Raw genomic sequence first — 72,089 nt, 5'->3', positions numbered from 1 at the left:
AATGCAACTCAGTGAGTGACAGGTGACAACAAGTGGTAACTACAGATAAAACTATGACTAACACTGTCCAGCCAATGATATGATGCGGTTGCAAGTTAGCATATAGCTAATGGTGTGGCAGAGCTAAGAGAGGTAAATGCTGCCAACCCTTTATTATGGCGAAACGAACGGGCTGTGGCACAGCCACTCACCAAGCCAAAGTAAAAAAGAAATGTGGTTCTTTTAAGATGGAATGGCTGTCGGAGTATGTGCGAATAGAAGAACAAGAGGTGAAACTGGGTGAGATTTGTTCTTTTTCAAGTGAGAAAGGGCTGCTCTGCAGAACATGTTGCGAAGCCAAAGTAGCAAGCGAGTTTTCAGAGGGAAAAGTGTGGACTGAATGGAAGTTGGACTACCTCAAGCGTCACTGTTAGTGGCCAGCTGAGATGGCTATGTATCATTCATGTTCTGGGGTTTCAGCACACGCCCCAGATCCTGTATAAATAGGGTTGATTGCCACACACCTGAGTTGCCACTTCCACCTGAGTTGCCACAGGATGCAGGTTATGTTTGGCAGGGACGGCAAGAAGTACATGTAAGTTTTGATTTGTGTGTTACACTAGTTTATTTATATTAAATGGGGTGTATATTCATATGGAGTGTGTTTTCTTGTTCTAGTGCAGTTCATGTGCCTGTTGCTACTCACCACTCGTGTGAGGGGAGTTTTGCGCCCTTGGTAGGTGAAGCGAGGTGTGTGTGTTGTTACTTTCATATAATTGTATGCACTTAGTGTAGTTTAATTGTGCTATATTTGACTGTTATTGTTGATCGTGATAGTAAAGTGTGTTTTTTAAAATGTAAACTGTTGAAATGAAATTATATAAAGACCTTTTTAATATGCAAAATTATTAATATTTTGCTATGTGTTGTTTTTAGTTTCACGGTGCTCATGAAGAAATAAAATTTGTACCAGTTGAGCTCTACGCCTCCTTATTGATGCCAAGGGTTGCTACAGTCACATTCAGCAGAAAAGTCATTTGAATGCTGTTGGAATTGTATGAAGACGCAAGACGGGAATGGGGATCGGTACATTAATGCAGGAGAGTGCAAAAGATCGAGAGAAGAGGAACGAGCTGTCACACAAAAAGAAATCTGACCCCGGGCAAGTCAAAGTTCTCATCGAAAATATTCTACTCGCCATCAAAATGAATGCATCAATGCTGACAGTTCAACAAATCCACGATCACATGGCAAAGTATGTGAGTATACCAGAAAGCTGGCGAAGTAAAAACTATGCCTTTGAATTTGTGAACTCAATCAATGAGATAGTGCAGAATGAGATGATGTGCAATGTTAAAAAAAGCACCCTGGCATACCCTGATAGTAGATGAGAGCACAGACATAACAGAGCACAAAATGCTAGTCCTATATATTAAATACAGGGAGAAAAATGACGTCAGCTATGAAACTGTGTTCAGTGGCATCATCCAGCTGACAGCATGCACTGCTCACGATATTGTGCAGGCAATCACTCAGTTTTACTCCAAGCATGGACTTGAAGAGAATGGTGATGCTGACCTCCGATGTTGCCTCAGTAATGCTAGGAAAGCACAACGGAGTTGCAGCTTTATTAAAGTGGCAAATACCACACCTAACGGAACAACATTGCGTGGCCCATAGAGAGGACTTGGGCATTGATGATGCCTGGAAAGATGTGCCTTTGATGCGAGATGTGGAAACTCTTCTTAGAACCACTGTAAAGAGGGGCAAAATGGAGGATCTAGCAAAGATTCTCAATGAGGATACACTGTCATTCAGGCCTCTGAGGGAAGTGCGATGGCTATCGCGGCACCAAGCTGTGAATGCTGTTCTGAGGAAATACACGGTGCTTGAAGAATACTGCAAGAGAGAATCCAGAGATAACAAAGATCCAGTGGCAAATTACTGCTACAAAAAGCTGAGTGATTCAAAGTTCAAGGTTACTCTCACTGCTCTGGGAGATGTTTTGGGCTGGCAAACCTCTGCCTTTCTTTTCAAAGACGCAACCTGACTGTGATGGAAGGGCACTGCTTTGCAAGAGAAAAGACTGGGAAGTTGCGTTCTCAATACTTTAAGGATGAGAAGGATGTTCAGTGGAGAGACCGGGCTCTAGTTTCCCGGCGCAGCGCGGGGTGGCGCAGTGAGGCGAACCCCGCGCAGAGCTAGGTTCGACCGGCGAAATGGCAGAGGCGAACGGTTTCCAAGTTTCGCAGGCGGAGGTTCGCCGAGATGGGAGTGGCGGCGCAGCGGGGGGAGGTGCCGACAGATTCGGCTTGGCGCAGTGACAATTTCGTGCCAAAAGGCTTCGCCGAGGTGCGCCAAAAGCTCACCATCTGAAACCACGTCTACTTTCAGCGCAAGGCAGAGCGGAGCCGGCGCAGTGGAAGTTTGGCTGGCTGGCGCATATCACCAAAACCTCACAATCAGCACAAACGGTGCCAATCTCCTTTGATCTGACATCAGTTGTGACGGGACAGTTGATATGGAGATATATGTATGTGCTCATTGTGATCGTAGCATTGAATAGTGTTTTTTTCGGTATTTATTGCATCGTTCATGTGTCTGACATTCCAGAAGCCTGCCTGTGAGGTTTTGGTGACGTGTGCGCACTGCTCGCCGGTCTCCGCTCCGCGCCTGTCTCCTGAGCTCTGCTCCGCCCGCGGCAATAGACCTCCATGTCAGCTGTGTAAACTTTCATTACGCCTTCACGCAGCGCATTTTAAAGGCAAGGACAGGGGCTCATTTGATTGGTTAAATGTGAATCGGCTGTGTCAAACCCACTCCACGCCTTCTCTCCTCCTCTCCGCCGGTAGGAGGGACGGCGGAGTACTTGCGCCACCGAGAACGGCGTGCCAAACTTGGAAAATCCGCCTGGCCACACCCAGTTGGCGAAGCGCATCTGCGCTACGCCCCCGCCTCGCCTGGTCTGCGAAACTAGAGCCCACCGTGTCAAAGAGGTGACGAGGACCTCATCAGCTGATGGCAGAAATACTGGTGAGATTACTCTTTTTATTTGTAAGCTCTGTGATCACTTGGATGCTCGTTTTCCAGAGGATAATACTAATAGTAACATAAAAAGTGCACTGTGGGGACATCGTAAATGTGCCAGAATACAGTGATAATTGGGACAAGGGAAACTGTCCAGACAGGTTCACATCCATCTTAAAAGTCCCTTTATCTTTTGCCTCATTGAGGCATTGGACTTAACTGTCAGTAGACCTGAATGACAATACATTACCCTCACAATGAGCTCATTTCCTTGAATTAATTGCTAAAACCAAACCTACAGAGGATTTAAAAGTAAACATCAAGTGATGAAGGTGGTATGTACCTGTTGAGGAGTGTCCTGTGAACACCAAGCTTCTTCCATCCGTTTCTCAGACATGACAGCAGGATGGGAGCTCTTTGCAGGATGATTATCCATGCCACACAATGTCATCTGCAATTATTTGTAAGGAAAAAACAATGTAAACATGAAGACCTCTAGGTCAATGTAATGTCAACACTGCATAGTATTCAGGGAGATAAATACATGTTCTTAAGGATCTCTAAACTGAAACACATGCCAAAACACCAGACTTCAGAGGAAAAGAAATCTCAAAATTGTACTGTAATACTTTAGACCAGGCATGTCAAACTCAGTTTGGCTCTGGGGCCGGATCCAGACTTTCTGTTCTCAGGTGGGCCGGATCAGTAAAAGAATGTCAACTCCAAATATTTAGCTTTGTTTTTCAGTACTATGCTTTATCATTCAGCCTACATTTGTAGCCTACCCTACATATTATAATCACGGATGACAAGGGATCTTTTCTAAGCACAACACATTTATTCACAAACAATGGAAAAAAAATGATTTTCATGTTTGGCGGTGAATGTGTTAACAACTGGTTTATTTTAACAGTTGAGTGAATGCAGTTTTACACCTGAACCAACTCACCACACTAAACAAACTCAGGTGGGAGCTATGAAAAAATATTTTCGCCTTAATTGTCATACTGCTTTGAAATAAATAAAAAAAGAAATACAAAATAAAATAAAATAAATAAATAAAATAAAAAGTTATAGCAGTGCATGGGCAATAAGATTAGACTACATCAGATCGAACTACTAGGCTGGGCCTACTGAAGCTGAGAATATACTGCACAATATTAATTGTCTTTAATATGAAACCAGATTAATCTTATTTTTAATGATCTGTATTCATGAGTGCAAACAAATTTCGTGTCATCACACTTTTTTTCTCTCTCTCACTGCACTCCTGCAGTCTACTTGCTGCTGCTGGCTCCTGAAACTTGGCATCTTTTTGCCTTCACAAGTGCATTGATATTAGGTGTGAAATCCTGAGTAGCAGAACATTTAACAATGTCATTCAAGCGTTTATTTGTTAAACTTGAGCGCTGCTTTGTTTTATTATTGTTCATTATGGAGAACACCTGTTCACAAAGATAAGTAGTCCCAAACATGGATAGAACCTTTGCAGCCATGGCTGTTAATTTGGGGTAACCTGGCACGAGATATTGATAAAACGTATCCAATCCCACGGACCCAAATTTATCCTTCATAGCGGAATCGCACTGCAAGTCAATAAGCTCGAGTTGAACGTCAGCTGGCATATCAGAAGGCTTCACTGTAAATGGCGAGCAAAAAAAGCCAAATTTGTTCTCAAGTTCAATGAATACCTGAAACCTCTGCTCAAACTCTCGCAGCAAATCTGTTATTTTGTCTTTATATTTATCCAAATCATTATCGGGACGGTCCAGTGCCTTCGGACGCACAGCTGTGAGACAAGAGAAATGCGCGGTGTCACCGTTGGATAGCTGCGACTCCCACAGTGACAGTTTCATCTTGAACGCACTTATGCTGTCGTAATATTGAGTGACAACTCTGTTACGGCCCTGCAATGTAGTGTTAAGTGTATTCAAGTGTTGTGTAATATCAACCATAAACGCAAGATCCTGCACCCATTCCTTGCATTTAAGTTCCTTTACTGGGCGTCCCTTCTTCTCCATGAACTGTCCAATTTCCCCTCGTAGCTCAAAGAAGCGCTTGAGTACTGCACCTCTGCTTAACCACCGCACGTCAGTGTGGTATGGAAGGCCAGCATGAATGTCATTATCACTGAGAAATGTATCAAACTGACGGTGATTTAGACCGCACGCTCTGATGAAATTGACAGTTTTCACAACCACACTCATAACATGGTCCATTTGCAGTGTTTTGCAACATAACGCCTCCTGGTGCAAAATACAGTGAAATGCCCAAAACTCTTGTCCTCCATTTGCGGTCTGTACTTTGTCACGGAATTTTGTGGCAACACCCGCCTTTCTTCCGACCATTGATGGCGCACTGTCGGTAGCCAGGCTCACAGCACGGGACCAGTCCGCTCCCACCTTGTCCAGCGCTCCAACGAGAGCGCTGAAAATGTCATCTGCTGTTGTGGTGTCATTCATGGGCACCAATTCAAGCAGCTCCTCGGTGATGGTCAAAGTTTCATCAACACCTCTAATGAATATGGCCAGTTGAGCAATATCTGACATCGGTGCTCTCATCTTTTGCAATTGAAAATGCGATAAATGACTTGATTTCCTCTTTCAGTTGGCTGCTCAAGTCACTTGAGAGTTCTGTCACCCGATCTGCGACAGAGTTCCTCGTTAGACTAATATTGGCAAAGGCAGGTCGCTTTTCAGGGCACACGACTTCTGCAGCCTTCAGCATGCATGTTTTTACAAACTCCCCATCAGAAAATGGCTTGGATGCCTGCACCAGCTCGTTGGCAATAATGTAGCTAACTCTTACAGCCCCATCTGCTGTTTCTTCAGACCAGTGACTAGTTTGTTTATCTCGTCTCCTTATTTGTCCTTTCAAGTGGTCATACTTCTCTTTATGATGAGTCTCATAGTGGCACCGAATATTAAACTCTTTGAACACTGCAACTTGCTGATTACATACCAAGCACACTGGTTTTGCATTCACTTCTGTGAATAAATACTTCTCAGTCCATTTTTCCTGGAAAACTCTGCACTTCGTGTCCACTTTTCTTTTTTTTGACAGTGCCATTTTGGGAAGGGTGTGTTGACCGATAACTTGTTTAGTAGTGGTGAATGGTGAAGCAAGATTGCCGGTTTATTTTTACTTGGACACATCACGTTGCGAATGTTTATGTCCTGTGACTAACTCGTGTCAGTGCCGCATGCTGGACGTGAGCGCTTTTACACATTTACTGCCCTCTAGCGGCCGGAGGGAGCATTTGGTTTGTATTTATTTTAAAAAAATCACAACTTTTGATAGAAATGAGCTAGAGACTCGCTTCTTTTTTTGACATACTCAGATATTTATGCCGGGCCGGGTCCGGCCCGCGGGCCGTATGTTTGACATGCCTGCTTTAGAGTCAACCTGTGTTTGCTGTCACACATCATCAACACAACAAGCTTAATGGGGACTTTTAACACACCACGTTTTCATCCTTTATAGGGACAAAGCATCTCTGGATTATGTTTAACACTAATAGTAACATAAAAAGTGCACTGTGGGGACATCGTAAATGTGCCAGAATACAGTGATAATTGGGACAAGGGAAACTGTCCAGACAGGTTCACATCCATCTTAAAAGTCCCTTTATCTTTTGCCTCATTGAGGCATTGGACTTAACTGTCAGTAGACCTGATTGACAATACATTACCCTCACAATGAGTTCCATTTTGTCCAAAATTTCCAAAATATGTGAAAACACTAATGAAGACACCTTCACACACAATGTTAATCTGAGTCATTCTCAAACTCTTCACATTTAAATACTGTGCAGTCATCAGACATACTTGCATTCACCATGGGCAGTCTTCGCCTCCGTAGTCATATGTTATTTCTTCGCCGTCCTTTATGTCTTTTAGAGCAAAAAGACATAAGTGTGGGCGACTGTCCACCTCAATTTTTTTCAAACGACAATTTGGATGTCTGTATTCGTCATTTACTAGGCGGCCAAATGAACCATCTTCTCGGGATGCATCAATACTCAAAATGGACAGGAGAAGGAGGAAAATAAAAACAATTTTACTTAAAAAATAATGTCTTGCCCAGGTCCTGTGCAAAATAAAAATTTGTTTTCATTTTGCCATATTTAAACATTCAATGTATTTCCTTTACCTTGCAGTGTCACATTATTAAATGGTAGACACTGATTGTGCAAGTTTATATCAAATTCAAAAATTCATACAAAGTATATAAATCCTTTTAGGGGGCAAAATACCATTCAGTGTGTTTTCAGTTGATCATTTCTCCCTTGTGATAAGACCAATTGGATTTGTTAGTTATACTGTTGGAATGCCAGTCCCCTTTACAGTAGGGTATAACTGTAAGGATGAGGCAACACAGCTAAACAGGTTGCACAATATTTTATTCATTTTCTACTGGACCTTAGCAGCGTGTGGAACTTCCATTTGCAGCAATAACAGCTTCACACCTCCTCCTCATGCTGATCCACTGAAAACACATTGAATGGGATTTTGCTACCCTCAAAAACGGGGGAGGGGACATGTTTAGCCATGTTGGTCATATCAATCGATTGACAATCCTTACAACTTATTTCTCATTGAAAAGGGGACTAATCAGGCTTTCTAACAGTATGAAAGACAACACCAATCGGTATTGTTAAATGGGAGAAATTATCAACTGAAAAAATATTGCAAGGGATTTTGTCAAAAAAAATTGGTCGCTTCCCACACAATTACCGGTGTCACTCATTCCTTAAATGCAGGATCCTTACAAGTTGTATCTCATTGGAAAGAGTACGAATGAGGCTTTACAACCGTATAAGATACAACACTATTGGGTATAAATGAAGGGGAGAAATTATAGATTGAAAAAGCGGTGCAGAACTTTTTTTGCCTAGTGTATATATATATAAACCGTCCCTGATTGTGTGATGCATGCATGTAAACACAGATATTATCAATAATGAATTAATTAATGAGGTGTGTTCTAATATTAGATAACACAACTATTCATTGTCTTCATTGTACGAAATATAATGGAGTGAATTTAAACATGTTTATAATTGAAAACAAGTGGTATTGTAAGATGAAAGGTCCATGGGGCTAACAAATATGAAATTGAAAACACTGAATATCAATGCAAAATAAGTTAGTGATGAGGTGAAAATCATTATTGGATGATAATCGTTGTTTTTTGACTATTTTGGGCTGAGTCAAATCCCGGGTCAAATTTTACCCGCTAGTACCAAAAGTGTCTGCAGCTTTCTAACTCAATGCAAGGGTTAAGTTGGAGGAGGGGGGTTTTAAGTATCTTGGGGTTTATGTAGGTGATGATAATTTAGACAGGAAAATGGGGAGGGAGTGATAGAAAAGATGGAGGGGACATCAGCGAAATGGAAGTGGTTGTTGCCTCAAAATGTCATTCAGAGGAAGAGTTCTGGTTTTTAGGTATTTGGTTGCATCAACTCTCTGGCACAAGCTAAAATGCATGGAACCCCCTGCTGGTTTACTACAAAAAGTGCAGTCAATTATGGTAAATTTTTTGGAGATAATCTGCACTGGGTTCCACAGAGTGCGCTTTATTTGCCAAAAGAGGAAGGGGTAGGGGTTAATACACCTGGAGAGCAGGTTGGCAGCTTTCAGAATACAAACAGTCCAAAGATACTTTACAGGGAATGATGATGTTTTATGGTTAGGGTTAGACCAATAATGAGCATCATTTTAAGAAGAGATTGGATTAGATTAGATTTGGGATTGGATGCATCCTTGTTTTTGACCAGTTGTAATCTTATATGTTTTGTAGTCTTACACAAAACTGCCTTTATTTATGGTGTAAAATATTTGAAAAAATGTTCAAAAAGTGTCAGTTGTTAAATTTTGTAATATGTCAGGCTAGGATAAATCAACTACAAAATATTAATAGCAAAGGGTTAGTTTCCATGTTTTAGTCTTTAGTAAAAGTCAGAGTGAGAGGGGATTTTAGATTTTATTCACTCATGAAAAATATCAATGAATTTTTGTCTCTGGTGTTTTACGAAGGCTCTTTAGTCTGTTGTTGAGGGACAATTGATTTTTAATTCTGTGTTTCTGTAAATTTTGAATATCTGTATGGTCTGGTAATTATGTTGTAAATATAATTGTTATTTATTAGAGAATAAACGTGTTTTTTAAAAATAAATCTCTCTCTTTTTGATGTCACAGCTCTCTGTGACATGAGAGACAGAGAGACATTGTCTCCTTATTTGTCTCTGATGATCTGAGAGATGATCTGAGAGAGTTCTCTCTCTCACGCGTCAGAAAGAGAGATGACATCAACCCTCTCACTGTATTCTCTCTCTATACAGTATAACTCCACTCAGTTTTCATGCGTCTTGACATGACTGTGACGTCAGAGAGTGAAGTCATCAAGAGAGACAGGGAGACTCACACGTGTTCGTCAGAGCGTCAAAGAGAGAAACAGATGGTTTGGTTGATGTCATCTCTCTCAATCCAAACTATCTCTCTCGCTCTCTGAATTATCTTCTCTCTCTCCATCTTCTCTGTCTCCATATTCTTTCTCTGTCTTCTCTCTCTGTACAGGTCACAGGTCATTATGATGTCATCGAGAGAGAGCTCTTACGTCATTATGATGTAATCGAGAGAAAGAGTTCTGATGTTATTATGATGTCATTGAGAGACAGAGTTCTGATGTCATCGAGAGAGAGGGGACAGAGAGAGAACCAAACATCACATTTTCTGGCAACCTGAAAAGGTCATTATGATGTCATAGAGAAAGAGAAGAAAAGAATGTATGATTTAATATTCATTTTAAGTTTGCCAGTAAATGTGATGTTTGGTTGATGACATCATAGTGACCTGTGACAGTCACATCAGAGAGACGGAGAGAGACAGAGAGAGAAATACAGTTGTCCCTTGCTATAACGCAGTCCACCTTTCACGGCCTCGCAGTTTCGCAGATTTTTTTAGTGCAATTTTGCATACTTTTTTTTTTACTGGACTTATTTTTCTACGAAGGTTTGAACTTTGAGAGTGTTTAAACAAGAGAGAAAAGTGAGTAAATGTTAATGACCTGTCTGAGAAAAGTGTATAAAGTGTGTAGTGAGGGGTTTTACAGCCTTAAAACATCTAGAATAATTGTAAAAAATAAAGTGGTGGCTGCACACCTCTGTTGCCAAGATAAAAGATAAAAAAATGCTTATTTAAAATGTACTACTGAATTAGTTAAAAATAACGCTGGGTTTGTTAAATATTATCTTTCCATGAAGTGTTGAAAGTACAAGAAGACAGACATTTCAAATAAGGTTCTTTTGACTGAAAGCAGGAAATTGTTAAAGTAAAGCATGACACAATTTATACAGTGCAAAGCTCACAGATTTAATGTTACCAACGCGTCCCTCGGGACTTTTCAGTGAGCAGGGCTTATCTCTCACACGCACGCACGCACGCACGCACGCACGCACGCACGCATGCACACACACACACACACACACACAAACACACACACACACACACATTACTGCGAGCTGCCATCACAATACAGGCTGTTACCTTTCCCATTTGACAATGTTATCTGTAGTTCCTGATGGTTTTATCTGACTCACATCTTCACCATTCAGCAGCAGCTGCGCCTCTGGATCGAGCGTCTGGTCTGCCCTGCCCACATGTTTCAGACCTGCGCTCTGATTGGCTGAGGCGCTGCGGCATCATTAACCCTTTGTGACCTGGGTGACAGCAACCTCGTCACAGCTTGTCATTGTTCAAACAGTGATGTCACAGTGGTGACATCATCACCTGCTGTACAGAGGTTATTTAAGGAACTGGTAGCTAGCAGATCTTACCCTCTCTCACCCTAAACATGCAGCGATCACATCCACAACCTAACAAAGACAAACAACACCCAGAACTAACTGAGGAGGAAAAGGAGAAAGAGACCCAACCCAAAAGCCTGGAACCCAAGAACCAATTCCATAAGGTAAAGCCGTTCTGCCTCAAGAAGGAGAAAAGGGACAAATGCTGTGTGGGGGACAAGTCCTCCAGCACCACTGAGGCACCAGAGGAAATCAAGACATGGGAGGAAGAGACCCAACCCAAAGGCCCGGAACCCAAGAACCTATTCCATAAGATAAAGCAGTTCAGGCTCAAGAAGGAGAAAAAGGAGAAATGCTGTGTGGGGGACAAGTCCCCCTGCACCGCTGAGCCTCCAGAGAAGATCAAGATATGGGAGGAAGAGACCCAACCCAAAGGCCCGATACCCAAGAACCACTTCCATAAGATAAGGCAGTTCTGGCTCAAGGAGGAGAAAAAGGACGAATGCTGTGCGAAGGACAAGTTCTCCAGCACCGCTGAGCCACCAGAGAAAATCAAGATATGGGAGGAAGAGACCCAACCCAAAGACACAGAACCCAACAACCAATTCCATAAGATAAAGCGGTTCTGGCTGAAGGAGGAGGGAAAGGACAAATGCTGTGCGGGGGACAAGTCCCCCAGCACCGCTGAGCCACCAGAGAAGATCAAGATATGGGGGGAAGAGACCCAACCCAAAGGCTCGGAACCCAAGAACTACTTCCATAGGATAAGGCAGTTCTGGCTCAAGAAGGAGAAAAAGGACAAATGCTGTGCTAGGGACAAGTCCCCCAGCACCGCTGAGCCACCAGAGAAGATCAAGACATGGGAGAAAGAGACCCGACCCAAAGGCCCGGAACCCAACAAAAACGCGGCCCAAAACGTGGGCTTTCTGTGAAAAAGTTGGGGGACCTTGAAATTCTCATCAAGGAAAAGGACAAGAAATTGAATTGCTTGACTTCACTAAGCCTGATGGGTGTGAGCTTGAGCACCTCTGAAAAGAGAACACAAAGCTGAATGAAAGCCTTAATAAATTGCAGGAAATATTTGAACAGAGAAGGAACAGCGCCTGATAGAAGCCTTCAAGGATGAGGAGATTCTTAAACCAGGTTTTCTGTATACCAACAAGGTAGGAGCCTGGACTCAAAGAACATGAAAGATCCATCCACATGTCCCCAAACCCACACTAACCCCTCACCAACAGTGGCTCCAGTAACGCAGCTCACCAGAATGTATCACCCTATCACAATACAATAAAATAAAATAAAATAGCAATAAAAAAAAAGAAAATACACAAAAATATATCTATAGTATATATAGACCTTTCATCTTTGAACCTTTGCAGACTGTGAAATATGTCTGGACAACATATCAACATATACATATATATATACATATGTATATGTATGTGTATACACACACACACACACACACACACACACACACACACACATACATATGATTTTAATTTCACTATACAACCTGTTGTATAATGACAAATAAACTTCCTTGCATCCTTGTACATATACATACATATATATATATATATATGTATATATATATATATATATATATATATATATATACAATACAGGCCAAAAGTTTGGACACACCTTCTCATTCAATGCGTTTTCTTTATTTTCATGACTATTTACATTGTAGATTCTAACTGAAGGAATCAAAACTATGAATGAACACATGTGGATCATTAACCCTTTGTGACCTGGGTGACAGCAACCTCGTCACAGCTTGTCATTGTTCAAACAGTGATGTCACAGTGGTGACATCATCACCTGCTGTACAGAGGTTATTTAAGGAACTGGTAGCTAGCAGATCTTACCCTCTCTCACCCTAAACATGCAGCGATCACATCCACAACCTAACAAAGACAAACAACACCCAGAACTAACTGAGGAGGAAAAGGAGAAAGAGACCCAACCCAAAAGCCTGGAACCCAAGAACCAATTCCATAAGGTAAAGCCGTTCTGGCTCAAGAAGGAGAAAAGGGACAAATGCTGTGTGGGGGACAAGTCCTCCAGCACCACTGAGGCACCAGAGGAAATCAAGACATGGGAGGAAGAGACCCAACCCAAAGGCCCGGAACCCAAGAACCTATTCCATAAGATAAAGCAGTTCAGGCTCAAGAAGGAGAAAAAGGAGAAATGCTGTGTGGGGGACAAGTCCCCCTGCACCGCTGAGCCTCCAGAGAAGATCAAGATATGGGAGGAAGAGACCCAACCCAAAGGCCCGATACCCAAGAACCACTTCCATAAGATAAGGCAGTTCTGGCTCAAGGAGGAGAAAAAGGACGAATGCTGTGCGAAGGACAAGTTCTCCAGCACCGCTGAGCCACCAGAGAAAATCAAGATATGGGAGGAAGAGACCCAACCCAAAGACACAGAACCCAACAACCAATTCCATAAGATAAAGCGGTTCTGGCTGAAGGAGGAGGGAAAGGACAAATGCTGTGCGGGGGACAAGTCCCCCAGCACCGCTGAGCCACCAGAGAAGATCAAGATATGGGGGGAAGAGACCCAACCCAAAGGCTCGGAACCCAAGAACTACTTCCATAGGATAAGGCAGTTCTGGCTCAAGAAGGAGAAAAAGGACAAATGCTGTGCTAGGGACAAGTCCCCCAGCACCGCTGAGCCACCAGAGAAGATCAAGACATGGGAGAAAGAGACCCGACCCAAAGGCCCGGAACCCAACAAAAACGCGGCCCAAAACGTGGGCTTTCTGTGAAAAAGTTGGGGGACCTTGAAATTCTCATCAAGGAAAAGGACAAGAAATTGAATTGCTTGACTTCACTAAGCCTGATGGGTGTGAGCTTGAGCACCTCTGAAAAGAGAACACAAAGCTGAATGAAAGCCTTAATAAATTGCAGGAAATATTTGAACAGAGAAGGAACAGCGCCTGATAGAAGCCTTCAAGGATGAGGAGATTCTTAAACCAGGTTTTCTGTATACCAACAAGGTAGGAGCCTGGACTCAAAGAACATGAAAGATCCATCCACATGTCCCCAAACCCACACTAACCCCTCACCAACAGTGGCTCCAGTAACGCAGCTCACCAGAATGTATCACCCTATCACAATACAATAAAATAAAATAAATAGCAATAAAAAAAAAGAAAATACACAAAAATATATCTATAGTATATATAGACCTTTCATCTTTGAACCTTTGCAGACTGTGAAATATGTCTGGACTACATATCAACATATACATATATATATACATATGTATATGTATGTGTATACACACACACACACACACACACACACACACACACATACATATGATTTTAATTTCACTATACAACCTGTTGTATAATGACAAATAAACTTCCTTGCATCCTTGTACATATACATACATATATATATATATATATATATATATATATATATATATATATATATATATATATATATATATACAATACAGGCCAAAAGTTTGGACACACCTTCTCATTCAATGCGTTTTCTTTATTTTCATGACTATTTACATTGTAGATTCTAACTGAAGGAATCAAAACTATGAATGAACACATGTGGAGTTATGTACTTAACAAAAAAAGGTGAAATAACTGAAAACATGTTTTATATTCTAGTTTCTTCAAAATAGCCACCCTTTGCTCTGATTACTGCTTTGCACACTCTTGGCATTCTCTCCATGAGCTTCAAGAGGTAGTCACCTGAAATGGTTTTCCAACAGTCTTGAAGGAGTTCCCAGAGGTGTTTAGCACTTGTTGGCCCCTTTGCCTTCACTCTGCGGTCCAGCTCACCCCAAACCATCTGGATTGGGTTCAGGTCCGGTGACTGTGGAGGCCAGGTCATCTGCCGCAGCACTCCATCACTCTCCTTCTTGGTCAAATAGGCCTTACACAGCCTGGAGGTGTGTTTGGGGTCATTGTCCTGTTGAAAAATAAATGATCGTCCAACTAAATGCAAACCGGATGGGATGGCATGTCGCTGCAGGATGCTGTGGTAGCCATGCTGGTTCAGTGTGCCTTCAATTTTGAATAAATCCCCAACAGTGTCACCAGCAAAACACCCCCACACCATCACACCTCCTCCTCCATGCTTCACAGTGGGAACCAGGCATGTGGAATCCATCCGTTCACCTTTTCTGCATCTCACAAAGACACGGCGGTTGGAACCAAAGATCTCAAATTTGGACTCATCAGACCAAAGCACAGATTTCCACTGGTCTAACGTCCATTCCTTGTGTTTCTTGGCCCAAACAAATCTCTTCTGCTTGTTGCCTCTCCTTAGCAGTGGTTTCCTAGCAGCTATTTGACCATGAAGGCCTGATTGGCGCAGTCTCCTCTTAACAGTTGTTCTAGAGATGGGTCTGCTGCTAGAACTCTGTGTGGCATTTATCTGGTCTCTGATCTGAGCTGCTGTTAACTTGCCATTTCTGAGGCTGGTGACTCGGATGAACTTGTCCTCAGAAGCAGAGGTGACTCTTGGTCTTCCTTTCCTGGGTCGGTCCTCATGTGTGCCAGTTTTGTTGTAGCGCTTGATGGTTTTTGCGACTCCACTTGGGGACACATTTAAAGTTTTTGCAATTTTCCGGACTGACTGACCTTCATTTCTTAAAGTAATAATGGCCACTCATTTTTCTTTAGTTAGCTGATTGGTTCTTGCCATAATTTGAATTTTAACAGTTGTCCAATAGGGCTGTCGGCTGTGTAGTAACCTGACTTCTGCACAACACAACTGATGGTCCCAACCCCATTGATAAAGCAAGAAATTCCACTAATTAACCCTGATAAGGCACACCTGTGAAGTGAAAACCATTTCAGGTGACTACCTCTTGAAGCTCATGGAGAGAATGCCAAGAGTGTGCAAAGCAGTAATCAGAGCAAAGGGTGGCTATTTTGAAGAAACTAGAATATAAAACATGTTTTCAGTTATTTCACCTTTTTTTGTTAAGTACATAACTCCACATGTGTTCATTCATAGTTTTGATTCCTTCAGTGAGAGTCTACAATGTAAATAGTCATGAAAATAAAGAAAACACATTGAATGAGAAGGTGTGTCCAAACTTTTGGCCTGTACTGTATATATATATATATATATATATATATATATATATATATATATATATATATATATATATTTATATATATATATATATATATTTATATATATATATATATATATATATATGTAAAACCCGGTGGCCGTCGGGTTTAAAACAACTAAAACCTAAAACTAATAAAACCAGGCTTCGTAATAATAAAAGGACTAAAATTGACAACGCCACCTAGGAGGGAGCCTAGGACTCTAAAAACAGGTTCATAAAATCAAGCAGCAGAGTTTTTAAAATTACCACCAGACAAAGAGTACGGTACAAAGAGGTTTAATTAACAACTATTTTTGCCCCAACCCACAGTCACCACAGACCCCAGGAGTCTATAAAGTCTCTTGTTTCTTGTAGCGTCTCGGCACCGATCGGCGGGTCCTTGCGTCTCACCACCGCCACAGGGTCAGCTCTGGCACGGCACCTACGGGCACAAGGACTCGGCGAGCATCAGTCCGCAATAACAAGCGCAGGATAGCTCTATACAGCAAGACACACATAGACCGCCAAGGAAACAATAGTACTCACGGTTTTCCCGGGTCGCGAGTACGACTGGCGGGCCGGAGTAAAAAGGCATTGGCGGTCAGTCTTGTAGCTCCGTTGCGCTGTCCGGGGGAAACCCCTCATCTGGTCTCGGTCTCGGTCTCGGCTGGTTGTCTCCTCCGTCGCCGCCACGCTACCGTCGCTCCGCCGTGCAGGACAGGTGTGCTTCTTTCTGCCACGCGCCAACCTTCTCTCCCTTTGCTGTCGGGCCTCTTCTTCTTGTGCTCCCGCTGTGTTTAGCCTTCCTCTCGTCACGGATTGGCCGAGGGAGTCCTCCTCTCCTTCCCTGAGTGGCCGGTCACGCTGTCCATCATGTCTGCTACACGTGCAGGTTATTCTAAATCAAGTCTAATTAAGGCTAGAAGGATTTACAGTCCCGCATGCACATAAAACAGTAACACAATAAAAGCCAAAGCATAAAAACTAAGTTAAAATAAATAAAATCATGCATAAATAAGTTTAAAAAGCATAAAACTGCAACACCACACAATAAAAAACCCTCACTTCTGCCTTATTACATATGCCCATGTGTTTCAGACCTGCGCTCTGATTGGCTGAGAGGCGCTGCGGCATCATTAACCATTTGTGACCTGGGTGACAGCAACCTCGTCACAGCTTGTTATTGTTCAAACGGTGACGTCACAGTGGTGATATCATCACCTGCTGTACAGAGGTTATTTAAAGAACTGGCAGCTAGCAGATCTTGCCCTCTCTCACCCTAAACATGCAGCGATCACATCCACAACCTAACAAAGACAAACAACACCAAGAACTGACCGAGATGAAAATTCTCTGGAAAGGTCTTGAAAAGGAGACAGAAGAGAAAGAAAAACTTGAAAAACAACACCAAGATCTCGAAGAGATCACATCAATCCAGGAAAACCTATTCAGAGAAACCAGGAGTTTCCAGGAGCAGGACCCTGAGCAGAGGCACAAACGATACCAAGAGCCTGAAGCTAAAGACCTGGAACCCGACAACCATCTCTATGAGGAAAAACGGGTTTGGCTTGAGGAGGAAAAGGAGAAAGAGACCCAACCCAAAAGCCTGGAACCCAAGAACCAATTCCATAAGGTAAAGCGGTTCTGGCTCAAGAAGGAGAAAAAGGACAAAGGCTGTGTGGGGGACAAGTCCTCCAGCACCACTGAGCCACCAGAGGAAGTCAAGACATGGGAGGAAGAGACCCAACCCAAAAGCCCGGAACGCAAGAACCAATTCCATAAGGTAAAGCGGTTCTGGCTCAAGAAGGAGACAAAGGACAAATGCTGTGTGGGGGACAAGTCCTCCAGCAAAGCTGAGCCGCCAGGAAAGATCAAGACATGGGAGGAAGAGACCCAGCCCAAAGGCCCGGAACCCAAGAACCAATTCCATAATATAACGCGGTTCTGGCTCAAGCAGGAGGAACAGGAGAAATGCTGTGTGGGGGACAAGTCCTCCAGCACCACTGAGCCATCACAGAAGATCAAGATAGGGGAAAAAGACACCCAACCCAAAGGCCCAGAACCCAAGAACAATTTCCATAAGATAAAGCGGTTCTGGCTCAAGGAGGACGAAAAGGAGAAATGCTGTGCGGGGGTCAAGTCCCCCAGCACCACTGAGCCACCAGAGAAGATCAAGACATGGGAGAAAGAGACACAACCCAAAAGCCCGGAACCTAAGAACCAATTCCATGAGGGAAAGCAGTTTTGGCTTAAGGAGGAGGAAAAGGAGAAATGCTGTGCGGGGGACAAGTCTTCCAGCACCGCTGATCCACCAGAGAAGATCAAGACATGGGAGGAAGAGACCCAACCCAGAAGCCCGGAACCCAAGAACCAATTCCATGAGGTAAAGCGGTTCTGGCTCAAGGAGGAGGAAAAGGAAGAATGCAGTGTGGGGGACAAATCCCCCAGCACCACCGACCCATCAGAGAAAATCAAGACATGGGAGAAAGAGACCCAACCCAAAAGCCCGGAACCCAAGAACCAATTCAATAATGTAAAGCGGTTTTGGCTCAAGGAGGAGGAAAAGGAGAAATGCTGTGCGGGGGACAAGTCCTCCAGCACCGCTGAGCCACCAGAGAAGATCAAGACATGGGAGGAAGAGACCCAACCCAAAAGCCCAGCAACCAAGAACCAATTCCATAAGATAAAGGGGTTCTGGCTCAAGAAGGAGAAAAAGGGAAAATGCTGTGTGGGGGACAAGTCCACCAGCACCACTGAGCCACCAGAGAAAAACAAAACATTGGAGAAAGAGACCCAACCCAAAAGCTCAGAACACAAGAACCTATTCCATGAGGTAAAGCGGTTCTGGCTCAAGGAGGAGGAAAAGGACAAATGCTGTGTGGGGGACAAGCCCTCCAGCACCGCTGAGCCACCAGAGAAGATCAAGACATGGGAGGAAGAGACCCAACCCAAAGGCCCGGTTACCAAGAACCAATTCCATAATATAAAGCGGTTCTGGCTCAAGAAGGAGAAAAAGGGAAAATGCTGTGTGGGGGACAAGTCCTCCAGCACCGCTGAGCCACCAGAGAAGATCAAGACATGGGAGGAAGAGACCCAATCCAAAAGCCCGGTATCCAAGAACCTATTCCATAAGATAAAGCAGTTCTGGCTCAAGGAGGAGGCAAAGGACAAATGCTGTGCGGGGGACAAGTCCCCCAGCACCGCTGAGCCACCAGAGAAGATCAAAACATTGGAGAAAGAGACCCAACCCAAAGGCTCAGAACCCAAGAACCAATTCCATGAGGTAAAGCGGTTCTGGCTCAAGGAGGAGGAAAAGGAGAAATGCTGTGTGGGGGACAAGTCCTCCAGCACTGCTGAGCCACCAGAGAAGATCAAGACATGGGAGGAAGAGACCCAACCCAAAAGCCCGATAACCAAGAACCAATTCCATAAGATAAAGCGTTTCTGGCTCAAGAACGAGAAAAAGGAAAAATGCTGTGTGGGGGACAAGTCCACCAACACCACTGAGCCACCAGAGAAGATCAAAACATTGGAAAAACAGACCCAACCCAAAGGCCCAGAACCCAAGAACCAATTCCATGAGGTAAAGCAATTCTGGCTCAAGGAGGAGGAAGAGGGCAAATGTTGTGTGGGGGACAAGTCCTCCAACACCGAAGAGATCACAACAATCCATGAAAACGTAAGTAAACCAAAAGTTTCCAGAAGCAAGAATCTGAGCAGAGGGGCAAACTATACCAAGAGCCTGAAGCCAAAGCCCTGGAACCCAACAACCTCCTCTATTGGGCAAAACAGACCTGCACTGAGGAGGAATAGGAGAAAGAGACCCAACCCAAAGACCCGGACCCAACAAAAACGCAGCCCGAAACGCGGGCTTTCTGTGAAAAAGTTGGGGGACCTTGAAATTCTTATCAAGGAAAAGGACAAGAAAATTGAATTGCTTGACTTCACCCAGCCTGATGGGTGTGAGCTTGATGTAACATGTAACCCTTCTGAGGAAAGTGGGTAATGGTTATTATAACAGTAACTTAAACTAATGGCCAGATAACAGAAGATCCAGGTTTGACTAAGGAGCCCAGGATTAACAACGACACCAGGAAGACACAGAAACTGTATGGCGTTTTAAGAAACAGTATGCTTCCCTATTTATTGCAGTGGGAAAACAATATGAACACAGGAAATACACAAAACAACCTTACCTGGGTAAGTATGAAAAATAACAAACCAAGTAAAATAAAAAATGTTTTTGCAGCTGCGTGAGTCTCTTATTGTTTGGTCAGTTCACTTCACTGTGTGCGCACCGTTCAGGTGGGGATCAGTCACGCCACACTACTGCGTGTGGTGGTGTGTGCATATATGTAAAAGTGAAAAAGGATTCAATTCCGCGGTCGTAGATCTAATGATCCTCCAGGGTCAGGCTCACCATCAACATCACTCTGGCTCTGACATCCAGGCAGATCCAGTCCAAATCTCAAAAAACCTGACCTACAATAAGTAGAATCAGTACACATATTTTCATTTTCTCAGATCTCACAACATGAATTATTAAACATAAATCACTTTAAGTTTATACTAAATCCATGTCTGTAGAGAATAGTTGCTTTAACTGAATTCTTATTGTAATATAATATCACAATTGCTTAATAGCAAAATAATCAACTCAAAATATGTTATGATATAAAAATAACTATTCTTTCCTCTTAGCAACAGTATTATAATTTTTTATGTTCTTCACATAGCATTTAACATATTAATTAACACAAATAACCAAGATATAAAACCTTTTTGTAATGTTCAAAGAAGGTAAACATGACTTAATGTGCTTAAAATGGACAAATAAAGCACCAGACACACACACAGTTCACCATAACTCATTATAAAAGCTTAACAAAGGACCTTCAAAATACTGCATCAGTGCTTAATGCATCAGTGCTTGGTGTGTGTGTCAGCCTAGCAGGGCTGCTTGGTATAGACAAGTTTATGCGCCAAATCCTTTGGGACGCCATTACCCTACAAAAATGCACTTCATTTCCGCCGGAAGTGGTTTGCGCAGCGTATGCCGGTGTAAACAAACTTCCATGCTAACGCAGCTTCGTCTACATGTAGCTCGCTGCTCGTGAGGTTTCAATTTTAATAATTATGTCCTTACAATGGGAACACGGTTCAACCACTTTGACTGTTTGTGTGAAAATAAAAGTTTATGTAAATGTAAAAATGTAATTTCATTTCATTATTGCACTGAACTACGATCATGAATGCTAGGCCTTATGTTCCTTAGTGTAACAGTTTCTTTTAACACAGTTCATCATTCATGCTGTACATTAATAACACTGGATGAATGAATTGCTTTGAGGAAACTAAACAAATGGCTTCAACAAGAAAGAGAACGTGTTTAATCCTAACAGGTATTAAACTGTAAAATACAGAAGCAGCCCACATAATTACATCACTATAAAAATATTCATATATAATATTAAAAACTACAATGCACACAGTATTTGTTGTGTTTATCTGTATTTAATGAACAGCATGGCTGGGTGCTGATAGACAGGGACACAAGGCAAGATTGTAAACCTCACGAGGCTTTTTTTTTTTTTTTTTTAAAGTATCCATCTTTAATTTCTTTAATTTTAAATGTATCACCCAATCACAATAAAATAAAATGAGATAGCAATAAAAAAGAAAATACACTAAAATACATCGACTGAGTATATATAGACCTTTCATCTTTGAACCTTTGCAGACTATGAAATATGTCTGCACAACATATCAACATCTATCTATCTATCTATCTATCTATCCCTCCTGCTCTCCTGCTACTATATAGATACATATATATATACAGTACAGGCCAAAAGTTTGGACACACCTTCTCATTCAATGCGTTTTCTTTATTTTCATGACTATTTACATTGTAGATTCTAACTGAAGGAATCAAAACTATGAATGAACACGTGGAGTTATGTACTTAACAAAAAAAGGTGAAATAACTGAAAGCATGTTTTCTATTCTAGTTTCTTCAAAATAGCCACCCTTTGCTCTGATTACTGCTTTGCACACTCTTGGCATTCTCTCGATGAGCTTCAAGAGGTAGTCACCTGAAATGGTTTTCCAACAGTCTTGAAGGAGTTCCCAGAGGTGTTTAGCACTTGTTGGCCCCTTTGCCTTCACTCTGCGGTCCAGCTCACCCCAAACCATCTGGATTGGGTTCAGGTCCGGTGACTGTGGAGGCCAGGTCATCTGCCGCAGCACTCCATCACTCTCCTTCTTGGTTAAATAGCCCTTACACAGCCTGGAGCCGGATGGGATGGCATGTCGCTGCAGGATGCTGTGGTAGCCATGCTGGTTCAGTGTGTCTTCAATTTTGAATAAATCCCCAACAGTAGCTGGGTTTCCATCCAAATATATCGAAATTTTTTAGCGAATTTTGTCAAAATGCGCAAAAGAAAATGCGAATTTATGCCTGTTTCCATTAGTTTTGTTTTGCGATTATTGAGAGGAGAGTGCGCCGTGAGATGACGCTATAAGATAGCGTCTGTGTGTCGACTGAACAACAACAAACACTCAGCTGACACTCAACAGCTGATCAGGGACAGATTCCTGCTGAACTTGTCGGCTCTTGGGAGAAGTCTGGTTACTATTTTGGCAGCGCTAACTTCGTACCGAACCATCCTAAATAAGGAATAAGAGACTAATAATAATAGTAACAATAACTAATAATAAGACTGTAGCGTAGAAGTGTGACGTGGTATCCGGTCCAGTCATCGTTTATTCGCAAAACCTGTTTCCACAGCAAAAAGTCGCATTTTCTTTTATCGATACGCTGAGAAATCCACCCCCTCCAAGCGTAAAAACTTTTTTGCGAATTTTCGGCCATTTTTCGAATTTCTGGCGTTTCCATCCAAGTTTTTTTTCGCAATTTCTGAAAATGTGAATAAATATAGCTGGATGGAAACCCAGCTAGTGTCACCAGCAAAACACCCCCACACCATCACACCTCCTCCTCCATGCTTCACAGTGGGAACCAGGCATGTGGAATCCATCCGTTCACCTTTTCTGCATCTCACAAAGACACGGCGGTTGGAACCAAAGATCTCAAATTTGGACTCATCAGACCAAAGCACAGATTTCCACTGGTCTAATGTCCATTCCTTGTGTTTCTTGGCCCAAACAAATCTCTTCTGCTTGTTGCCTCTCCTTAGCAGTGGTTTCCTAGCAGCTATTTGACCATGAAGGCCTGATTGGCGCAGTCTCCTCTTAACAGTTGTTCTAGAGATGGGTCTGCTGCTAGAACTCTGTGGCATTTATCTGGTCTCTGATCTGAGCTGCTGTTAACTTGCTCTGAGGCTGGTGACTCGGATGAACTTGTCCTCAGAAGCAGAGGTGACTCTTGGTCGTCCTTTCCTGGGTCGGTCCTCATGTGTGCCAGTTTTGTTGTAGCGCTTGATGGTTTTTGCGACTCCACTTGGGGACACATTTAAAGTTTTTGCAATTTTCTGGACTGACTGACCTTCATTTCTTAAAGTAATGATGGACTGTCGTTTTTCTGTAGTTAGCTGATTGGTTCTTGCCATAATATGAATTTTAACAGTTGTCCAATAGGGCTGCCGGCTGTGTAGTAACCTGACTTCTGCACAACACAACTGATGGTCCCAACCCCATTGATAAAGCAAGAAACTCCACTAATTAACCCTGATAAGGCACACCTGTGAAGTGAAAACCATTTCAGGTGACTACCTCTTGAAGCTCATGGAGAGAATGCCAAGAGTGTGCAAAGCAGTAATCAGAGCAAAGGGTGGCTATTTTGAAGAAACTAGAATATAAAACATGTTTTCAGTTATTTCACCTTTTTTTGTTAAGTACATAACTCCACGTGTTCATTCATAGTTTTGATTCCTTCAGTTAGAATCTACAATGTAAATAGTCACTCAGACAAATTATATGAAGGACGAAAAATGACAAAACAATAAATAAATGAATAAATAAATAAATACACATATAAATATATAAATGCATAAATAATTAAATTAATAAATATTTCTACATGTATTTATTTATTTATTTATGTTTTTATCCATGCATTTATTTATTTATTTGTGTATTTCTACATTTATTTATTTATATATTTATTTATTTCTACATTTATTTATTTATATATTTATTTATTTCTACATTTATTTATTTATTTATGTATTTATATATTTATTTTTACATTTATTTATTAATACTTTTATTTATTTCTACATTTCCACATTTATTTATTTCTGTATTTCTATGTCGTATGTTAATGACGTGGGAGGTTCTTACAGTCAGGAAAATGGAGAGGGAGTGATAGAAAAGGTGGAGGGGACATCAGCGGTTGTTGCCTCAAAATGTCATTCAGAGGAAGAGTTCTGGTTTTTAGGTATTTGGTTGCATCAACTCTCTGGCACAAGCTAAAATGCATGGAACCCCCTGCTGGTTTACTACAAAAAGTGCAGTCAATTATGGTACATTTTTTGGAGATAATCTGCACTGGGTTCCACAGAGTGTGTTTTATTTGCCAAAAGAGGAAGGGGGTAGGGGTTAATACACCTGGAGAGCAGGTTGGCAGCTTTCAGAATACAAACAGTCCAAAGATACTTGATGATGATGATGTTTTATGGAGACCAATAATGAGCATCATTTTAAGAAGAGATTGGATTAGATTTGGGATTGGATGCATCCTTGTCATTCAAACGGTGATGTCAAAGTGGTGACATCATCACCTGCTGTACAGAGGTTATTTAAGGCAGCGGTTCTCAAACTTTTTTGGCCCAGGGACCCCCTGGATGGGTCAAAATTTTCCGGGGACCCCCTGACACTCGCAACACCAATAAGCATAATACTTATGCGGTGACCCTAACCCAGTGGTGCAGGAGGGTAGTGCACCCTGAGCCTGACTCCTCCCTTGTCTCAGCCCCTTCAATCAGAGTCAGGAAATAAAAGGCACCTGTGAGCCTCTGCTCTTTCTCTGCCTGCCTCATGCCCTGTCCCTGCTGTGGCTGCACATTGCTTGCACTAGGTATGTGTACTGTTATTATTGGTGGTTCCTTACCTGTATTGTCACCTCCAGCCTAGTGTACTGTGTGTGTATGTGTGTTGGCTGTCTAGGGTCAAGGATTTCCCTCCTGCTCTCCTGCCATCCCATTTAATACCTAGGCCTAAAGGTGGTGAGTAGGGTTCCTCCTCATCAGTTCAGGGAATGGTAAAGAGCCAAATTAATTGTGGTTTCCCCCCTCTTTTAGGTCCTCCTGCCCCATTGACTACTGCTGCTTTGCCTACTTGCCTTTTAGACTTATTTCCTTTTTTCCCTTTCATTTATGGTTTTCTATTACCTTATTTGTTTATCAATTTGCCCTTGTTTTGCCCAGTTGTGTTTATTTGCCCATTTATTGAACAGCTGGGATACTTATTTATATGTTGTGAGTTGTTTTCTGTGAGTTTTCTGTATTTCAGGAGTGGAGTGCCATATTGCTGAGGGGCTAGGCACTTGTGGTGAGGTCCCTGCACTTTTTGTTTGTGAGTAGTTGCACTGGGACACCACAGACTGCACCATTGTCTTGTGTGAGGTTTGCTGTGTTCACTGGTGAATAGCGGTAGCACCCCTAGGCACCCCTCTGTGTAGTCTGCCTCTCACAAGCGGCCTCTACTCCTTTTTCTACTCTTTAGTTTCACTTAAGTTGGGCTGTGTTTTAGCTTTTGTAATTGTCCCTTTTTTAGAATTTATATTCAGGCCTTAAATGTAATAAAGTAATTTATAAATTGTCTATAGTTGTGCTGTTTTTACTATTTTTTTTTTTCCTTTTTCTGCAGCTCTAGCCCCTGCTTTTTGGTTTTGATTATTTTTGCTTATCTTGAATAAAATTTATTTCAATTGTCAATACTTGCCTCTGCCTCCTAATTGGGAACGAACCTGTGTCCTTTTTGTATTTCCTGGGGTGAAACTCCCCAGGTGGCGTTGTCTGGCTTTCCATTTTCCTCATAGCAATATTAACATCTAATAACTTCAATCTACCCTCCTACACTCCGCCACAATTATAACCACATTTGTACTCTTAGCTAGATGATTAGCAGCATTAGCACATAGCCTCATCCAAGGGTGTAGGTTTGTCATTGGTGGGGACGTAAAAGCGCTCCAAGGTGGCGCCCCTGAAAGTTGACTTTTTTTTTTTTTGCATTTATGACTGCAATTGTCATGTCATGTAGAATAAACAAGCAAACGATCATAATCAGAAATAATGAAAAACTAGTAAGGGATTGACATTAATGTTTATACTGCATATATGATTATCTATACTGACTGCAAGTATTTAATAATTCTGTAATGTTGTAAGTTAAAGGCAACTAAAGACAGACGAGGCAATTTAACTCAGGCAAGTTCTTGTCTTTAGTGCAACTGTGCATCATACTGTACATCTACACCTTACTAATTCCTGCTTACCTAGAGACAACAGGCCAATGTGCCTGCTCTCATTTCAAAGAAGCATGCTGAAGTATTGTTCTAACTGCCACCTGACAAAATAAACTGAAGAAATCAGTCCGTGTGCGTAGTTGTGGGCCAACCAGTGAAACAAACTCCATTGTGCACATCCACATGGGGTGACAGTGGGGACAGCCAATCACGCAGTAGCAAGAAACAGCAGAGCCAATCGATGAGCGATATTAGGTTAGAGGCGGGACTTCTAGCGGAGACCGGCTGTTAACCCTTTGTGTATGATAAGACTAGACACTGATGGACAGAGACGCTTTGAGTGTTTGTTGTCGCTGTTATTTGTGAAGCCGTGCGAGCGCCTGTGAGGTGTCATACCAGACTGCCTGATGTGTAATCACATGAGTAAGCTCCCCGAATCTATCATGGGAGACACTTAAAAATGAACAGTGTTTATTTCACTCTTTAATGCCCCTCCCCCCAAAAAGTTTTTAAAAAATTAATAATAAAAAAAATCGATTTCCCTGATTTTTTTTTCGCGGACCCCCTGGCTATGCGTCACAGACCCCCAGGGGTCCGTGGACCCCACTTTGAGAACCGTGGATTTAAGGAACTGGTAGCTAGCAGATGCCCTCTCTCACCCTAAACCTGCAGCGATCACATGCACAACCTAACAAAGACAAACAACACCAAGAACTGACCAAGATGAAAATTCTCTGGAAAGATCTTGAAAAGGAGAAAGAACAGAAAGAAAAACTTGAAAAACAACACCAAGATCTCGAAGAGATCACAACAATCCAGGAAAACCTACTCAGAGAAACGCAAAGTTTCCAGGAGCAGGACCCTGAAGCCAAAGACCTCTATGAGGAAAAACGGGTTTGGCTCAAGGAGGAAAAGGAGAAAGAGACCCAACCCAAAAGCCCAGTAACCAAGAACCAATTCTTTAAGTTAAAGCGGTTCTGGCTCAAAGAGGAGGAAAAGGACAAATGCTGTGCGGTGGACAAGTCCCCCAGCACCACTGAGCCACCAGAGAAGATCAAGACATGGGGGGAAGAGATCCAACCCAAAGGCCCGGAACCCAAGAACCAATTCCATGAGTTAAAGCAGTTTTGGCTCAAGGAGGAGGGAAAAAGAGAAATGCTGTGTGGGGGACAAGTCCTCCAGCACCGCTGAGCCACCAGAGAAGATCAAGACATGGGAAGAAGAGACCTGGAACCCAACAACCATCTCTATTGGGCAAAACAGACCAGAGGCCTGTACCATAAAGCTGGATTAACATAGCCGGGCTTTCTCTTACTTATCTGGCTTCACTTAACGAGACATCAGCACTCAGGATTTTCGGTACCATAAAGCCGGCTATCAACTCGCTAATTCAACCCAGGCTTTCCAATCTAGATCTGTGCGCGCTCACATAAAAAGGGCGGAGTTTGCTGCATGCGACCAATCGCAGACATGGAAAAATCTATCCGAGCCGTATACGTCACAACCGAGGAGTAGACAATAATCACTAATAAATACGAGGAATATAAAACAATAATCCAGGCAAAAAGCAACACAGTTGCAGCTGCCAAAAGCCGCAAGGAATGGTGGCAAAAAATCGCCGACTGTGTCAATGCGTAAATTAGTGGGATTATAATATTACTTCCCCACCATGACGGCACGAGTAGATCTGACTACAGTAACGTGTGTGTTCAATAAATGAATGTCTCTCCCACTCAGCCGTACACTCCTGCAGAGGAACTGGCCCTCTCTCACAGTGAGGGGCGACCCTCGCTGGACCGCTGCCCTCAGTTTGAGTTTCGTCAGAATCGTCACTTTGATTCAACTGGTTTTGATATTTCATTTTATAAAGCATCTGACGCCTCGTGATTATTCTGCTGGTTAAAATATTATTTCACTGTCACTTAAAGACTGTAAAACATTTAGCATCAACTCCCATGTGGACTTTTCGGGGCAGACTCCCTAAATACTAAATATGAGCAAACTAATGGAAACCTAAAGGAGACCAGAGGCTGGCTTGTATTTTATCAGACTTTTATTTAACCCTCTGAATTAAATTCCCCTAATTTATTTTCATAAACATTAGAAAAAAAAATACAAGAAGAATTGTAAAATGTATTAATTTTAATTTTATAAAAGAAGAAGAAAGGGAAAATGGGCAGGCCATTTTCGAAGAGAGCTGATTGGTCAGTGGGTGGGGCTTTTCTACCTGCTGAGCTCTTATCCTGAACTTAACCTGCTCCGGAGCAGGTTAGGTGTTCAGCATACGTTACCACGGCAACGTAGCCCGATAAAAAGTAAGCCACCTTTATGGTACAGAAAAACCAGGGTTAAGCCTGAAGTTAGCTCGCTAAGCCGAAATCCAGCTTTATGGTGCAGGCCTCTGGATTGTGGAGGAATAGGAGAAAGAGACCCAAAGGCCCGGAACTCAACAAAAACACAGGCCGATACGCGGTCTTTCTGAGAAAAAGTTGGGGAAATTCTCATCAAAAAAAGGACAAGAAAATTGAATTGCTTGACTTCACTAAGCCTGATGAGTGTGAGCTTGAGCACCTCTGAAAAGAGAACGCAGAGCTGAATGAAATCCTTAATAAATTGCAGGAAATATTCGAACAGAGAAGGAACAGCGACTGATAGAAGCCTTCAAGGATGAGGAGATTCTTAAACAGGGTTTTCTGTATACCAACAAGGTAGGAGCCTGGACTCAAAGAACTTGAAAGATCCATCCACATGTCCCCAAACCCACACTAACCCCTCACCAACAGTGGCTCCAGTAACGCAGCTCACCAGAATGTATCACCCTATCACAATAAAATAAAATAGCAATAAAAAAAAAAAAAAACACTAAAACACATCTATTGAATAAATGTAGACCTTTCATCTTTGAACCGTTGTAGACTATGAAACATGTCTGCACAATATATATACTGTACTGGGTTCCAGAGTGCACTTTATTTGCCAAAAGAGGAAGGGGGTTAATACTCCTGGAGAGCAGGTTGGCAGCTTTCAGAATACAAACAGTCCAAAGATACTTTACAGGGAATGATGATGTTTTGTGGAGACCAATAATGAGCATCATTTTAAGAAAAGATTGGATTGGATTAGATTTGGGATTGGATGCATCCTTGTTTTTGACCAATTGTAATCTTACACATTTTGTATAAGATTACAATTGAAACTGCCTGTATTTATGGTGTAAAATATTTGAAAAAATGTGCAAAAAAATGTGTCAGTTGTTAAATTTTGTAATATGTCAGGCTAAATTATTCATTAATAAAAGTAGGATAAATCAGCTACAAAATATTAATGGCAAAGGGTTAGTTTCCATGTTTAAGTGTTTAGTAAAAGTCAGAGTGAGAGGGGATTTTAGATTTTATTCACTCATGAAAAATATCAATGAATTTTTGTCTCTTTGGTGTTTTACGAAGGCTCTTTAGTCTGTTGCTGAGAGAATTTTTAATTCTGTGTTGTAAATTTTGAATATCCGTATGGTCTGGTAATTGTCACAAATGTCACAAATTGTCACAATTGTCACAGCTCTCTGTGACATGAGAGACAGAGAGACATTGTCTCCTTATTTGTCTCTGATGATCTGAGAGATGATCTGAGAGAGTTCTCTCTCTCACGCGTCAGAAAGAGAGATGGCATCAACCCTCTTACTCTGTATTCTCTCTCTATACAGTATAACTCCACTCAGTTTTCATGTGACTTGACATGACTGTGACGGAGCCTGTCCCAGCGCTCATAGGGCGAAGGCAAGGAAACACCCTGGACAGGTCGCCAGTCCATCGCAGGGCAGTCACAGGATGTTTTTTTTTTTTTTTTTTTTTTTTTTTTATTGTCCAGCCCTAAGGTCAGAAATAGGCAAGCATTTAATGCTCTTTGTTCAGCTTGGATCCAGAATTATCAGTGGTTTCTCTCAGTTCCTTTCAAGTGACAGAGAGGATCTTAAGGCAGACTAGCTAACGAGCAGTTTTTGCTTCATTTAACAAAGATCTATGAGTGTTTTTGCCCCAATACTGCTGCTGTGCTACTGAACAGTTTTTCCTCTACCCATATTCCTGGCAGAAGTGCTGTGATTGGCCCACTAAACTGGATGGTTGAGACATTTAGTTGGAGATAGTTAAAGCTCGGCTAAGGGTTTAGTGTGGATGCGGTTGGGGTAAGGATGTAGAAGGGACTTGACAGGAATACGAGTGGGGAAAAATCACACTTAACTGCTGCTTTTTAGTAGCACAAACACAGTTGTGTTTTGTGATGACCCATTCATACAAGGCCCACGGTGCTGAAACCCCATGGGGCCAAACATTGTTGAAACTTCAGCCATTTCTCCTTTTCTGCACAGTTGGTGTATTTTTGGGACGCTCTGACAGATGTGGTCACTCCCCATCCCTTGGGGGCAACCGCTCCCAGTTTAAAGGGACACTAGACTCTGACACATACACATACACAGACTCTGTATCTTCTATAGCCAGCATGGATGTTCTAGCTACTCCCACACCTATAGCAATGCTGGCAATAATCCTGCTGATACTGCTGATGCTTCTGATACGCGTAACATCTTGGCCGGGGATGTAGTATCACATATTTCTGCTAACCCCTGCTCAAACTGTGTGGTTCCTGCACTCTCCTGTGTCAGGCAATCAATACTTTAAGAATAAGATTGAGGAGGTTGCCGCCACAATTAGAGAATTGTCTGCTCTTAAGACTGAAACTCACACCGCCATCCAGACCTTTCAAACAGCTATTGACCAACACAATTTGACCATTTCAGAGCTGGAACGCGCAACATGCACTTGTCAGATGCAAGCTACAGTCAGAGGTGAAATGATTACACACAGTAGTGACTCAACTCACAGACAAGTGAATTGATCTTAAAAGGCAGTCTAGAAGGCAAAGTGTGCAGACTACAATGCTGAAGGAAGGGACTGAAAAAGGCACAGAGATAAATACATTTGTGTCACAGCTCCTCAAAGACATGCTGTCCCTGGATAACACGCCACTTGTTGATTGGGCACACAAGGCTCTGCGCAGACACCCAGAGGATACAGAGCCTCCTCGTCACTTGTTATGCGACTCGGCTATTTTTATGACAAGAAAATAATTCAATGATATTTTTTTATCTGTAAAGCTGACTCTGAGAGCAGTTTACAAAAATTCCAATGTACACATACACTATATTACCAAAAGTATTCGCTCACCCATTCAAATGATCAGAATCAGGTGTCCTAATCACTTGGCCTGGCCCCAGGTGTATAAAATCAAGCACTCAGGCATGCAGACTGTGAAACAAGACATTTGTGAAAGAATGGGCCGCTCTCAGGAGCTCAGTGAATTCCAGCGTGGAACTGTCATAGGATGCCACCTGTGCAACAAATCCAGTCGTGAAATTTCCTCGCTCCTAAATATTCCACAGTCAACTGTCAGCTCTATTATAACAAAATGGAAGCGTTTGGGAACAACAGCAACTCAGCCACGAAGTGGTAGGCCACGTAAAGTGACGGAGAGGGGTCAGCGGATGCTGAAGCGCATAGTGCAAAGAGGTCGCCGACTTTCTGCACAGTCAATTGCTACAGAGCTACAAACTTCATGTGACCTTCAGATTAGCCCAAGTACAGTACGCAGAGAGCTTCATGGAATGGGTTTCCATGGCCGAGCAGCTGCAGCCAAGCCACACATCACCAAGTGCAATGCAAAGCGTCGGATGCAATGGTGTAAAGCACGCCGCCACTGGCCTCTAGAGCAGTGGAGACGCGTTCTCTGGAGTGATGAATCACGCTTTTCCATCTGGCAATCTGATGGACGAGTCTGGGTTTGGAGGTTGCCAGGAGAACGGTACATTTCAGACTGCATTGTGCCGACTGTGAACTTGGTGGAGGAGGAATTATGGTGTGGGGTTGTTTTTCAGGAGCTGGGCTTGGCCCCTTAGTTCCAGTGAAAGGAACTTTGAATGCTTCAGGATACCAAAACATTTTGGACAATTCCATGCTCCCAACCTTGTGGGAACAGTTTGGAGCGGGCCCCTTCCTCTTCCAACATGACTGTGCACCAGTGCACAAAGCAAGGTCCATAAAGACATGGATGACAGAGTCTGGTGTGGATGAACTTGACTGGCCTGCACAGAGTCCTGACCTGAACCCGATAGAACACCTTTGGGATGAATTAGAGCGGAGACTGAGAGCCAGGCCTTCTCGACCAACATCAGTGTGTGACCTCACCAATGCGCTTTTGGAAGAATGGTCAAAAATTCCTATAAACACTCTCCTCAACCTTGTGGACAGTCTTCCCAGAAGAGTTGAAGCTGTAATAGCTGCAAAAGGTGGACCGACATCATATTGAACTCTATGGGTTAGGAATGGGATGGCACTTCAGTTCATAGTATGAGTAAAGGCAGGTGAGCGAATACTTTTGGTAATATAGTGTACTTTCTTGTATTTGTGCAAATAGCAATAAACATCTAATCTAATCTAATCTAATCTAATTCTCCAGAAAGTTGCAACCCTGAAGCACAACAATGGCCAGAGGATCCTTGAATTCTCTCCCAAGGTCGTAAAACTCAGAGTAGCATTTAACAGGGCCAGAAGGAAGCTTTGGGATAAGACAGGAGTCCAGTATGGTATGTTGTATCCAGCGAAACTGAATACAACATGCCATACAGAGTGACATTCAAAGGCACTGAGACTGTGTTTACAGAGCTGAGAAAAGCATGCGAGTTCGCTGAGCTATATTTTGGCACAGGCAAAGAGGATGCAGAAGATCCCATGACAGATAATACTTCAAGTGATGGGAATGATTTGAGCTTGATGGAAAAGTAGACTCTGGACAATGCTATTGCATTTAGCCACTTAATGTTTATATATTCTTGCTGATTTTTTGTTTAGGCTAAATAACTAGCTCTTCATAAAGATAACATGTTTTGTTAATGGAGGGTCTGATGGTGAAGTCCCGGAGACAGCCAAAGATAGCCCAATAGCCAGGGTTAACCCCTTAGACTAAATAATAGAATTAATGCTCCAATAAATGCTCAAATACATGTCTTCTGCAGAGCTATTGTCAACTTCTAGTTTCAGGTGTTTGGTAAAGGAAGAAGTTAACAGTTAATTATGTCTGTGAGTTTACTATGTAGCTCTAAGGTTTGTATTTTTCTGTAACTTCCTTAGAGTGGCCACACCTAACTTTGCAAGTTGTTCTTAGTATAAGCAAGACGATATTATAGTATTTTATTTTAAAGGCAGGACTGGGACTTGTATATACAATATATGACAATTTCAATCATACTGATGGAGGATACTATGGCTTTCTTATTTAGCCTTATTTTTGCACCCACAAATCAAACCTGGAACATCCCATCAACTACGTATTCAAGACTACTCTGGATCCTTAGATCCTTTTAATACAGTTTCCTTTTTAATGCAACCGAGTGTCCTTACATATAACAAAAACGGCTTGAAAATCAGTTAAAAATTCAGTCAGTTATGGTGCAAATTACTGTCAGATGGATCTCCTCCTGTCTGACTGAAGAGGAAAATGATGTGGCGAATACATCCGCGGATCACAGTATCTTCGTGGTAAAAGGACAAAATGCAACACGGTAATTTGTTTTGTTCGTTTCTTTTGTTTTAGCTTATGCCTTTCACTACTGACAGAGAATTAAGTGCTCTCACTCTGCAGACATTCAGTTCTACTGCTGCCATGTGAGTGTGACTGCAGGGACAGTGAGGTTGGTTGGACCAAACCACTGTGAGGCATGAGAGGGGGCTGTTTCTAATTTTACATAGATTAAAACACATTATTTTACTTCACATTATTTTAATTCACCACAGTCCTTGGTGAATGGACTTCTTTCAGGGAGCAGGTCCATTGAGGGTAACTTAAAACTTGCCATTTTCACACTATCATGACCTATGCACTATTTGTACATTATGTGTATCTGTTAGTATCTTACTGGGAGTTTGTACACACAAAAATGATTCTGATTGTTTTCAGAACAAGACTCAGCTGGACATCCTTTCTGACCTAACCTCAAAATATGAAGAGTTTGGGGTCCTGTACCCCAAACTCTAAGTCTAAGTCAACTGGGAGCCATTGCCCTGACTGTCCCAGTCAGCTCTGTAAACTGTGAGAGGGACCTCTTTACCTTGAACAGGGTAAGAATAACCTCTCACAACAGCATTTGCTGTTTTTAAGCAATTCCTGTTAAGCCTTAACCCCTTGCAGACTATTGTCACGAATTCAAACCACTTCCAGTCTTAATGCAGCCGAGGTGGTGTATGTATCCCACTGATGCTGTTGATGCATATTTCAAACATACCAAGAATTGTATTGGAAGCACTCTACCACCAATAATTTAGCAGCTGCTTGAAGGCAAAAACACAAACAATTTATTTTTGTAGATAATTGTAAATAAATTCAGGCAGTAAGGGGTTAAAGGTATCACTTTTAAAAGCTTTATTAATGTATTTGCAGGTCAAGACCAACATCCGCAACAGGCTGCAGGGGGGTCATACTGCACCCTGCTTGAGGATCACAATCAATGGGCCACACGTGTCTGACTTTCCATATGGGAAGGCACTGGAAATGTTCTTCCAAAAGCCCAAAAAAATTCACTGCAGCAACAAAAGTTGCATACTTTGTGGGTAGAATGGACATTAAATAAAGCTGGATTGTTTTCAGCTGTAAAACACAAAGGTGTAAAAATCCAGTTTAAAGACCAAAAGTGTTCCATGCAGAATAAAAATGCCAACACAAATCAGTGTTAACTGTTTATTCAGGTCCGAATGCCCTAATCATGGCAATGGGGACCTGCAAGACCCCCCCAACCCTAAAGTTAGGGGGGGTTTCTGTGATCTTTCAATACTACAAAACTTTCCCTTCAGATTACACATAACAAACTGACATACTTAGGAAAAGGAGTTACTACAGATTTCCAGTCACTGTTTAAAGCCAACTTTCCCCCTCCAGTGGTGAAGTTGCAAAATAGCATTCAGTTCTGGAGTTTCCTCCCCATTTCCTTGGTAGATAGATAGATAGATAGATAGATAGATATACTTTATTGATCCCAACCAGGGAAATACTGGTAGGAACAGTCAGAGCAATAAAAATGTTTTTTTCTACCAATGTTCCTACCTAAGAAGTTCTTTAAGAAACTTGAATCCATCACTGTGCCATTTCTATGGGACTATAAGGCTCACAGAATTAGTTAGGTATGCATGTCTGCTTTGCACGATTAGAATATGGCGAGATCATACTTTTACATACCCACTTGGATCAAAATGGAGAGAGAGTAATAACAGTAACAACAATATAACAACATAATCCATAGCATTATACTCCCTGGAAACAGATTAAATCTAATTTTGAAGTTCCACATTCCTACCAATAGCAGGGAATCCCTCATTTGTCCCCTCTACTTTAGAGTAAGGTTTTACACAGTGGAAAGATTTGCAGACTGTTGGAGACATAGGTGTGGATGGGAGTTTTACATCCTTCAGTCATTTTCAGGTCCAGTATGATCTCCATAGGAATAATTTCTTGAGACAGTTGCAGATCAGAGATTATTTTAGAAAATATGTACCCACTCTAGAGAAAATAGAGTCAGCGAAGTTTGACAAACTCTTTAAGATGGGAGCCAGGGAAAGACATCTGTTATCTCTTATCTATAACTCATTATTAGTTAGAACCTCACTCTCTGTTAAGGGCACAAAACACACTGGGAACAGGAATTGGGTACGATGGTAGATGGTGATCTTTGGGATGAGGCTCCAGAGAATATACACAAACGTTCTGCTAACTCTAAGCACTGTCTTATTCAAGATTATCCACAGACTTCGTTATTCTAAAACAAAATTACACAAAATCTTTCCAGGTGTATCCTCACTGTGTGATAAATGCCATATTAGGAAGCTACTCCATAGTTATGCTCTCTATCCTATGTTAACTCCATTTTGGTCAAACATTTTCCAAATTTTATCAGAAATGTTGCATACATTATTGTTACCTGACCCACTCCTGGTGGTGCTTGGAGTCTGATCAGTTTTCCATGCTTAATAAATGTCAGCAACAACTGTTTTCTTATGAGAAAAAAAGAAAAGTAACTTAAAGAAACTTATTTTACTGTTTCGGAAAAAGGAAGGGGTTTCATCTCTCAAATTATGGTTGGAAGAAATGGTTAAACTTTCTCACCTGGAGAGAATACGGTTCTTGCTGTTAAACCAACTTCAACAGTTTGATGGGATTTGGCATCCCCTGCTTCAAAACTTTGATGTTGATGGCTCCTTTCAGTGTGATAACATGTTTTTTTCTTTTTGTCCTCTCATTCTGTTTTTGGTGTAAAACATTGATAAATCTCTAATACTAAATGTAATATACAACTGCCTCCTCACTATAAAGTTTACAGGCATTAACTGGTCTGTGGTAAGCTGAAAAACAGTTCCTGTGACTTCAAACGGAATATTTTCAGCTTCTGACTCCATCTTGGCAGGTGTGTGTCAAAGTTGTGAAATGGTGTTTTGCCTGTTTTCCTGGATTTTGCTGCTCCCTAGTGGACACAGTGCACCCCGGGTTGCACGCTTTCCTTGGCTAGGCTTTTATCAGCACCTTGGCTGATTGATGACTGATGCGGAGTGATGCTTGATTCAGGATGCTAGCCTCACTTCTCTCATCCCAGCTGTGTGTCAAAATGTAAAAGCCCTGAATAGGGGGTAATTGTATGAAAGATGCACGGACACAAACTTTCCTTTTGTCGTATATGTAATTACTGACTTCTTATTTACAACATAAAACAATAACAGTACACTTAATTAGTAAAAGATTTTTTGGCAGTCATACACACAGGATAGTCTCTAAACTGTAGTGCTAGCCGTATGGTTTCCCCACAGCACTACACAAGGTAGTAGGGCATTGAATGGCCTAACATTGACACACAGCTGGGATGACAGCAGCATTACACAAGGTTAGCACCTTAGTTAGCAAACCTAGTTAGCAAACCTAGTTTGCTAACTAGCAAACCTAGCAAACCTAGTTAGCAAACCTAGTTTGCTAACAAGGTTAGCAAACTAGGTTATTCGTTGCCATATAATTAACTTCATTTCTTCATAAGACATGAACATACTGAAATGCAAATACTTTCCTGAGCATGTATACACTTTCATCTAACATATTTGTGAACATAAACTGTTCATATGAGGGACTCATACCTGGAATGGAGATAACTGTATGAAAGATGCATGCACACAAATTTTTCCTGAGTTGTATATACACTATATTACCAAAAGTATTCGCTCACCCATTCAAATGATCAGAATCAGGTGTCCTAATCACTTGGCCTGGCCACAGGTGTATAAAATCAAGCACTCAGGCATGCAGACTGTGAAACAAGACATTTGTGAAAGAATGGGCCGCTCTCAGGAGCTCAGTGAATTCCAGCGTGGAACTGTCATAGGATGCCACCTGTGCAACAAATCCAGTCGTGAAATTTCCTCGCTCCTAAATATTCCACAGTCAACTGTCAGCTCTATTATAACAAAATGGAAGCGTTTGGGAACAACAGCAACTCAGCCACGAAGTGGTAGGCCACGTAAAGTGACGGAGAGGGGTCAGCGGATGCTGAAGCGCATAGTGCAAAGAGGTCGCCGACTTTCTGCACAGTCAATTGCTACAGAGCTACAAACTTCATGTGACCTTCAGATTAGCCCAAGTACAGTACACAGAGAGCTTCATGGAATGGGTTTCCATGGCCGAGCAGCTGCAGCCAAGCCACACATCACCAAGTGCAATGCAAAGCGTCGGATGCAATGGTGTAAAGCACGCCGCCACTGGCCTCTAGAGCAGTGGAGACGCGTTCTCTGGAGTGATGAATCACGCTTTTCCATCTGGCAATCTGATGGACGAGTCTGGGTTTGGAGGTTGCCAGGAGAACGGTACATTTCAGACTGCATTGTGCCGACTGTGAAATTTGGTGGAGGAGGAATTATGGTGTGGGGTTGTTTTTCAGGAGCTGGGCTTGGCCCCTTAGCTCCAGTGAAAGGAACTTTGAATGCTTCAGGATACCAAAACATTTTGGACAATTCCATGCTCCCAACCTTGTGGGAACAGTTTGGAGCGGGCCCCTTCCTCTTCCAACATGACTGTGCACCAGTGCACAAAGCAAGGTCCATAAAGACATGGATGACAGAGTCTGGTGTGGATGAACTTGACTGGCCTGCACAGAGTCCTGACCTGAACCCGATAGAACACCTTTGGGATGAATTAGAGCGGAGACTGAGAGCCAGGCCTTCTCGACCAACATCAGTGTGTGACCTCACCAATGCGCTTTTGGAAGAATGGTCAAAAATTCCTATAAACACTCTCCTCAACCTTGTGGACAGTCTTCCCAGAAGAGTTGAAGCTGTAATAGCTGCAAAAGGTGGACCGACATCATATTGAACTCTATGGGTTAGGAATGGGATGGCACTTCAGTTCATAGTATGAGTAAAGGCAGGTGAGCGAATACTTTTGGTAATATAGTGTATAATGGTGTCCTTCAGTGTAGCTCTGCAAACCTTACGCTCCCCCTGCTGGAGCCCCCTGGTACTACCACTGCTCCTAGTACATGTCAGCATAAGGGAACATAAATTACTGTACTCAAACTGCTGCAACTGACAAAAGTTATTTTAAACATATCATAATTTCTATGGAAATGCTCAGATATCAGTATGTGAAAAATACTGCATATTAAATATAAGATAAATTACAACATAGAAATGCCCATATATCAATATGCGAAAAAATACTAAATGTTAGGCAATTCAATGCCCTACTACTGAATATAGCTTAATGCCGGTAATGCATATTATTACATCTGTCACATGAGCACCATGTGTTGCCTTACTTTACACTGAGCATATGATGGTCAACTTTACAAGTGTGCAAATTATCTGTGCACCACTTAAGTCTGCAATGCTTTAGTAAAGTAATATTATTAAAACACTCCTTTGCTTTCTCTGCTTGGGCTTATTGCCCACACATAATTCTAGGCTGCTGTAGCTCTACAGCAAGTTGTATGTGTAGTATATATGTTCCATCTATTAAATGCAGGCTCAGCAGAAGAAAACAACTGTTCCTCTCCATTAACTGCAAAGGATATGGCAGTAAAGATGTTTTTGGCACCATGAGTACATCATAGGTTACCCACTATTCATCCACTTTATTACTCTTGCATGTCTACCATGGTTTAATTAAAACAAAAGCCATAGTTGGTGATTCACTGTTTAACTAATGACAGTGGCATGTGTGCAGAACACAGTGCTCCTCCTCTGTGGAGAAGAGAGAGGAGTTAAAGGACCACACCAGTGAATTTGCTTGTTTAGCATCTAGAAAACATATATATTTCATGTTTCTGCTAATCTTTACCCAAATCAAACCACCATACTTTAGAACTCTGATGTCATTTTCCCTACCTTTTATCTAGCCATAGGTTTCCATTCATTACACTAGGACATGAAAATAGTCCCTGGGGATAAGTTTTCTTCATACATTCAGTTATCAGTTCTGTGGTTTATGAATGGTAACAGCTTTGTTAGTTGCTGAAATAGGATTGCAGTGTAAAATGGGGGTAAATTGTATTAAATGGGCCACACTTTCTAAAGGTATGGTCCTTTAAAGAGAAAGGAAAGCACTGGAAAGCAATGAGAAGAGAGGGATGAGACAATGGAAGAGCATCTTGTCTAAAATTAATATTAAACACCTTTATCTTATACTTTTATCTGGACAAACACACACACACACACACACACACACACACACACACACACACACACACACACACACACACACACACACACACACACACACGCGCATGCACGCCATTACATTAACTCTTTTCCCCAGCAGATGGCAGTACAATACAGCAGCATCCTCAGGAAGCCACTGTAGCAGAGGACCGAGCGCCACAGCAGAAAACAGGCAGATTGAACCTCTTGTCTTCCTCCTCTCTTTCTCCTGAGCCTTTAGTCATAAAAGGTGCTTAGATGTGATTTGTTTGCAATTGGAGAACTACTGCGGATCACTGCCACAGAAAACTAACAAGAGTCTGGGTTTTTGTTGTCCCACAAGGAGTACAAATAGATCAGAACAAGATTCATCATCTGCACAAACAGATGACGAACACACTCTGAGCTCTTTCAAATTCTACTCACTTTCCTTTTCCTTTTTTAACCCTCCAAAACCTAAGCAAATTCACTTGCATTAATTTCTTTCAGAAAACATATTCAAAAATTGTGCTGGTAAATATACCACCACAATTTTAGTACAAAATGCCCCACAAAAATAAACTGCAAGAACATTACCACAAACTTGCCACAAAATAACTGAAAAAAAAAATCACAGTGACAAAAGACCAAAAAATAATCCTAATCCTCCCATACCCCACCCAAAAAGGTAGTTATCATAAGAAAACTAAATTTTAAATTATATAATTACATTTTTAACTTTAGTTTACAAAAATACCATACAATAACAGCAAAAATACATTTTTTACTGGAAAATGACAAAATTAAACCCATCATAACCAAGATTTTTAGAATGTTAAAAAAAAAAAAAAAAAAAATATATATATATATATATATATATATATATATGAAGAAAATTATTTTATTTGACAGAAATAAAGCATAAATAAGTAAAGGTAAAGGCTGATTTACAGCTAGAAGAGAGTTAGCTAATAGCAGGACACGCACAAACTCACTTCCCATGATTTGTTTGTTTGAAAAATACCAGTGAAGTGTGAAAAATAAAAGTCTGAAATCTATAAGCGGTGGTGGTGGCCTCATTGTACTTGTTACCTGCCCAACTCTTTCTTATAAATGTATGCCTTTGAAACGTAGTAAATTCCCTTGATTTCTGGCCAACACATTATATATCTAAACTTAAATAACAAGAAAATGACAAAATTATAAAATTACAAAATTAGCACAAAATTATGAAAAAAAAAATATTTTTTTCATGAGAATTAGCAGAACATTAAAAAAACAAACAAACAAACAAACATTTGCCAAATAAAATTAAATAAGCTAAAATTAAAAAAAAACAAACAAACAAAAAAAACAAAACAAACACACACACACACACACACAAAAAAAAAACGCAGGTCTTTGCTGACAGACTATCAATAATAGAGCCTTGTGGACTACGTTAAAATCTTACAATGCACTCAGAGTAGATTATCCCACTCAGACCATGGCCATTGTTTATCTTTTTTTTTTTTTTTTTTTTTTTTTTAATTATTTTTATTTAACTGCTGAGTGTTAGAGGTCTTGACAGTTCCTGGACCTGGGTCCTCGGTCCTTTGAACAGCTCGGATCTGGACTGACATGGGTAGAGCAGTCAGCGAGGTGAACATGTAGCAGGAGAACTCCTGACTGTAATGGGTCTGCATACATAAAGGACAACAGGGAGGTTAACTGCGCTCAAACAAGAACAGGCTTTCATCAGACCCATTACTGTCAATCAAAGGAGGTTTCTCTAACACAACAGGTGAAGCAATGCTTTACCAGAACCAGAAAAAAACAATCTTAATTTCCATGTTTTTAAAAGAATGTCTTTTAGAGCTTTATGTCAGTTGTCATCAAAATAATATTTTCCTCTGTGAAGCCTGCTGGGTTCAAAGGCTTGTCTGATGAGTTATTTTATTTATTTATTTTTTATTGTGCAAAACAGAATCACCTTGTGCCCTCGCTGGTCCAGTCTAATAGATAATGTAATCAGATGCTGAGTGGAACGTTTAGACCTTCCCTTTCTTCCTCTCAGATAAATCACCTGCTGAAATCTAACATGGACATGGGGCACCCTGGTGGCTCACCTGGTAGCGTGTGTGCCACATATCAACGTTAAGGCCTTACTGCGATGGGCTCAAATTTGGCATGTGCCCTTTTCTGCCTGTTATCCACTCTCAACTACAACAGAACTGAACCAAACTCACGCCAGAACACAAGATCTTGTGTTACCACGAGCTGCCGGTAAAAACAAACAGAGGGCAAATTATATTGCAGCTTTTGAAATTTGCCCTATGCTATTAGGAATGTGTAGAATGCATTCAGATTACATCACATAAGCACAAATGTGGAATAATGGCTCTACAAACAGAAGAAGGAGTTGGAGGTGGGAAGCTAATTTTGTGATGAATTTGCCAACCTGTTGGTTCACACTCGAGCAAAAACTAAAGTGGGAGTTGCAAAGGCTACAGTAACATGTGCTATAACTGAAATAGGTAATACATATGGCTCATAATTTTAATTGGCAATGGTCAGTCACCTTTTTCACGGAATCCCTTTTATCTGTCCCTGACGAGTATACCGCCTGATTACGTCCAGATTCTAGTTGTGTTTGAAATAATTGTAGTGGCTCAGACTAAAGAGTCTTTTTGCTCTTTTTCATAGTTCCTGGCTGCCTAAGCATATTGCCATTGTAATCTCGTGTTGCACACACCTCTGTGTAACATCATTAACGGAGATCTGGCTGTGTGAGATTTGACGGCATTCCTAACTGAGAGACAAGAGATTCCATTTTGATCAAGGCAGTGAGCTGAGAAAAATGAGCAAGCAGGCGGTAGAGACGACGATGTCTGCACATGCAGAATGAGCAAAACTGTGAAAAACACAGCAGTATGTGGATGCACAAAAAAATCCAACAATAACAGTAAGGCTTAGTGTAATATTTGCAAAGTCATTATGAAAAATGACGCTGCTGATAGCGTAGACGGTAAAGATGGAAATGATGCTAATGCTGTCTCTACATCAGGTACAAGTCAGGCATCCACTGTCACCAATGTGTCTACCTCTGAAACCAGCCCTAATAGACCTACACTTACCACTGGCGGCAGACCATCATTGCCTGCCCATCAAACACTTCCACAAGGCCTAAAACAAGACAGACATCCCTCAAAAATGATATAAGACCTGCCATAACCACTTTAAGACAGGCAATGATAAATGAAGAGCTTGCAAAAGCTTGCCACTTGCCAAGTGAAGATGGTTGGAAGGAGCTTCACTTGTTGGAGAGAAAGGACTGAAACGTTATAGCAATGCTCGGAGCCCTTCCTACACTCTTCCATGGAGGAAAATACTGCCCCAGTCCTGAAAATGTATCAGACAGAATTAGCATCACTGAAGGAAAGGGTGTCTAAAGTGTCAGCCATTTACTGTCATACAGACTGTGGGATATTGAGAACTACATCCTCATTTTTAGCGGTAACATGCCACTTCATTGAGAATTTCAAAATGTCCTCCTGCCTTCTCTCTGTTTTGAGTTTGGTGACAGAGGCACAGTGGGAGATCTGGCTGAAATGCTTCTCAGTGTTGCAGAACAATGGCAAATTGAAGATAAAGTGGTTTGCTGTATGAGTGACAATGCTGCCAACATTACAAAGGCTACGGATCAGAAAATGGGTCCACACTCCTTGCCTTGTGCATACTATCAATCTGATTGTCAACAATGCGCTCAAATACTGAGACCCATATGTGAAAAAGTGAACGAAACAGTGGAATACTTTCACAGGAGCACAGTGGGTGCAGAAAAACAGAAGGCCACAGGGTTTTTGTTTTTTTGGTTAACAACACTGCAGCTGGGGCGGCATGGTAGCTCAGCTGGTAGAGTGTGCACCATAATATCAAAGCCGAGTCCTTACTGCAGCGGCCTGGGTTCAAATCTGGTCCAGACCATTTACTGAATGTCATCCTGTCTCTCTGTATTGTCACTATCGAATAAAGCAGAAATCTTACAAAAAAAAACCAAAAACAATAGCACAACTGATTAGTATTGTCTGACATCATAATTATAGGTAAATGTACTGATTTTCCACTTAACATTACCTTGAGCTATTATGATTGATCCTGTTGTCTCTCAGCTGCAAATTTTACAGTCCGAGCCACAGTGATATCTTGTGGCCAAAATCATTTTTTAGTTCAGATATCCTCAGTTACCAGAATTTTCAGTAATGCTTGTTTTGCTGCAATGGAACCGCCAATAAAACAATTCAGTCGACTCCCCAAAGATGCCTGGTTTCTATTCACTCCATTTCTGTGGGTCACACCTAGAGGCTTCCACCTAGAGGGGATTCCCTCCTTTCAAAATACTCAGATCCTCTCAAGTGGTGAGAGAGCTGAGCCATGCTGTACACCCTGGCTTGCCAAGCTCAGACTCTGCACTGTGGCAACTTCAGCTCTGGCAGAGAGAGTATTTTTCAAGACTGGACAAATGATCTCAGAGAGGAGAAACCACCTTAAGCCCTCAAAAGTGAGGCAACTTGGTTCCCTGAGTGCAAATTTGCCACACATGATGGCAGAAATTAGGCTGCTTTGTTTAATATTTTGTCTGGAGAGATGTGTATCCAGCCTTTGATAGAGGAAAGATTTGCTGGAATCCAAATGGTTTACATAAAGAAAAAAAAAAAAATCTGTAGCAGGCGATCTGTAGGTACTGAATAAAGTAGGACACTTGCTTTAAATGTTTACGTAGAAAAGGCAGTCAGTTAAATTAAGTGGTAAAGGTTACCAAACTAAAACATCAGTTAAAGAAGGGTAAATTAATGGTGACATTACAACTTTACCAGCAAAGTTGGTGGAGGTAATGAAAATGGTTCATCAGTATGAGTTAATTCATTAGTTTTTATGATCGTTTTGCTCAAGCTATATTGTGACTTTAATGTCAGTAAACCACACTGCATTCAAATGCCATGAAATGTTCCCATTGAAAACATTTGGGGACTGTGGATATACAGTATTCATGATATCCATCAGGCTCTCAGGGATCACCTTTAATTATGTATTGCAGCGTATTAAGAACATTACAAATAGCCAAGATGGATAGAAAGTCATCCCAGCTAACAAGCAATTAGGCATTTTCTACAGGTATCTTGGTTCCAAGGACACGGCCATACATCTTAGCCTGCTCTTTGATGTAACAGAGTCATCCATGACATGAATGCATGATACAAATGGATTTCACAGGTCTAGCCTTTACAACAGAGAGGTGGCTCTGACTGGAAATGGTCATTTTCGTATAGTCGGAGTCATTGCGTATCTGGTACAGCCCTGGCTCCTCACACCATACAAGCACCAAGGAAATGAGTATAGCACAGGTCAGATACAATGTGGAAGTAACTTCGAAGAGACAAGTTATTGAGCAAGCCTTTGGTCTCCTGAAGAGGAATTCCCTTGACTGAGGCACAATATGGTGACTCACATGTACACTACACTCACATAGGGCCTTTTGATAGGGCCATGTGGTCTCCCAGTTCCACCGTTTTCACTCTCCTCAAGCTGAGCCTTCAAATCACAGATTTTTCCATCTGTCTAGATTAATAAAAGTTGCGTCATTGTTTTACTCCACAGGTGTACATGACAAATGCAAACAATCAAATTCAACCCTACCTGAAGAATTCATTGGCGCAATAGTTGCTGTACATTCTTGTGAGAAGGTTTCAGCAAGATAAGATTGGCTGTTCACAGCAGACACTCCACTTGTATTATTTTGTTTCGATTTTTCCCACTTGCTTTTTATATTCAAGTGGCATTTTTCAGCAGAAATTTCACTCACACAACAAGCTACCATGTATTTGGCAATTTTAAGTCATGGCATATTTCTCCACCTTTGTATTTGTGCCAACAGTTATTTGACTTTGCCTTTTTTCCACTCAAAATTTGTTAGAAAATGTGCATAGGCCAACTGAGTAACAGATTTGTAAAATTAACCTAAAGAGATGAACTGGCAATATTTTGCACATTACCATTTAAGAGGCTTGACCTGATTTGGGGGCCGGGGAGGCCAGGGATGGAACCCGATGGGCTGGGACTATTTGGATGCATCTGGCCTTTGGAAATAAGGAAAAGATTTAAGATGGTCATCCTCCATTATAGTGCATAACCGACTCATCCATAGAACCTCCATTAAAGCAATGTTTGCTCTTTTCAGTCTTGCATTACTTAGCCCTAGGTTACCCAAAGCCCTGAGCTTACTGTACCCCAAAGTACTGCCATGTGTTTGGCTAGAGTAAGGGCTCAGGGCTTTGGTTTGCTTCGATTCAAAAGTATTAGCCCAGGCCTTACAGTTAGCCCTGCGTTAAGGATTGACTCTTGAAAGCCCAGGGTTAATGTCTTCAGAACAGGAGGGCTATAAAGTGGAAAATAGTATCAATTAAAGCACTTCCAGAGTGGTGAAGTTTTAGTGTTCCTGAATCAAGCACTTGGGAGTTTTTGACCATCTATACAGTACCAAGACAGTGCAGTGCATATTTCTGCCAAAAGTTGAAGTGCCACATTAATACAGAGACAATTGGCTCAGGCAACTATAGCCTAATGGACTTCTTCAAAACATATTAGAGGCAATAGATAGGTTTCTACTGCAAAGAGCCTTGTTTGCATCAATAGTATCTTAAGTACACACAGAAACATAAAAGATTTCTCTGTGCGCAAAGAAAGGTGTTTTTGGTGGAGGCTGCAATAGTTTCCTCAAAGACAGATATGCACGTATTAGAGACTGACATGCACAATTGACATGGCCCTCCTGCAAAATCTGCCTATGAAGCTACATAATCAATCGCTAACATTTTGGATTGTTCAGTTGTTTTGGGGGGAGGTTTCCTCATAGGCGGAGTTTGCGGGGGGGCAGGGGAGGCATTGCCCCCCCCTAGCGTCTGAAATGTGTCACTACATTGAGTCAAAAATATGTCCAATATTTTTTTTTCCTGTATACATATCTATAAACATTTAAGCAATGCAATAAAATAAGATTATTTTCAGAAATAAATCTGAATTACATTACGTTTGGTATTGTAATAAATAAAATAATAATAAAAAAAAATGTTTGCCCCCCCCAGTGCAAATTTCAAACTCCGCCTATGGGTTTCCTTCAATGTTGATGGGATCACTGAGGAGAAAGCAGGGAAAAAATGACCATAAAGTGGTGAGATAAAGAGCTTTGTGACATTTTGGGCAATTGCAGCCACAATTTAGCAATTTTTGATTATCAAGATTGGAATGAATCCATGCAAACAAACTGCAAAACTTCCTGTAAGTGTTTATTTTTTAGTGACAAATTATTTTGAATTGACGCTGTTGATTGGGTTAGGAGTATGGTTTGTTCACTTGTAGAGTCAATGTGACTGTGGGGAGATAAAAAACTCATGTGTTACGGTAACTCTGATCCGGTGTGGACTGTTAGGCCATATAATATTCAATTTTACACTGTCAGAGATACATTACCACTGATGATTTTGCTGTTTAAGGAGGGTAGATGAAGAATATTAAAGAAAATTATCAATATAATCAAGTGAGCGAAATTCTCAGAGGCACAATCCATGCTGTAGGTATAAACAGATCAATATGAATTTTGCATCACCTAGATCATACAAGGTAGTGTAATAAAATAAAGGTGTGTGTGTGTGTGTGTGTGTGTGTGTGTCTGTGTCTGTGCGGGGGGTGGAGTAGCAGCCTTATGAAGTTATCCTAGTGTAATGAGAATTCCTTTGGCAAATTAGCCCATTGCTAATGAACAAGCTTCAGAAGCTGTAATAAGGCTTTAATGAAACAGGGACTTTTAAACAGGCCATGCTAACACCAACACACAGATTTAATGTACTACTCATTTTATCCTCATTACCACCTGTTTAGGGGCACAGATGTCCAGGAGCGATCCAAGGAACATCAATGAATTTCAATGTCCTTTGCAGACGAGCTTGTACTGAAGCGCTGTTTTGCCAAATGAGAATGCCCTTGCAATGTGAAGAAAACTTGAAAGCCCTCTAAATAAAAAGCTGCATGTAAGACGGCCATGCTGTCGGTTGGGCAGCATCTCAAGGAGGCAGGAGACACAGGACAGCTGCAGTGTGTTACAAGAAGGTGAGGGAGGACATCATTTACAATAATCATTCAGTCAGTATTGAATGGTTATACTACTGAATGGTTTCTTGCATGTTTTATTACACTTTCTGTAAATAGATGCCTCATTTGAGGATTAAGTCCAGTAGTTAATTGGCACAAATTAACACTGGGCTAATTGGCTTTCTGGTATTAGGCTATTATGTCTGAAAGAATAATGAACTAAACAAGTAATTTACTTAAGATTAGCCAATAATTTTTGAAGGCACAGTCAGTGACCCTTAAATGGACAGTAGTATTAAGATACTTTAGAGGCCTGGTGCCACACCCTTGAATCACATGTTGTAAAGCGGGACAAACATTGGTGTAATCAAGCTGTGAGCCAGAGAGATCACAGCATATCAGCTCACACTGGCTAACATGAGATGTATCGATATGTTATTAAAACTAAAAACACTCAAACTATAGCAACATTTCGCGCGAAAGGCATTTCTATGAGGGGAAGATGTTATTGCGTTCTGTGGATGGGATTTATATAATTCTGTATAATTGTAAATGTATAATGTATAAAGTTTAATTAATGAACTTGCCTTGCTGGAAAGGACCCCCCACTCTGTTTGTTTGAATTAGCCCAGCTCAGGGGATTTCTGTGGCAAACCAGTTGTTAGTCCCAGGCATAGCTGAAAACCTTTGGATGAACAATTCAGTGAAGTCTGGCTCTTCTAACTGTCTTCTCTAGCAAGCTTCTGGTAACTAGTGAAGACCACACCCTCCAACAAAGACCCCATTTACACCTGGTATTAAAATGCAATCTGCATCTGGATAAGTTATCTGAATGATAAATGGTCCGATCTTGCCTTTACATTTACACCAGGGATTTTTAATGCATTCTCGTTGTCCTCATTGAGACCAGATCTTCTTCCTCGACAGCAAAACTTGCTCATGAGCAATTTATGGTGGCTCCAAACATGACATGGTGAAGATGACATAGATGGCAAACTTCAAGATGAGCTGAAATCTGTTACACTGCCAAGTCATTGGAGCGTTTGCTGTCATGGAGAAATACTGTGGTTGTCAGTGTCTGTGGAGAAACGAGTAGCAATGGCACTTTGATATTATGCCACGGGGTTTGGGGACAGTGACTGTCTCCTATCTCCGAAGAGATAAGAGACAGTCACTGTGTGCAGCAACTGTATGCCAGGGAGTCCACTGGGTTACTGGAGCACTACGGTCTGTGTTTGGACACTGTATTGAACTGCCCAAGGGACAAAGGCTTCGGGAGGTGGTCGCTGGCTTTGAGGAGTGTTGGAGGCTCCCTTAGTGTGTGGGCACTGTTGACAGATAGAAACCTGTCATTGTCCCTGAACACAACACGGCTGCCTGTTTCAACAGAAAAGGTTGCCCCTCAGTTGTGCTTCAAGCTCATGCCGACCACCAGTACAGGTGAATATCATGTGTACTACAGATAGATAGAAGACGAAATATTATATAACACAGCTAATTCTATAACCTAAGAAATCCATAAAGACCCCACGCATACAAATCCTGCCACCGGCTGGTCAATGCACTGCAAAGATGATTAAGGAGGAGGGACTATGCCGGTGCTGAAAGGATAGCAAATAATGACTCATGACTTTCCCTTAATTCTCTGAACATCCCAGAGGTTCAAAGGTAGAAGAAACATTTTTCCACAACTTTGAGATCTCCACTAATTTAAATTAAAATTCTGTGGGTTTGAAAAAAACAAAAACAAACAAAAAAAAAAAACAAATATATGTATGTATGCAGTATATGTGGCAGGTTCACCAACACATATGTTGACTGGCCAGGAAATGTGCATGATGCAAGAGTGCTGAGAAATTCCACACTTTATGACTGACTGAGAACAACAAGCTATTTCAACAGGTAAATCTAGCCCAGTAATCCAGTGTTTTAATAAAGAGTAAAGCCTGCATATAACTCAGAGGTGGTTGATGACTAAAAATAAATTACCTATTGAAATAGATATGTGGGATGGAGATATTGGGTAGATGTGTAATGTACATTTGTAGGTCACCTGTGAGCTGGCACAGGAAGCCTATCACATTTTTATGTTATGCATTAGCAGTATTTATTTTTTGAAGTCGAGTCCATGTCACTATTGGCGGCTGGTTTTGCTCTGTGTAGCATTAAAGTAGGTTTGCTTAGTATCTTGTCCACCTCTTCAGAAAATGGGCAGCATGTCTTTGACTGCCTACTTTTGTTGTTATTCTCTTTTGCTTTATGATAAACCACTCTCAGATGTTTTAGTTTCTGCTGCAATTGCAGCCAAGTCTGTCCATTTGTTTTGAAATGTCTCATAAATGTCTCATAAATGTCTCAGTTTCTATAGAAACTGTCCAGTTTCGCTTGGACTACACTGTCACCCCGTAAGGCTAATAAGTATCTTATTTCCTGATGGCTCCAGGGACGGGACCCTTCCATTGCTTCCAGCTGTTATATAGCCTATTTTCTTTCTTTCTTTCTTTCTTTCTTTCTTTCTTTCTTTCTTTCTTTTCTTTTCTTCTTTTTTTTTTTTACATCAGATTAACTAACTTTTGATATGAGGAGATTATTCACGCTACGGTGAGGTCAGAAATCGGAGTGGCTATGATGGCGCTGTGTTGGTATGGATGCCAGCAGGTTGTACGGATTGTGTTTACACCTACATACGATCCAAACACAATGCTAGCCAGTCTACCTCCAGATGTGGTCAGACATATCCAGACACATTCTGATCACAATGCATTTCCAACTCGCGTTAACATCCACAAAATGCATCTGGATTCAGATCGCATTTTAATGCCGCAGGTAAATGGGGGGGTAACCGCAGGTCCGCAATACAATTACTACCATCACTGTTACATACAAAATGTGAAAAATGTATGGTACAGTGTTCTATGAGCAAGCTGCTGTGGTAGCATTTCCAAACTGCTTGTGTTTTTGGAGACTGCTCACAGAGAACAGTTTACATTTAGCAGCTGCCTGTGTTGTTTTAATGATGAGCTCTGTCCCCATCCTGGCCTAAGACAAACTTTGTTAAAGCCAAAGCAGTCCTCTGTAGTATTAGAACAAGCGGGCGGATACAATTCAGCCAAACCAAGGCTTAGCAATGCTTGCCTGTCTGTCCGCCACCAGGCTGTAATGACCAAGCAATTTGTCTGGCTCCTGAATGAAATTCTTGCTTTGATTTACACAAACAGCTTGCGAGTGCCTCCTCTTCCTCTGTCTCTTTACCCCTTCATCCACCTGTCCGTCTCTAATTACCAGGCCACACAGGAGGATGTCAAGAAAGAGACTGAGGGAATGAGCAGAGGAGAGGAAAGACAGGAAGTCACTGGGGAGGTGTGTTTGTTAATGAGATGGATCAGACTTGGCAAGCAGTAAAGCCTGGCAGCAAACTGTTTACAGAGAGACAGGCGCCCAAATCTGTGAGCTTTACCAGCACTTAACCAAACAAATCAGTAGCAACCACAAAGGCCTGAACTCTAAATAGCCCGAGGTTCCATTTAAGTGCCTGGGGATTATCAGCATTTTCACGAGACCTCAGAAAAGCATGTGAAGTATGACTGATTTCATGGTGATGAGAAAGAATGAGTAGATTGCAGGTTTAGTGATAGTAACATTTCTAGGAGGTACTGCTGCTCTGGAGGCAGAAAATGCTTTCATTAGCTGAGTAAGCCTTCAATGGGTAAAGCCAAACAACCACCTTTCCACTGAAATTTGGATTCTGACATATATGTCATTATGGCAAGCAAAAATGCTGTTTCTTCATCTCTCCAAAAAAGGGAGAAATTTTATGTTCTGCCACTGCTCCCTTTGAGTTTGATACCCTAATGTCAAGCGAATGGTCAGTGGACTAAATAAGGAAAGAGCACGATAGTGTACTGTGTCTGTGAAAACTAGATGGCAATCCCAAAACCAGAGGACATGACAAGAAGTTTATATGCTTCAGTATCCTGCTTAATATCGCAGAATCCCATCTGGCCTATTCAGGTATCTAAAAACTGGAACACAAGCTTATCGCCCGCACATGGCATTTACCAGCACTTGCATGTAAACACTGCAAATGTCAACATACACAACCAGCTGTAAAAAATGTTTGTATGCACCAATTAATGAGCAGAAATATGGATGAGGATGATGGATGATGTTATACTTGATTTGAATACAACCTTACTGATTAAGACAGAAAAGGGACTTTCAGTGGTTGGGATATTGCTTAAATTGCGTCAAGAACGTTAAGAAAGAATTGTTAGTGTGCTCCTTAATGTGAAAGTGTGAACTCAGTGTCAAAGTCAGACCTGCTACATCCTGTGAATGAAATGATTAAAAACATCAATAATGTGTCTATTCCTCAATGCTCTCGATGAGTACCTGAGCAAAATAGCCATGAAAACTTGCTGATGGTCTTGGCCAGAGGCAATTTATAATCATGTCATTGGAGAACAACTATGATGTGATTCTATCAGACAACCCCATAAGCCCTTGAGTGACTTGATAAAATGATAAGACTCTGAAGAGCTCTGCTGTCCGAGCCTGGGTTAGGAGATGGGCAGGATATGCGGCCGGCTACATCTCTAATATTATGGACAGAAGTGGACACTTAATATCTTTATGTGTGTCTGTGCGTGTCTGTGTGGCTGTAAGTGTGTGTGTGTGTGTGTGTGTGTGTGTGTGTGTGTGTGTGTGTGTGTGTATGCACGCTCTGAGGCATGTCATGCTGGAATCAGAGGGGATGAGGAAATAGAAAATAGAGAATGGACTGTGGAGGAGTGAAAGTTGGGAAATGTGCTTCATTTCAGGTAAACGGCAGCCGGAGGGTGTTTTTCTGTGATCTGTCACCCCCTGTCATCAATCATTTAACTCCCCTTTTCTTTGCAGAGTGGAATTCAGCTGCATTCAAGTCATGTTAGAAGTGGATGAGCCGGGCTACATCTTGTTGCTCTGACTTGGAAGAGTGCATAGGTGTAAGGCATCCATGTGCCCACGCCCAAAATCATTCACATTTAATTATTTTAAGTCAATTTTAAATAAACCATAGTAGATAAGACTAATTTTGTTAATAGAGTGATTGAATTAATGTGGGTATAACTCAAAATACAAGTCATATTCAGACACAGCAAATTACATGAGTTAGATATTGTTCTAATGGGTGGAGAGCAAAAAAAAACCAAAACAAAAATACATAGATCTTTTCAAATCAGGTACAAGCCAGTTTGGTTATGCTCAGAAATGCAGATTTTGTCCAATTGGGGTCAGTTCACATTTTTATGTGGTTTGCTGCTGGAGAAGAGCCTTCAATCTGAAACCAAAACAAATACCAATGTACCAAAGACAACAACAAAAATATTGTTGTTGTTGTTGTTGAGATATTCTTCAACCTCTCTAACTATAACTATATATCTATAACTATAACTTCAAGAATCCATGCTCACGGATTGGTAAACCATGCCTTCAGACTTTGAGAGCAAATCCGTGAGCATGGATTCACAATCCAAGTGCATGGTTTACAAATCCATGGGCACAGATTAGTAATTTGTGGGCACAGTTTACAAACCGTGCTGATGGATTCATGCTCGTGGATTTATAAATCACGCCTGTGAATCACTAATCTGTGCCCAAACTGTGCCCTTGGATTTCAAGGACAAATCCATGGGCATGGATTCATAATCCGAGGGCACAGATTTTTTTTTTTTTTTTTTTTCCTCAGCTGACCTCAGGGGGCTCCACACAGCCACCTGACACTAGCAGAGTCTTCTGCAGAGGTTGATGAGCAGCTGCCATTTATGGATTTGCTGCGGTTTGATGCTGCTGCGTGAATAACACCCTCTCACGTTTTGCGGCACGTTTTGTCACAAGCAGCCACAAGCCTGTGGACAGCATGCACCACAGCTTCTAATCAGTCTGTATCGACATGCTGTGTGAATCTGTAGCTGATAGATTGTCATCCAGTGTGAAGTCCTGCTGAATGCAATGACTTTTTTGTAACGACAAAGACACTACATGAAGTATGTCGGACTCCAAGTTACTATACTTTTTTTTTAAGTGCCTTACCAAGTGTTTTCCCTTTGCATTTAATGATATTGTCTGAACACACACACTGTCACCCCCACACACAGTTAGCAACTGATGTTCATTCATTTTTACTCACTGCAATTCAGTGGACTAATGGAATTTTCATAACTCCCATACTCACATATTTTAAAGATTTTCATCTCTTCCTCCAGTATCATCCAAGCTGGTACCTTTAACCCCATCTTCCTCTATTACCTCCAACTATCTACTGTTACCCATCATCCCCTACCTCTAAATCACAGTTTCTCAGTCTCCATCTGACATGCTTTTGTATCCCTCTATTTGGTTTTCCTTCTCCGCTCTCTCTTTCTCTTTCCACCTAAATCAGATCTGTGTCCCAGCAGTGCGTTTCCACATCTCCCATTACCTGCATGTCAGATTGAACACTGCATTCCTGCAATTTCTCACTTATCTCTCAGGCTTGCTTCTCTTCCGTGTATTATCTTAACCCCTCTGCTGTAATGTGGAGAGGCACGGCACAGAGCAGGGCATTGACAAGCTTTTAGTGCTGCTACATTCAGAAATAACTTGTGTAACTGAGTCTCAACATGAAAGGCTGTAAGAGTGGCGGCTTAGTGACTTCCAGTGATGTTCTCTCTGTCATCCTCCCTCTGCTTCCATTTCTTCGCACCCATCTGCCTTTCTCCTTGTCTCTTTCACGTCACCCATTCACTTTCTTTGTGCAGACTATGCAGCATGTACCTTCCCAATCTTTCCCTGTAGATTGTAATTTGATGGTAGAGTGGAAGATGATGGCCTATATGTGTGTACAGAGATAGTTCAGGTAATGTAAACAGAAAGCCCTGGCAGCCATCCTTGAGGCCATCTGCTATTGGCCAACAGGAGCTTTAAATGTGTTTCTAAGGCGGCCCCCCCTTCTCCCTGTTCAGCAGTTTTTTTAAGTTTGTTTGAAAGAGGTGCCTCTTGTTCAGACAAGCCTCCATTGTCGGTAGATTTCAATCCGTTTTGACAAAGAGATTCGCCATTCGCCATTTATTACAGTTATGTCTAATTTGAAAGCTTGTGGGGGAAAACAGATTTCTCAGGGAAGACTGAGTGGGGTCTTTGGGTTTCCATCAGACAAGTTAAAGCAGCCAACATCCCCCTCCCCCTCCAAAAAAGTTACTCTTTGTAACCTATCTGGTGGGGTTTCAAACTTAATTTCAGATTCAGATTCATTCAGATTCAGATTCATTTTATTGATTTGTCCCTTAAAGGGCGATTTGGTTTGCAGCAGATTACACATTTAGTCACATTTAGACATAAAAACATAAAAACATACATGATAATACGAGCAGTGAATGACATCAGATGCACCACGTGCACAGTTACAGTACAAAAAGGAATAAATTAATCAATGAATAAATAAACAGGTACACATTTGCAGCAATTAAAAACCACGGTGCAATTACCTCCTTTTCTCCACAGCGTTTAAAGCCCAGATGGAGAGAGGCACGAAGGAAAATTTATATCTGTTTTTAGTAGCTGGGGGAACAGTTAGGCGGAGGCCAGAAGGAAGAAGCTTATATTCTTGGTTAAGGGGGTGGGTAACATCCCTACGAATGGACTTTGCTTTCTTAAGCACCTGAATGTTAAAAATTTCGTCCAGGCTGCTGAACTTCACCCCAGCTACTTTGGAAGCAACATGCACAATTCTCCTTAGGGAGTTTTTGTCCTTGGTAGCAAGGTTTCCATACCAAAAAAGGATGCAAAAGGAAATGACAGACTCAATAAAAGCACTATAAAACATTTTAATCAGGCTTCTATCTACCTGGAATTTGGCGAGCTTCCCTAGACAAAAGAGACGTTGCTGACCTTTTTTACAAAGCATATCACAGTTCACATCAAATTTGAGCATGTTATCAATTATAGTGCCAAGATATTTGTAGCTGTTTCACCAGTTCAACTGGCTGGTTATGAACGACACTACAGTGAGGAGCTGGGGACGGACGTCTAAAATCGATACAAACCTCCTTTGTTTTAGAGGCATTTATTTGAAGAAAGAATTCATCGTACCAGGATATAAAATCAACAAGTACCTGGCCGTGACTAACTTCACCATCGCGAAGCAGGCTGACGATAATGGAATCATCTGCGTACTTTATAATGAATCTGTCGGTGTGATGACTACAGCAGTCGTTTGTATACAAAATGAAAAAAAGTGCAGACAAAACACACCCTTGATATGAGGTGTACCAGTTGAGGATGATAGAAGGCTGGACAGTGTTCCATTCACTCTTACTTGTTGTGATCTATTTGTGAGGAAATCAAAAATCCAGCCCACAAGACACGCATCCAGACCGAAGGAATGCACAAGTTTATCAGCTAAAATATGAGGTTGGATTGTGTTAAAAGCTGATGGGAAATAAAAAAAAAGCAATCTAACATGGTTCTGGCTGCTTTCAAGATTCTTATACAAAAGGTTAAGTAAGGTGGCAGTGGCATCTTGAACACCTCTATTATTTCTATAAGCAAATTGGAGAGGGTCCAGTAGATGCTCAGTTTTTGCGAATATTTCTGTTTTAACCAACTTTTCAAACTGTTTCATCACCGTAGAGGTCAAAGCCACCGCCTGAAAATCATTGAATGTGGTGGGGTTGTTTGTTTTGGCAACAGGCACCACAACGGACTGTTTCCATAAGGATGCCACCTTCCGATGAGAAAGAGACAAATTAAAACGACAAATTTCTAATTGAATCCACTGATTTCAGTTGCATGGCAAACCACCTTGATGCCTGTACTCTGAGGATGATTCAATGTGGAGACGTCTGAACAGAAGTGGACCTCCTGTTATTTTATACTAGGCCACTAGGTAAAAGCCACTCTTCCCTGGTGGCCCAGTTGCTGTTAAAGTATAGCCTAACCAGTCTGCTAAGTCAGGCACTCTCTGAAGTGCTTGAAAGATAACCTCATTTACTGTTGAAACCACCCTCATCAAATGGACCCATAAATAGTTTTGCTCATTTTATGTTTATTAAATTATTATTATACAACAGCAAAGCACTTAACTTGGTCATTTTTAGGAAGTTAATGTTGGATGACGGTTAATGGTTATTCAGACGTCTGCTGTGTTGGAATTTTAAGTTCCCTTACCTCTAGAGTAATAATTAGCTGATATTCAGTACCCTTTCTCACATTTCTATAATAGTGTCAGTGTCAACACTATCAAACTGTCAACTGAAGAGTCCAAAAACAGGTGAAAATTATACTAAAATCACAGGAAGAATCATTCAGAAATCGAGTGCATATGTACAAGACCATTACTTATATGCCCCTTTTCCACCAGAAAGAACCTGGTGCTAGTTCGGAGCTGGTGCTAGAGCCGGTGCTTAACTGGTGCTAACGAAGAACCGGTTTGCTTTTCCACCAGCCAAGAGCCAAGTCAGAGCCACGTCATGACGTCATCGGAAAACGTGATGACGTGGGTGCGCGAGACGCTTGCTCAGAATCACAATAACCATCATGAATGAATGAATGAATGAATGAATGATACTTTATTAATCCGTTGCAGGAAATTAAATTGTCATGACAGCTTCATCACTTCAACACACATAAAACTGCACACTCATACAGTCCAGTGGCTGCAGCGTCTCTGTCTCTGTCCGCCTGTCCTGTCCTGAAGCCGGTGAAACTGATCAGTGAGTCGGGGATGATGTTCGTGAGCCGCATCTCAGTCAAGCATATAACGCTGCTTTCCCGATACAGTTTCTGGCCCCGGGTGGAGCAGGATCTGGATTTATTAGCGATGCAAATACTGCTTGTGTCTTTACAAGCCTACATTTCAACACAGAGGCGCAAAGCACAATTATTGCCGGCTACCTGTCGGATTCGTGATCGGAACGAATGACAGCTATGTTTAGTTATAAAACGGGTGCTTCTCATCCTTAAATGTAATTTGCTGAGCCGTGTTCCATGCCATTGTAAAATCAGTATAACCCACGGCTTCTCGGGGATTATTGTTTATGTTTATAGCGTTCGCAGTTCCTGTTTTGTTTAGTAACCCCGCCCACCAATGACGCAGTGGGCCGCGTCATCGGTTCTTTCTCTGGCTCCTGTTTAGCCCCTGGTCGGAGTCGGTGCTTGCCTAGCACCAGTTTGGAACCAGTTTGGCACCAGTTTGGCACCAGTTTGGCCCCAGCTTGGGCGGTGAAAAACCAAAAAACTGGTGCTAAGTCAGGCACCGGCTCCGAACCAGCCCTGGTGGAAAAGGGGTAATAGTTAGACACAGTGAGACCTGTTATGTATACTGTAAGATGCACAATTACTCTCTTCAAAGTTACATTGTTATTAGATAAAGTGTAGCTTATTGCATGTATCATTCAACATGCTGACAATTTCAGGTGACCTGTGCACTTTCAAAAATGGTTCAGTAAAATTTCTCTGATTTATCTGTGCAGACAGAATGCCATGGTGAGGAATAATTCACTGGAACTAGAAGCAAATCTATTAGGAAAACGTGTTTTATCTCGAATTAAGTGTGCTGAAAACTTCCATCAACAATACCGGCTTGTGAAAGTTAGCGGTGAATTTAACTGCCAATATCTGAAAAAATGATACTGTAAAATATCTTCAATTTCTCAATGACAATAGAGAGAGACATCCAACACAAAAATCTGTTGGAACTACGTGCACACCTGTATGTAGTTAATGTTTTCACAGAGCCATAAATATAAGAATAGTGTCCTCATAACATGTATGAATATGTAATACTGTATCTAAATCATTCTGGCTCCACACTGTTCCTGTAGGCTACCGTAATGACTGCAGTAGCAGTGCCACTAAATTTAAATGCCAGCTCACTTGACCTCAGAGCATAGACAGCAGAGGATTGTGGGTACAAGGTGAGAGGAGCCACGCCAGCATGTTCTCTTCCATCCACACAACAACAGATACTTACAAGAGACGTTTTCAAACCCAATTATTCATACAGTTATGCAGCTTCGATTTTATTTTTATAAATGACATAATTACCAAGGTATGGAAATCGATGTCATGGTTGTTATAGTTTTGATAGTGAGAGGGTGAATGTGATGTGTGTGTGTGTGTGTGTGTGTGTGTGTGTGTGTGTGAGAGAGTGTGTGTGTGTGTGTGTGTGTGTGTGTGTGTCTGCATGTGTCTGTATGTAGGCCAGTTTCTTTGCTCTGAGACAAGAAGTGAGATCGTTCCATGCGAGTGAAGAGAAATGCAACAATAAAAGCCTCGCCCCTTCCTTCCTGAGATGCTTCAGAGTGGAGAGTTGACAGACTTTGAATTAGATCTCTTCTCTCTTGATAAGAGCATTGGCTGCCAGGCACCATCGACCGCCGCCTCTGGAGTTCCTCTACCACGGCAGAAGCCCCACCAAGCTAAAACGGTCAGTAATTACATCCAGTATGCTGGAACACTGAGCCACACAGCCTAAACAGAGTCGATAAGTGCTGGAGCTTTTTAACAATAGTAAGCACCAAGGGAGGGTAGAGGATCAGAATATTACTAAGAGAGATAGAGGCAGAGGGGAGAGAGAGAGCATTTAGTTTTATTTACCCATTAATGACGAAGGTGAGTGTTCTATGGTCCGGAATAATGAGGCGGATCAATGTCCATTGACTGGCTACTCAGCCGACCATACTTCCTATTACACTGATGCCTCCGGGTAGCCAACCCTGCTCTCTAAACAACAAGGTAACTGGAAATATCGCTCAAGAAATCTTGGCGGAGCAGCAGAGAAGGGTATTGATTCATACAATAAATGCTAAAAATATGGATTATATTAAGGTTTGAGACGCAATAGAGTGAGCCAAAAGATGCTCACATGTTGGCTTTTATTTGGATTCAGTCAAGTAAATCTATTTTGCTCGTCTCCAGCACAAACCTGCTTCATACTTGGATACTTCATACAATGCATGCGGTTACATGCATTGACTTTAGAGGGTTTACAGTTACAAATCAAATGAGTCCACCTTCCTCACAGAAATCCATTGGAAAAATGGCTATGCCCAAACCTGGCTGGAGAGAGACAGCTAGCTAAGAAATACAGCTGATTGTGTTTCTAAACACACATGCTCAAGCAAAAGTGAACTTTAGTGGTAGAGTGTTGGGTTGCATAGTTCCCTGGGTGTTATCACCCACACTGTCCACACTGCAAAAACTCAAAAACAGATTGGGTAAGCTTCATCATCATGCATCAGCAGTATCAACACTCCATCTATACCACACTCCTCAGAAACCATATAAAGAATGGTTATTAATTTCCATTTTTATGTGCAATGACATCATAAAGGTTATATTTTGTGAAAACATAGAAAGTGTTTTTGAAATTTATTGGATAATTTGATGTATGATCAACTAGCATATCAACACCTATCAGCTCTGTTGCCTGGGTAAGATTAGGTACAGCAACTTCCTATGCTAAAAGATTGCCACTCAAAACCAGAGTTTCATAAAGCTGATATTCAAAACAATATAATAAAGAGTCTACTGCATAAATATTACCACATATTTTTTTTTTTTTTTTTTTTAAGTCCAAGGACAGGTACTGTCTCATCTGTATTGGTGATTATCAGAGACCTGTCACTGATGTACTTGTTCCCACTGAAAATAAGCCACTTAACTGGGACTGCATGTTGTATTCAATTTTTTTTCAGTCTTAATACACTTTGTACAGATAAAACAGGGGCAAAATATATCTGAACTATCTGAATTAAGTCCCAAACAAACTGAACATATACATTTTCCTCTATACTGTTCAAGAGAAAAGGCATGATCTTCAACAATATCAGCATTTGCCCAGAGGACTGTTTAAGTTTGTTGTCATTAGATGCTAAGGTACTGACACTGGCAGGACAGGGTATGTCTACTGGCGAAAAAAAAAAACCTCTGCATAGCTGCATTGAACATGTCCAACTCAATCTGTTCAGAGAGAACAAGCTATTTTAACACACACTTATTTTCCATGGGTGCTACTCCCTCAAGAATGATGTGCATTATATCCTGTGGAGTTTAATCAGTGGGGTCAAAGGCTGCAAAATCAGCCAAGCTGTTTCTTCTGTTTGTTCCATAGGTAATTTTGAGGGCTGATTTCAAGATGCCTGTGCCAGCCCTTTCTATTTCAAGGCACTGTCTAATGCGTTTTTCCGCAGTCCTTTTAGTAAAACTTTGTTCATCAAAATTCTTTTGCTTTTCTGTGAAGGTGCATTCCAAATGCCTATGCTTACTGTATGCAAAATCAACTCCTTCCCTTAAATCCACAAGTTCATGTTGTGCAAGTGTGTCACCACATACTGAAACTACAGCACCAAATAAATCAATTTCACTGTTCTGTGTTTGGATTTTGACACCATTATATAGTAACTAAATCTTTACCACACTCATCAATATTATTGGTATTTGCTATAGAAAACAGTCTGATTGCAACAAGCTTTGACTTAAACTTGGGGTCTATGTTTCCTAAAGTATAATAAACCATCAGTAATTTATTCACAGAGGCATGTGGTCCCAGGGGATTGCATATCTCTATTTCATCAGTGTACAAAATCACCTGCAAAGCAGAAGGCTTTATTGAAAACAGTGGGTGGGTTTTTAAAAGGGCCCCCATCAATAAAGTCATACAAAAACCCATTTTTGTGGCAGCTCTGTGGTTTAGTGTTGATCAAATCTGGAATTGGACAACAACTGTTCAAGACCCTTAATTAGGGGAATATAGTAAAAACCTTTGTTTTTGATTGCAAGAACCCTTGATTGCCCTCTCTTACCTCTACAAATCCGTTGAGATATTACTAGCTCTTCTGGTTTAACTGGGTTAAAAAGCCTCTGAATGGTGCAGTCCTGCATGTATGTAGTTGCCATTACTGAGAAAGGATCCTGTCCATTGTCGCCAGTGCCTCCTCCCGGGGCTGCTCCATACTGTCTGAACGTCTTTTGAAGATCGTCTTCATTAAGTCACTCAAGGTATTCAGAAGAGCAGTTTAGTATTGCTGGACCCCTGAGACAATACTATTGACTCTGCTGAAACATAGTGAATAAATAAATAAATAAATAAATAAATACGTAAAAGTATGAGATACATCTGTTTGTCCATCACCAAGAACTAGCACAACCCTTCCAAAGGGTTGTACAAGGGTCAGAATTACATTAGATGCCATTCAAAGAGTAATAGTAACTCAGGCAATGGACTCTGATTAGATTTTTCCCCCTCTGCTGAGAGTAAATACTGAAAGATGATAATACTGAATTATAGGCTAGCCCAAATAACACCAAAATTGCACCAACTAAAAATAGTAAAGGCAGTGTTACTGATTTCTTTTGATGGACCCTTGCTGTGATTGAAACACCGACATGGCCATGAATTGCTGGATGAAATCAGAGGCGCCGCCAGGGATTTTGGGCCCAATGAAAAGAAATCTTATTGGGCCCTTGTATAGCCGGCCAATAGGCCGGCGAAAAATTTTGATGATATTTTAATGATATTTTTGACCATCATTCCCATATTTGTGAAAAGATCAACATGACAGTTACTTGGTTACTGCTCACTGTCTCCCTTGTAGTCCCGCATGCAGGTCTAATTTATCTCCAAAACTGTAGACTCACAGGTGGTGGCATTGGATTTGGGGTGAAAAAAAATATATATGAGGCTATATGGTCATTGCAATTTCATCTTCTGTTTTCCAGAAAATATAAACATTTCTCTGACTGTATTGAGAGCAGTCACTCAGTCTGCATGCACCAGAAATTTTCTCCTCTGTTCCTACTGCAAAGCAGGGGGGTGAGAGTCCCAAACTACTGACCAAACATTCTATTTCAGTGATAGTTGAATTTGAACTATATTATATATACAAATACATATACATATGTATACAAAGAATAACACACAAATCCTTGTATATGTTTATATATATATAGTTAGAACAAAGCATTTAAAAAAGGCAAAAAAAAAAAAAAAAAAAAAAAACAAGGCATACTACTACTAATAATAATAATGATAATAATAATTTAGCACCTGGGTTACAATACAAATTCACAAAAAGAGTACAGAAATGAAAATTACAGACACCCTAAATGCCACTGTGTGTGTCATCTAGCCAATGACAGGCAGAATAACAAGAATCACTTCACCGTCATGGTTAATAAAGTGAGGTAATAAAGTAGTGATGCTCTCTTGTCTGGTCAGGGAACTGAACTGGTGGTCTTCTACATGGGAGGCGGGGCCACTATCCGCTCTGCCATCGGGGTTGTGTGCTTCAACTCTAGTTGGGCGGATAGTCCGTTCATGTTGATAACTCCGGAAAAACTGCAAAGTCCGATCGGCTTGAAAAGCTAGCGCGGCTGCAGGACCAAACCATTTCATGCAGATACAGGGGATGTTTACTTTGTGGTCAATGGGGATTTTTAACTTTTACTGCCAAAAACAAGTAAAAACAAAGAGATCATAATGATAGTATTATTTCTGAAATATATATAGGCTATATTTACTCAATTATGGTTTAATAATTTTATATTAGTTTTTACCTATTTTTTGGGGCCCCTGTCAGGCAAGGGCCCTTGGAATTGTCCTAACTTTTCCCCCATATACAGCGCCCCTGGATGAAATAGAAGTTAAGGAGTCTTCATTCATCTTTTTTTGTGTGGATTCTTGGTGCCTAGTGTGCGACTGCTGTTGCTGCGACAGTGGGATTTAAGATAATGACCCATAGATATAGAATTATCAGTTTTCGTACTTTAGAAAGGATCCATTGCACCATTGAATTTTAACATTGTAACTGTATTCTGTCTGGTGCATTGTAAGGAGTGTTAACATACAATTTTAATGTTAACATATAATTTTTACAATGTGTAGTACGATACCTGAGACAAGTGCATTGTTCTTGGACATTGATGGCAAATGTGGCGGCACGTCTGGTAAGATCCTCACTTTATGCAGCTCCTTCCTGTAGACATGTTATGTTAATATACAATTAGAGTGCAGACTAGCCCACATCCAGTGTTATATAGCTTATGAACATTATCATGCAAGATAGCCAACATTACATTGTACCTGATGATCAGGATGTTGAATCTAGAACTCCTCAAGCTCCTGCTGTGACATTTCATTTGAGGCGACACGTGTGCTGACGTTACTGCTGGCGCCTCTTGTCTGAGTGGCAGAAAAAATTGGTATATCATAATTTTCACCTCCATCTGTCTGATATGGTAGTAGAAAGAGTTGAAGACACTGTATTCTGGATTCTGACTATGATTGGCTTTGGAGCAGTGCCGCAGAGCCAACCAAGAAGCAGCAGGTGGTGGATGAAGTCACCAGACTGGAGCAGGAGCACTTCCACATAATGGCAATATCCCAGGGCAGCTAAGAAGCCTGGACGCAATGGGACGCTACAGTGAACAGGCACATCACCTATGACACCCTCCCATGCCCCTGGAATCTGACCCAGTGTTTGGAGACAAATTTGGCTGTTTCCTGTGTGGCAACATGAAGGCAAGCCTCCAGCACATCCTATCAGGGTGCAAAGTGGTGCTGGCCTAAGGACACTTTTGGTGGCACCCTGATCAGGTCCTGGCTAAGCTGGCTGGAGAACTGTAGGGTAGTGGCAAACTGCACACCAGCGGAAAGCCAAGAGGCTGGCTGGAAAGCTAGGGTTTACCCAATGGAGGTTGAGTGCTGGGGCTTTGTTGGCTAAACAGCAGGCTAAGTCCTCCGTGGTGTAGGAGTGGCGGGGGTCAAACTTATGAAAAGCAAGCTGCTGGCTGGCTCCAGAGGAAACATAGTAGTTGGGGGTCCACACCCCAGTACAGGCAGCCGCAGGGGGTGGCAGGGAAAAAACCCCTACATGCCACTGCCCACCTGCCTGGAGATGCACTGGTATAGGGGGCGAAACATCAATGAATGGTGGCCTCTGAGACACCAAAGCAGGAAATAACACCTCACCTGTACAATGTTCCTCCAGGTTATTACCTCTATCGATGTTTGATGCTGTGATGCCTGAGTGAAGTTTTAAGTAATGGTTACTATTTTGATTTTCATCTTTTTTACTGTTGATAACAACCTAAAACACTGGCTGTTACAAGGCAATCTTTCAGAAAGCAATTCAGTTGAATAAATAATTGTTGGCAGAGTCAGTTCTGTGTGCTTGATTTCATTTTGTATAAATGCTTTGTCTCATTTTAAGACAGAAAAGCTATGGATGACAACTGTTGAATTAAAAATAATCTTGTTTTGTAGTTCTGGTTTTACGATCATTTCACTCAAATGAAGAAAAACACAGAGTGAAAGAGGAACTGACAAGCGAGTATTGAGTTTATGTGACTTAATACAGTGCTTAGAATCAGTGTTTTACAACTTATTTCAAGAGATGTCTCACTTTTCAGTGAAAGCGTAAGTATGTTTTCTTATTTCAAGAAAACTGACACATAATTTCACTTATTTCTAGCTTGTATCTTCTGAAATCAAGTATTTATTTCCAATATTTAAATAGTTAATAGTTAATTAGTTAAATAGTAGTACTAGTTAATAACAGTTAAATAGTTAATTTTTGCAATGCACATGGTGGTGAAATATCCTTTTTAGTTACTATGATACTGATACTCCATGATACTGTATTTGTGTCTTTGCATTCATTTGGATAATATAGCAAAACATCTCCAAAACAGCTCCAAAATGAACACTGCCACACGTCCTGGCATCCATTTTTTAAAGAAATGAAACGGCTCTTTTCTTAATACTTTCCTGTTTGAATTGGAAAGTAGATCCGGTAGGTAGGGTCTGCAGGTCACCTCATAACCTTGCACCAGGAAGAAAAGACCTGATAGAATTGTGATTAAAAAATTGGTACCAGGGCTTGATTTTTGATTTCATATAGCTACTCTGCTTTGTTAATAAGTTCAAAGCATTATTTTGGGAGCTGCTTTGCTATGAAAATGAACAGAGAGACAAAAATATGGTATTCTGGATTTGCAGTCTAAGGAAGCACAGCAACTAATGAAGAGATTTCACCACCATGTGGACACACATAACACCGAGGCTGCTATACCACCCAACACGCTGTCAATGCTCAATTCTGCCTTCATCTAAACAGACGTCTATGACAGAGCTGACACAAAGACACACAGCCGTGTTCACAGCCATTAAGACTGTTCATTTCACCTGACTTGCACGTCTCTGAACAGTGGCAGGGACCCAGGCAAACACAGGGAGAACATGCAAACTCCACACCCAAAGGATGAGGGCCAAGATTTGAGACCTTCTTGCTGTGAAGTAATAATGGTGCGAAACACTGAGCCAAATAACAAACCTGCACATCTCAACACTACTCGACACCCACACACACTATCATGACACCTCAAAATAATAGAACCGCCCATGGTAATATTCTTTGAGAGTAATTCATCCTCATTACAGCCAGTGGTCCAACTGTTGCTGAGCATGCTCACATCACTTGCTCTGGCGCTGTTGACTTTTCAGTACAAATCTGCCTGGCTTGTATAGAAAGATAGATTTTTATTGTCATTGCACAATCATATACGTATAATAATGCAACAAAATTAGGGCTCAGTCCTTTCGGTGCAGGGGAGAGTAGAAAGCATCGTGCATTCTGCTAGTTGAATAGCCAAGTCCAGTAATAGATGGCTGCAGCCATGTCTCTGATATCAGAAAAAATGCAACAGTCACGGAAAACACTTGTTGGATATGCAAGCACAGTTCGTCATCCCGTGTTCGCCATGGACCTGGCGCTGGAAAATGCTGGGAGGCGGCGGCCCAAAGGGCTGTCCTTTCAGCCGTGTCAACGCACCGGCCCTGCAGCCTCGACGTCCTCCGGAATGTCCTGGCAGCGATGAAAGTCCGGTGAAATTGGCATCCCGCAGCGCAATCCCAAGCTCAAAAGGTCCTGATAACTGTTGTTTCCTTTGCTTGTTTACGTTTCCTCATGGACTTGTCACTGGGAAGAACTATCCACGGAGACCCCGGTGTTCTAACGGCGTCCTCCGGAATGTCCTGGTAGCAATGAAAGTCCGGCGAAATTGGTACCTCGCAGCACAATCCCAAGCTCAAAAGGTGCTGACGACTGTACGCGTACATTGCCCAACATAAGGTGGTGTTTTAAGCTAAAAACACAACCGTTCACACATACAAAAACATAATACGGCACCGAGAGTGGAGAGCTGTAGCCGCTGCGTCTATGCGCGCTGCCATGGCAACCACAAACCGTGTGTTTGAATTTACAGTCCGCACCATTGCTCTCAACTTGTGTCAGACAGACAGAAATCTGCACAAAGTAAATGATGCAAATATTCTGTGTGGCTGTTTAGTGTAGAAGCACATTGTCAGAGTTGTTGTTGCTCATTTGGTGTTTCATACATTTGCTAATTAGGTTATGAGGTTATCTTCTGTTTGGGGCTCAAGAGAGCCGACGCATAATGAAAGTCTGATATCGGTGCTGATCTGCAGTCTCTCTCATTCTCCCTCTCTCTCTCGCTCGCACACACACACACACACACACACACACACACAGTGGATGGAATCAGGTAGGGTGCCATGCCATCGGTTCAATGGCCCATTATTCCAAATTCCCAATAGTCCGAAAAATGTCCCATTGGACTAAAAGCCCATTAGTATGACAGCCTGTTATCCTGAATACAAATGCTCTTTGCTCCGAAGGCCCATTGCCCTGAAAATACACACTTACACACTCTGGAGGTGTTGGAGTTCAGTGACTGCCAGGGGTATGCTGAGTTTTGCATCCCTGCCAAGAAAACCATCCACACCTGTTTCCCCTAACCTTAATCTGAGGAAGCTGCTGGCTGAACGTAACCAAATTTATGGTTTGGACATTGTCTGGACTACTGTGGGTTCATAATAATGGGCAGTCGGATCAAGTGGCAGTCCTCTCAGGTAGACGGCATACCGGATGTCACTACTGTGGATGAACAGGATGTTAAAATCAGATTAGACCAGCAGATTATACCGGCAATAGTTGATGGTACTGTGGTCTAAAGTTAAAATATTTAAACTTTTTGCTGTCTTTAGTGGCAGAATGTACAACCAGATGTTACGTAGCACATAAAAACACAGAAAACATATTGAGAGGCTGATGATCCAGATGCAACAATACCGAGAATTATTTGACGGGCGTCTGAAGTCATAAACTTTAATTTGCAACGGTAAGCAATGTTAATGTAATGATTTCATAACTGTACGAAGCACCAATATTATTGAAAATAAGTATATACAAATATATGCAATCATATACATTTTCTGTAAAGGTCACCATAATAATCCATTGTCCTGTAGTGTTTTTTGCCATCCTGCCATTCCATCATAGTTTTCCTGTGTCGTACTGCTGCCCATTTTCATGTTTCTCTTCCTTTCAGCAATTAGTGTGATCATAGGCAAATGTTCAGTTTCAGAGGCAGAACTGTGGATGCTAATTTGCCACACCTCCTTTGAGTAGAGTGCAATGTCAGTTCAAATATTTCAAATATATTTCAAATATTATCAACTTCATGTTTATTTAGAGCCCTGAATCACAGTTTCAGTCTCAAGGGGCTTTCCAGGCCCACAGATAATAGAGAACAATAACATCCACTGGCCTAAATCCCTATTGTAGGCAAGGAAAAAAAATCTAAAGGCATCTCAGAGGAAAAAAAAGAGGAAATCTTGGGAAGGACCACAGAGAGACGAACGCTCCCTCCACACCCAGCCAGGGGTGTAACAGGTACCGAGCATGAAAATATTAGCTCAAACCAATTTAAATAAAAGTTTTATCTCTCATCAAAGAAACTTCATTCATTCATTTTCCAAACCGCTTATCCTATTAAGAATAAGAGAGAGGTGCTGGAGCAGGGGAAACACCCTGGTCATGAGTCCATCACAGGGCAGACAGACAAACAAGCACATTCACACCTAGGGGCAATTTAGTATCTCCAATTCACCTGTCTTGTCAAAGACACTGAAATATTTAAATAACAAATTATAACTAAACAGAACACGCTGTTCAAACAGAACAAACAGACAAATAATCCGTATAATAAAAATAATCCATGACGCAGAAGAGCATGAATTAGGAGCAGGCAGCAGGAGAGGCAGAAGCTGTCGGTGCAAGCGCACGACAGCAGCAGCACTCAGATGAAATTTAGAGTGAATTCACATTACTTTGTACTTCTACAATACTGGGAAAGCATACTGAAAAAAAAAAAATCAATTTTATTAAAAAAGTTATTGAGATACTTAATATCTTTAATACTTTATCATAATGACTTTTGGTTGCATACTTGCAATCATTTTGTGGGAGAACAGTAGATATCTCATTTTTCAAAAGGTGTAGTTTTCATTTTGGAATGAGACGTGTGGGAATCAAGGAAAATGTCTAATGCTTTGCAGCATATTAAACACAATGGGAGCCATGTTTAAAGCTTTAATTTATTTGATGAATGTGGGGGTGGATCTCCTTGTCAGGAGGCCTCGTCTCAGGAGAGAGGAGGCCTCACCTACAGGTGGCCTAACTTGGTTGAGGAAGCACAGCATGGGAGCAGATGTGCTGTAAGACAACAGTATGCCACAGCAGTAAGCAGCTGGCTACCAACAACAAAAGCTGATTTTCAAAATAAAGTAAACATAGTGAATCTGAGGCATAGACTGTGAGATTTCCATGTGCATCATCAGCCATTTGACCCATCCTGAAGACACAACACACGTTTTACTGCAACGGTCTCATGACATTTTGTGAAATTAACATGAACTCTGAAAAACAGATCATGTGTTTTGGACATAAATTATGTCAAGATACATTACTCTTCCAAGATTATATAACAATATAATCTTGGTAGAATAATGTAATATCAGTGATGTAACATCAGTATACATTAAAAAACATACCACTCTTCATCTTAAGTATAAACACAGGTAGAAGGTGTGTGTGTGTGTGTGTGTGTGTGTGTGTGTGATTGACTGGATTGTCTCACATATTTAAAGTACCAAAGTGGTAGTCAGCAAATACCAACATGTGCATAAAAATATACAAAACAGTGAAATAAAAATACCCTACAGCTCAAACCTGAAATCTACTACATCCATTTTCAGTGTGGAGCCATGTGCGCTGATCATTTTGAAGATGATATTTAATGTGGGTTGCCCAAAAAATTCCACCTTTAAGAGAGTTTATAATGTTCAGTTTTTGTTGACACTATGTCAATTTAATTGTTGTAGTTTGCAGAAGTCTTGTACTGGACTACATTATATTGAGAGGTGTTTCTGATTTTTTGTCCTCTCTATTCATATACATGAGGGGGACAGAATATTGGAAACATCTCTCAATAAAATGCAGTCCAGTCCAACAGCAGCACTAACTATGAGCTCAGTCCCAAACATAGAAGTGAATGAACATGAAAAGAAAGAAAACCTGAGCACTATAGGCAGCAGAAAAGGAGACATTATGGCACAACAGTTGGATTGGATTGGATTAGACTGTGCAGACAGACCTGATAAAGTAATGCTTGAAAAAATAGAATGAAAAATAGAAAATTTGAAAATTTAATTCAGTTTTCTAAAGTTGTATTTTTTATTCACCCAGCTCAACTTACATCTGATTTGTTGGCTGTTGCCTCCTGTCCCACTCATTGTCACATCTGCATTCAGTGTTTACATCTGGTCATGGCACCAGGCAAGGATGTGGTGTGACGTGGCTGCTGCAGCAGAACACGTCCATTATCAATTGAAGTTGCTACACTGACCATGGAAGCCGTGTGCACTTGTGTAGGCTTCATCTAGTTGTTTTCTGTCCCTCTGTGTGGCTGCGTGGCCCTCCAACAGGGAAACACACAGCTGGCATGCACCCGTTCGTTTTGCTGTTTGTTTTTTGCCAGCTGCTTTTGTGTTGTTGTCCTCTGATAGCGCTTATGCAGAAGGCTTGCCAAGTCACCCCTTGGACCAATCAAGATAAGGGCCCTGCAAGCATCTTCTAAAAGTTTCTAGAACTCAGATTTGAAATTAGCTTCCAGGAACTTAATGTGGAACCGTGTTATTGGCAATAGAAACTCTTTCAGGAGCCGTGAAAAAGCCCACACAGTGTGTGGGATGTATAAACAGAGGTCTGTTTATTTTTTTTTTATGCATTGCAATTAAGTTCAAGTACGTTAATGATTTTATTTTTATTTTTCAGTTTATTATTATCATGCATTTACTGTTTAGTAGCTCTGTTTGTATGTGAAGGTGATGTAGAGTGTTGTGGAGCGTGTTGGCCAGCAGGTGGCAGCACCACTGTTTTTGACCGTTGCTTAGAGGGAAACGGCGAACTTGCGCTTCTTCTATTGTTGCAAGCTTCCGCCTTGTTATGTGCACAGTGCTAAGCAGCTGCAGTAAAAATACTGTTTACATCATATTTTGCAGGTGAGCTACGTTAGTTAACATGGTTAAATCTGATTACTAAATTAGTTAAAAGTGTGTATATGTAACCAAGTATCTATGTGTCTCTCTTTAAATAAACATAACAAAGATGAGATCTAATTCAAGTATTACTCAGCAGGAATTTATTTTGGGTCTGGCAGTAGTATGCTACCTAAGTCCATTAGAATAAAATAGAATACAAAATTTTATGGACTGGAACGTATCTCCTTTTTTTTTTAATCAGAGTCTGTTTGTCCAACTCAATGATGTACTTGCATTGTAGAGATATAAACAACAACAACAAAAAAAAAAAAAAAAAAAAAAAAAAAAAAAAAAAAATATATATATATATATATCTTTATATCAGCTTTGATATAAAACAAACAAACAAAAATTCTCTTGACAAATTGTTGTAATCCGCACTTGGTATTTCTC

Source organism: Myripristis murdjan, chromosome 3 (assembly GCF_902150065.1).
Source record: "Myripristis murdjan chromosome 3, fMyrMur1.1, whole genome shotgun sequence".
Lineage (NCBI taxonomy): Eukaryota > Metazoa > Chordata > Actinopteri > Holocentriformes > Holocentridae > Myripristis > Myripristis murdjan.
Note: the sequence above shows the minus strand (reverse complement) of the source record.